Source organism: Equus caballus, chromosome 1 (genome assembly GCF_041296265.1).
Source record: "Equus caballus isolate H_3958 breed thoroughbred chromosome 1, TB-T2T, whole genome shotgun sequence".
Classification (NCBI taxonomy): Eukaryota; Metazoa; Chordata; class Mammalia; order Perissodactyla; family Equidae; genus Equus; species Equus caballus.
The window spans coordinates 10,166,146-10,237,858 of NC_091684.1; the positions used below are offsets into that span (position 1 = coordinate 10,166,146).

Here is a 71,713-nt window from a genome sequence, read left to right on the forward strand (position 1 = left end):
ACGCCCACACGCTTGGCCATGAATGGAGAATAGCACAGCAAGGGAACAAGGGAGGCAGGCAGGGCCCAGACAGCAGAGCCACCGAGGACCTCACTGCCAGTGGTTCACTCATTCATTCATTCACACATGCGATAAATATTAACTGAGTACTGGCGTGCCCCAGCTGATAACTCCTTAGCTTCCACTGTTTCAGCTGCTTTTAAAATCATCTTACACACACTGTTTAATTTAATCTTCACATCAAATCTGAGGTAGGTAGTTTACTAGCCCATTTTACAGACAAAGAAACTGAGGCATGGCAGGAAAGTGGCAGTCGGATTTGGAATTTAGGACTTCCTGATGCAAAGCTGCTCTTCTTTCCACGGAGCCCCATGACCTGGGGACATTGGTCTGGGAGGCCAAGCTTCCCTGGGGTCTTGCTCCTTAGCTGTGTGGCCTGGGACAACCCTCAGTTTCTGTGAGTCTCAGATCAGAGACTTTCTATGACTCCCAAGCCAAGGACAGCTTCCCCGAGGACCAAGAGGACCGACGTGCTCCCTCTCTCTCTCTCTCCCTGTCCCACCTGGGCCCGGGGGCACTCAGCACTACTCTTTCGGAAGGTTTCAGGGGTTGACTTCCTTACAAAGCTTCCTTACAAATGACGTGCTCCTCATCCTAAAAGCAAGCCTCAGGGCTTGCCAACACAAACCTCTGGTGACCTTCCTGCTTTTGTCCTCTGGTCCCCCCACTTTGCTGGGCTCCCTTCTGCCTCTTCAAATTTTGCAATTACCAATAATTCCCTTTGTTGTACCCAAATGCGAGCCACCATATTAAATTATTAAATATAAGTGTTTCTGAAATATTTTATCTTGACATGTATCTCCGGAGTCAAATGACCCCGGGCAGTGTTCATAATTAATTTCATCAAAAGGGGGAAAAAAGTGCTGGCAGGGGACTCTGTGAATGACCTGTCCTGCAGAAATACAGCTGACACTTGGCTCGCTTCTCCTTCCCTCCCCTTGCCAGGACTCCGGAGGGCGGGGGGCCTGCAGAGTTCCCCAGCCCACAGGATCCCAGAATTTCAGGCCTGCAGGGAGAGGACTGGGCAGGCACCATGAGAATATTTGGCCAATTGCTTCTCTTTCTGGCTGAAGAAACAGGCTCAAAAAGGAGAAGTGACCTGCCCAAGGTGGCAGGGCTGACGGACAGCAGAGCTGGACATGCAGGTGCCCCCCAGCCCTCGCTGCCCCTCTCTACGTGGCCCCAGCACGGCGCTGACTTCCCAGTCACAAGCTGCCTCCTCTGCGGTGCCCTTGGGGGCCAGATAGGTGCGTTTCAAGGAGTGGGGGAAGTAAAACTGCTGCTTAACATTAAAAATCCCCTGAAACAAAGGGCTTTTTTGTACCCTTCCCCCACCACGCTCCGAGAGAAAGAGAGATTAAGTTTTCGGAGTCACTTCCAATCAGAAAGCTACCATTTAATTACAATGCGCAGGAAATTACAGAGTGGATGGGCAGACGGGTGATAAGGGACTGCCCTGCAGGATGACAGCCCTGAAATCCAACCACTTCATCACAGAGCTTTATCACAAGAGGCTGTCTGGAAGGCTGACAATCTGATTGTACTGTCAACTCAATTCATAATTAATATATTTATCAAATTAATTACTGAAAATATCTCCCCGGCGCTCGCCATGAAACAGTGGCTAGCTTCACGGCGGGCTGGCTTCGTTTTCTGCTAATAACCGTGCTGTCAGTTTAATGAGGGCCGGGAGTGGCCCCTGTTTTGCCTGCCTGACAGACAAATTGCCCTCTTAGAGAGAATGATCCCTAGAATTTAAGAGAAGAAAAGAAATATGGCATTGTTTGGTGACAGCCGCAATCGCAGGCTTGTCTCGGAAACTTTGCCTCAATTCTCCCAGACAAGAAAGGGAGGGAGGGGTGCTTTGGCAGCTAAATAAATACTTTGTGAATTCCTGACTGATCCCTTCGTCAGAGGTTCCCTGCTGGAGCTGTTTCTCCGAGTCCCGAGTTAACCCCCAGCCTGGCCGGAATCTGCAGGTTGAAGTTTAGATTTAGGGGCATAAAAAGTAGGAGATTCCCTGTCGATGGTTTTCTCCAAGGAAGAAAAACCCACGTGCCAAGTGTTCCCAATGGGTGATAAGATCCTAGGGTGACCCCTTGACCATTTGATCTGTGTGCGAAACGACAGTTTTCTTCCCTTTTCGGAATGAAGGTTCAGGCCTTAAGAGGGGTTCTGAGTTCAGGTCTTCCCCACAGGAGCCCGAGCCCCGTGGCCCTGAGGCCCACCTGGTGAGCCCAAATGCTCCACCGCCATCCAGGCTGCTTGTGCGGTTTGTGCAGCTCTAGCACCTGGGCCTGCACCGGTCACTGGGCAGAACAGGCTGTGGAGACCTAGCTGCTCTTATAGGAGCCCACCTGCCCAGGTGAGATGGGACAGGTGGGCCGAGGGCTGGGGGAAGCCCACTTCCTGGCTGGAAGAGGTGGCGATCCCAGGGCAGCCGCAGTCGTCCCTGCAAAACTGAGGCCAGGGTCAGAGGCACTGTGGAGACCCACAGCCAGCAGCTTTCTGGCCCAGCTGGCAGGCTTCCTGGAAGAGGAGGCATCTCAGGAGCAAGTTAGCAGATGGGAGGTAGCACCTGGAGAAACACAGCCCCAAGGACATGTTTCCAGTCGTTCATCTCCTGTCTGCCGAGTGCTGGTGGGCACTGGGGATGCAGAGCCCATTCTGACCTGACACAGATCCAGCCCCTGGGTGGGGTGGCCTGGCCTGAGCTGGGAGGCGCTTTCAGAGAGATGCCGTGGGGGACCAGGAGAGAGAGTGCTGACCCTCAGGCCTTTCAGGCCCATTTTTACTGCAACCTTTCTGCGTAGACCTGGTGAGGGTCAAGGCCCCCTGTGAGCAACGTGGTCACAGCCCTGAGCTCTTCCTGCTCTGGGCTCCACTTGCCTCCAAACCCAGCCCACCCCACTGCTTCCCTCTTGGCTTCTTTGTCCACTCTGCTTCTCTGCTCTGCCCCCAGCTCTCCCCTCCCCTGCACATCTCCGTCTCCCTTCTCCTCTGGCCTTTCACCACGGAGGACACAGCAATTGTCCTGATGAGCAGAAAAAACCATCACTTGCTTTTGTCAGAGGCCAGGGTGAGAGATCTTAAAAGCCCTAGAAGTGCCTCACCCTGGTCTCTCCTCAGACCTTCCAGAGGCTTCCAGAAGGCCCCTGCACCCCTCCTCAGCAGCCAGCCTCTCATTGCCCTGCAGGATCTGCCCTTCGGCTCTGCTCAGCCACTGACCAGCCTTGTTCTCCACCTGCCCGCAGCTCACAGCTTTCCGCTTTCCGCTCACTGTAGCCTGGCTGTGTCCCCGGGCCGTGGCCCCTCTTGCCAGCTTCCACCGCGGGGTCGCCCTCAAGCAGACCCAACCCTTAGTGACAACAGCCTGGGGAGGAGCTGCTGTGAACCTGGAGGCCACTTTGGGGAGAGACGTTGCCTTGTCAGATAAATCTCCTTGTCTGGCTAAGCCTCCACAGGAAAAATAGCCTGAACCAAAAAACAAAAAGTTCAGCCAACCGACCAGGGCTGGAGCTGGAACCACCTCGGGCCGCACTCCGGGCCCTGCCGGGGGCCAGGGATGGCTGGGAAGCCCGGGCTGTGTTCCCGACAAGCCCGGGGCCTCTGCTGTGATGGGGACATCTGTCTGCGTAGTTCTCCTGTGAGCCTGCGGGGTCCCAGAGCAACACACAAATGACAAATAAGGGAATTCAACTCTAGTGGTAATACTTGAGCTAACTTAAGAGGTTAATAATCTTCAAAATCATCTCGTGTATGTGTGTCTCTCCTGTTTTAGGCGTTTGAAAGTTTCAAAGGAAGGAAATCACGCTAAATTTGAAATTATAAAATTGTTGAAGGAGTTAGCTGTCTCCATTCAATGTATAAATACACGAACGCTTTATTTTGCGGTGCTGTTTGTTAGACATAGAACGCACACAGATTGACAGGAAATTTATTTAAATAGCTTGCTGTGCCGGGTGAAGCCCCGGCCCAGGTGAGGGAGGCCGGCCCTGCTCGGTGACCGGGCACAAGTCAGTGGTCACGGGAGGCGCAGGTCTGCAGGGTTGGCAGGGGACACCCAGCAACGCGTGCTTAGGAGGCCTTGAGTGGAAAAGATGCAGATAATTTATACGATGTTTAACTATCTTTTAAACAGCCAGTTTTTCTTGTACAGTGACTGGGCTTCCATAAAACAGAGACGAGGCCTGCCCATTTGGCTCGGGTTTTAGAGGGGACGAGGCTGTAAAGTTAATGCAGTGAGAAATCTATGGCGCTCTGGCATTAAACCTAACACGGGACATAAAGAATTGGGGCTGCTCTACGCCATGGCAGCAGGTAAAGAGATTAAGCAATCTCTGCAGATGAAAACCACCCGAGTGAGTGGGAGAGGGCCACCTCCCACCTCGAAGCCGGGAGCCAGGAGAGAGACCGTGGGTCCTGTGCCCTAACCAGTGTGGGGGCACGTGGGAGGGCAGCCCCAACCAGCCCCGGTCATTAACCATTGCTGGGCCCCGAAAGTCAGAGGAGTCACGAGAGAGAGAAAAAGAGAAAGACAAGAAAGGAAAAAAGAGAGAAAGAGAAAAGAGAAAAAAAGAACTTTGAGGCTCTGGCAAAAGCTGCTGCAGGGGTTAAAAAAAAAAAGCAAATGAAACCTCTTAAATGGCATAGTGGTCCCTCCTGGTGCCCGATACTGGGAAGAAGAGAGGAGGGAAGAGAAGCCCCCCTGGAAGGAAGGCCACCTCTGGCAGGTGGCCCAAGAGGACCTTTTATCTCAGGTGGACTGGTTGGCCCCTGACAATTTTTATTTTCAGAGGAAATGATGAGGTCACCTAAGTCAGGAGACAGAGAAAGAGCCCTCAAACCTGGGTAGAAATGAAGAGCCCAGAGGGCTGCCCAAGGTCCCCAACATCCTCCACCTCATCCCCACAAATGTAGAGGTTTAACGGGAGCGATGAACAATCATTCGGGTCTCTGTCAAAGGGATGAAGACGTGAGGAGCAACCTTGAAGGCCAGGCAACAAGGAGAGACGCTCTTGTGAATAAGAGGGAGCGTCGCCTGCCATGTCTGCCCTAGGTGTGCAAGTAGTAGGCAGGCAGGGAGGATGGGATGGGGGGCAGTTCCAAAACAAATAGAATCTCTTTTGTAGTCAAGTTCAGGGATACAGCACTATTCATTCGTTCAATAAATAATTTGTCATCACCTGTTCTGTGCCAGGCACTGGGCTAGGCACGCAGTTGTAGGCAAAATAATTCTCCCCAGTTTCCTCAAGCACACGGTCTCAAATGCCAGACGCTGAAAACTCACTGGGGAGCTTGTTAAAGTGCACACTTCTGGGCTCCATCCCTGGAGAGTCTGACTTGTTAGGTCCTTGGTGGGGCCCAGACAGTCACACTTAAAAAAATACCCCAGTTGATTCTAATGCATGATGGCATGAAGACCACCAGGTTTTGAGAAACGCTGGCCTGGGGAAATACGAAGGGGTAATAACTCAAAGAAAGGAGGCCAGGAATTTCCCCTGATGCCAGCGTCCTCGAATTAAAAGAGCTACTGTATGCAAGGGACCCAACACAGGGGCTGTGTTTCCTTCATCATCATCACCATCTTCTTCATGATCATCAAATCGAATGAACTGAGGATGCGAGATTGTGCTGTCAAGAACCAATGCCAGGCGAATCACGTCTTGTGCTTTCCACTAAAACTCAGGAAGTCCAAGGCCCCTCTTAGGGCAGGGGCGGGGGTGCAGGCTCGGGGCCACATTCAGCACCTGGGACAGAGAGTTTACAGGCGGAGCAAAATGGCTGCCCAGGAAGAGACGAGAAGGAAATGAGGCAGCCTAGAAGAAGGCCTCCTGCGACCAGTGGGTCAGTCAGACACTAGCCTAGCAGCTGCCAGGTTCCAGGTGCTGAGGCGGGGCTGTGGCAGAACCGGGGAGCCTAAACTGGGGTCTCTGTGCTCACGGATCAATCCACTTCTTCAGCCACACACCTGCTGCATCGCCTCATGGCAGCACAAAGGACAGAGAACCATCTGACAGAACAACAAAAGGAGCTCACAGGCCAGTGTGTGGAATTGCCTTGGTGGCCCAGAAAGTGCTAGAATGGTCTGGAAAACGCTTAGAGCTATAGCTGACTAACCTGCTGCTGGGACGAAAAGAAAGCATTGACTCAGAAGTTGCAAGCAACAAGCCCTCCAGTCAAAGGCCAAATTAGAGTGAGAGAGGCACCGTCTAGGCAGCAATGCCCTCAAATGAGCTATGTGACCTTGGGCAAGTCACTTCCCCTCTCTGAGCTTCAGTTTCCTCATTTGTAAAATAAGGGGGCTCAGCAAGATGTCTTCAAGGGTCCTGGTATCTCTGAAGCCTATAAAATTGTTCTTACTTAGAAGAACAATAATTCCCCCCGAGCTTTGCTGGCCTTAAGGGCTTCTGGTCACGAAAGCCATAATAAAGAAAGTAGAGAGGAATTAAAACTCTTAGAGGTGTAAAAATACTAAAAATAAGATTAAAATTAAAGGCTGGCCACCATCGGGAAGCTTAAACATGAGCTGAGATAAACTCGGGTACTGACAGCCCTCAGCCCACCCCATACCCAGGACCCCACTCAAGCTGAGTCCATCTCACGGCGACAGGACTTGGTGTCACAATTTGACCCATTAGCTTTGGAGAAAAGAGCAGAGCGAGTGGCGAGGCTGTTCCTCTGTTGATGCCCGTTCAGTCAGCTTCTCAGATTTCCTTGTGGACAATGACTTCCTGAGGGTGAACTCAGCACGGGGAATCCCAAGGGCATTTGAGTGTGTGCGGACACCGGGCGTAATTTCCAGCTCGTCACCGTCACCGTGAATTAATTAATAGACGGGTCGTATCCCAGCACCTCTGTTGCTGCTTCCTACCCTGAGGAGCAGCAGCCAGGGAAGGAAGCCCAGACCCTGAGTTTCACGTCCTTTGGACCCGCTGAGGTGTATCTGCTGGCTTCCTGCATCAAAGGATGGAAAACTGCCTAACAAACTGGACGCACCCGAAACAAGGTTTGCAAGCAGTTGAGTAAGGACTCAAAGGGGGTGAAGAGAGAATTTGTAGGTGAAATGGGCCTGGGCTCAGGACTCTTTGAGCTGTTTTAACACACTGCTTATCCCTTCTAAATCCAAGTTTCCTCATCTGTATGATGGATACGGTGATACTGACCTCTCAGAGGTATTGACAATCCTTCTGCCTTGACCGTGTAAACAGCAAAAGGACAAGTGCAGTGCCTGGCACTTAGCAGGGCCCAGGAAGGGGAAGGGAGGGGATTCTATTGCCCGAAAATTGTCCCACACGCTCTTACAGAGCGTTTCCCTTTCCCATTTCACCTCCCTTCAACCTGGGCGGAACTTTGTGCCTTCTTCAATGAATAGAATGTGCCAGAAGTAATCCTGCCTGACTTCTGAGATTAGGTCATAAAAGACAACACAGTCTCTTTCTGGCTTTCCTGGGACATGCCCCTTGGCATCCCTGGGCTCATATTAAGAAATCCGGTGACCCAGAAGTCACCAGGCTGGAGAGATGGTGTGGAGAAAGCAAACAGAGATGGAGAGAGATGCCAGGGAGCCCCAGCTGCTCCATCCTCCTGCGACTGAGTCTTCCTGGCCCGGGCATCAGACAGTGAGGGAGGGAGGGTGCCTTCAGAAGGCTCCAGCCCCCAGGCTTCAAGCCACTCCAGCTTTTGCCAAGTACAGCAGAGGAGAGCTGACCCCGGCCCTTGAGAAAGATCAGTGCTGTTGTGGTTTCTAAGTTTGTGATGGTTTATGCTGCAGCCCTTGACGTCTGGAAGAGGGCGACACTGGGATTGTCATCGTTCAGCCTGGAAGATGCAGAGAAGGACTCAGGATTGGGACTGGACGAGGCGGAGAGGAAGCCCACCAAGCAGGTGTGTGGGGCAGACCCTAGATGACCGGAGGCTACCCCTGGCATATTTCTACCAGCTCTTGTGGGGATGGGGCCTTCTTAGAATTCCCTGGGGCAGTTACCTGGGCAAGAAGACAGAAAATACTGAGAAAGCCAGCTATAGGGCTGGAAAAAAGTTCTGAGACCTTTCCTACGACTGCCCCAAGAAAAGGAGAGAGGAAGCCAAGAGCAAGATGCTCATCACCCCCGCCCCGGAGCCCCAGCAGGCCATAGAGATGGCCAACCTTCAAGCCAAATCCGCCTGCGGGAACAGCGGATGGTGCCGTTCCAAACCCTCAGCCAGGGATGGGCAAACTACAGCCAGTGGCTAAATCCAGCTTTCTGCTGTGTTGGTAAAGAAAGTTTTATTGGACCACAGCCATGCTCTTTTGTTTACACAGGGTCTATGGCTGCTTTCACACTACAACCAGCGAGCTGTGTACTTATGAGAGAGACGTCTGGCCCACAAAACCTAAAAATATTTACTATTTGACCTTTACAGAAGAAGGTTGCTGACCCCTGCCCTAACCTATCAAAAGTGGAATCCTGGTCCAAGATGCCCTGCCCTGGGGGTCCGCCCCATTCATTCGCTCAGTCGTTAGACACTCGTGAGCACCTCATTCACAGCAGGCTCCAAGCTCCACCTTGGAACAGAAAAATGAATAGATACAGTCCTTGTCCTATAAGAGATCGCAGGGCTGTGCAAGGGACCACCGCACAATCACAGGATTATGGTACAGAATGGAGGCACAGCCTGTAGGAGTCTGGCAGCCTAGAGAGAGGCGACCCATCCTGCTTGGGAGTGGTGGCCAGGGAAGGCTGGTCATTCCAGAGGAATGACGGTGGCACTGGGTCCTGAAGGACAAGCAGGATGTGGTGAACACATAGGGGCAGGTGAGGATAGAGGGGGTTCTGGACAGAGGGAAGGATACACACAAAAGCAGAAGGGGAGGGGGAGGGCATCTAGAGAGGCAATTCAGGTCACTGTGCTGGGAGTAGCTGGAGAGAGGCGGGCAGTGGCAGGAGAAAGAGCTGGCAAGTTAGGACAGGCAGGTTATGGAGGGCAGGCAGGGCCCCAGGGCAAGGCAGAGATGGCAGGTGCCAAGAGCTATAGCTCGGCCACCACGAAGGACCCTGAAAAGTATAACTCACTCAGAAGGAGAGAGAGCATGCAGAGATGCCACGGGCTGTGCCTACCTTCACCAAGACATGGAGATTTCTATGTGGGTCTGTTTTTCTGTCTTCATCGTAGTGTACCCGCCCTGGGCCTCTGGGCCTTCCTGGGTTCAGAGGGCAGGAGCAGCCATAATGGGCTGTCCATAAACCGGCAGGGCCATCCCTGTGCACATCTTGCTGTTTCCAACCTAATGTGCTCAGTGTCCTTCCTATCTTAGCAAGTTTCTTCTCAAGCCAACTTCCAGGCAGGAAACAAAGACTAATCACCAGGTAGCACACATGAGTGGGCGGGGGGGGGGGGGTGGAGCACAGCCACAGGACGCATGACATCTTCAGGGAAGCTGCAGGTCACTGGCGCCCCCGAAACCACTCTCTAAAAATGCAGCTGGGCACGTGTCTGGGAACAAGCCGAGGAGAGGCGTTCTATCTTCGGCCAGAACGTGGTAGATGAAAACTTGAGGGCAGACAGAGGCCCCCAGACCCTTTGTTCTGTATTGTGCACTCTGTAAAGTTGTGTTGTCCTCCCACTTTCCCTTCATGAGAAGCAGATAACTTTATTGCTACTTCCATAATATTATTGCTAAATACAGAGGTGTTTTCTGAAAACAATCCGAATTGTAAATCCTGTTCCCCACCACAGCTCGGCTTATGCAACTGTTATTGTTATGATTGTTATCATTATTATTTTGTCTAAAGGACTAAGGGGTTTGAGACACTGCTATGAAGAAGGCAAACCCTGAAATGGAAACTTTCCAGCAGGGCCGGTGGGGGGCAGGGCTTCTATGGCACCCGCCTCGGGCTGGACTATCTCGTGCACACCCCCTGCCGAGAAACTTGGTTTTCCTGTGTCAAGAAGGCAGAGATGCCCGGGGATGGGACGGACACTCAGCTTGAGGGCAAGTCCCAGTTCTGCCCTGATGTCCTGGGTGACATTGGGCAACACGTCCTCCAACCTTGGTGGACCTCAGTTTCTTCATCTGCAAAAGGGGAAACTGGATGATCCACCAGTCTTGCGATAAACACTTTGAGCTCCTCTGCAAAATAAAACAAATTTAATTTAATTTAAAAGTCAAAGCCTGTTAAAAACCCACCATCCTAATCCTCAGAGTTGAGAGGTATAAAACCCAAGAAAGCCACAGTCCTCCTGCAGCTTCAGCCTCTTAAACAGTGTGCAATTGGGTCAAGGATCTATAGAGGGCAGCCTCCTGCTAACTAAGATCTAAGGCAAAAACGCTTCCGTTGATCTATACTTTCTCAGCAAATGCAATAGAGCCAGAAAGGAAACGGAAACCAGACAATTAGTTTTTTATCTTTGGAAGTCAAATAAATCTCACATAGACCGACATAGCCATTGGGAAAGTTTAATCTTGAAAATAAAAAGTATGTTTCTAAAGCAGTTATTTACAAATCTCGTTTTCACTAGGGGAAGATTATTCTGCAAACAGGGATGTAACTTGTGAAATATTATCACCTGAATGAGCAGTCTGGTGGCATAGACTCCATGAAAGTGGGCAAGTCTTCTTTGAGGTCCTCTTAAAGCAAATCTCAGGCCACCATCCCATCCCCCACCCCCAGTGGCTTCTTTGATGCCACTCAGGTGTGAAACTTCATGCCGAGGAAGTGGGGTTTTTCCTTTGCAATGTTGCACATCATTCTTTAAATGATCTAGCTTGAGCCTTTCATTCCCATTTTGTGAGCCTTGTGCAACTAGTTGAAATTTATGTTCAAAAGTCTATACCAATTAAGGAGTTTGACCTTACTGACAATAGAAGACATTCCAATTAAAACAAAGAGATACCATGTTTGTATCCTTGTTTGACAAAAATGTATGAATGACAAGTATTAAATTGAGCCATTATGAAATAGTCATTTTTGTAGGTCAAAAATTAGCAATTTTATATGATTCTACCTACATGCCAGGGTTGGTGCCAGGTGCTGGGTGCACAACCGAGATCCAGACTGGTAGGGTCCTGATTTTCTAGGGTCTGATCCCTTGGGATAACAACCAGGCGAGGGGGCAATTTTAATACAGGGTGGTAGGTGCTGTATTAAGGGCAGAACAGGCTGCTGTGAGCCATGAAATAGAGGAGCTGGCCTAGGGAGGTGGGGAATGGCTTCTCAGAGGAAGCGATGGCCAAGTGGAGACAAGAGCAAGGGGAAGTTTCCTTTGCAGTTAAAGCAGGAGCAGTGTTCTAGGCAGAGGGGCTGGCAGGCCTAGAGGGGCTAGCGGTCCTGGAAGAAGTCCAGGGTGCCTGACTCAGGAAGGCCAAGAGGAGAAGCACAGTGCAAGAGGAGAATGGGGAAGCACATGATGGACGGGGTGCGAAGGGCCCTCAGGGCTGCGATGGAGACAGGGTGCTCCCTCCTGAGTACAATGGGGAGCCACTCAGAGATCTGAGGCTGACGAATGGCAAGATCAGTTTGGCCGTTTAGAAAATAAATTCACTCTGCCTTTAGTGTAGAGAATGGATGAAGTGGAGTAAGAAGCTGGGCAAGGAGGCCAGCTGAGGTGAGAGGTGCTGATGGTCTGTTCGAAGGAGGCGGAAACTGAGACAGATAAACAGACAGAAGGGAGATTGTTTTTGAGTTGGAATCTCAGGACTTAGTAGCTGATGGATGCGCGAGACAAGAGAGAGGAGGTATCCGTCACGGGGTGGTGCCCACTCAGATGGGGAACAGAGCGGGAGAAAAGATTTAGGGAGGAGATGATGAGCTCACTGTTGGACATGTTGGGTTTAGGGCGTCTGAGTCTGGCAGCAGCTATATGCTCAGGTCTGATTCTCAGCAGGGAGGTCTTAGCAGGAGTCAGCACAAAGCTCAGGGCTGGAAGAGGCTGTTGAAGGGGAAGGCACACGGCTCGGTCCCCCCAACTCTAATGTAAACATGCATGGGAATCACGCGGGCTTCCATTAACGTGAGAGTTCATGGGCTCCAGCTCAGCCCCACTAATTAGGATCTCAGGGATGGTTGCTGAGAATCTGAATCTTTACCTGGCTCCCTAGGAGATGGATGGAGACAGTCTGGGACCAAACCTGTAGAAACTCTGCTGGTGCTATAGAGGCAGAAGAAAATAATGGCAACAACAGAGGAAACTATAATATTTTCAGTTTCTTAAAAAAAAAAAAAAAGAATCAACACTAGTGAGAAAGACACTATAAATGGCTGTTGGGACAGGTACTGAACTTGTAAATCTAAAGACTTAAAATGACAGTGAAAGAAAAACCTAGAAAAGGAAGAAAAGCCTAGAACTAGGTGGTGAAAGCGGTGAAGAATTCATTTCTTCCTGTCAAGGTGCCCTACCAACCAGTGTTCTTATATTTAATGAAACTCTTGTCATAAAGCGCATTTATGATGGAAATCCAAGGTGGGCAGGTTAAACATACACGATAGGCCCCAAAGAACGAAATTGACCACAACAAAGAAGAAATAGATGCAATACATTAGTCTTGATATTCAAAAGGAACTGTAAAGTAGCTTAGTAAGACATCAGGGTTCCTTATATAGTCAGATGTGTAAATATGCACTCATTGTCTGAGCCTCTACCGAAGGCACAAATCGGGGAGAATATTAATCTCCCCCCCGACGCCCCCACTCCCATTATGCTGTTTATATCTCCATTAGTGCACTCTGCTCAGCCCGCCTGGGACTTGAGTTATTTATGTCTGTGTCTGCTCTCCTGCCACACAGTGCATCCCTCTAGGCAGGGACCTTGTCTTCCTCACATCCGTGCCTAGCACCCTGGCTGGCACAGAGCTGGCATTCAATCATTATTTGTTGACTTGAGTGTTCATCAACAACAGAGCTTTTCGATCCTTTTTTGCAATTCCAGAGTTTCTGTTTATGGCAAAGCTGGACTTGGAATTCTCCCCGTGTCGACATCAAAATGATTTTAAAACACCAACCCTAAAACGGTTTTAGGAAAGAAGGCACAACAAAAGAGAAGGAAGGGGGACAGAATGACCTGACACTCAGAGCCGTGTTGCGTGACAAAAAACGGGTAGGAAGGAAGAGACTCCTGAGAAGGCCACTTATTTGGGATTCACGGGCTCACCCGCACTCTCACGGTGCTCTTCTGATAAGCTGCAAAATCTAAAACTCCTTATTAAATGTCAGATAAATCGGCTAGCCCGGGGCAAAGCCGATGAATGGGCGGTGTGGGCTCCAGTCCGGCTCTCTGTAATTGATGGGCTCTGAATAAGCAGAACCAATCCAGGCTGATTGTGGATGAAATGACTACAGCCAGCAAAGTTCACGTAAGAAATATGTGAACTTTAAAGTACTTGAACACAAATCAAGACAGTGAGTTTTTATAAAAATCTTTACTAGCTCAAACCACTGAAGCTCAGAATGACCTTTATCCTTGGGTTGAGTAGCTGGTGGTGTGGGGAATGCGCACACCGTATATCAGGCTTAGAGCCACAGGAGAAGTGCGGTGGGAGAGAGAATTTGCCAGATTCACCGCTCCCAGCCCGCTGTGCCCGTGTCCGTGTGGAAACGGGGGCAGTGACTCGGGGTGTTAACTTCTCTCCATTGTTCCATCTGAGCACATTTTTCCCCGTCTTTTGTGGGGTGTTGGATGGGACCTCATATTTTCACTTGCCCTTTGGATAATGGCATCAGGACTCTGGGCTGCAGTGCCAGCCTCTTGTCTCTGCTCAGACACAAACTGGGCCTTTTGGAGAGCCGGGGACCCCAGACCCGGGATCAGCTGAACTCAGCAACTGTGCTCCACATGGGCCTTGCAGATGCTGGACCAGCCACATTTGCACAGCACCTCTTTGTACCAAGCCCTTCGTGGGGGTTCCTCTCTCCCCCACAACTGAGCCCTCACCCACCCCACCCCTGAGAGAAGGCCCTTTCACATATGAGCAAATGGGAGGTTCTGAAGGTCTTCAGCTATGAAAGGGTAGAGCTGGCTTTTCGGCTGCATCTGTTGGACTGCTATCCCCTGCTCTTTGTACCACACCAAGATGTGTCCCTTCATGACGGACCAGGTCAGCACTGTTCTCCTCGTATTCCAGATGGGGGTCTTCCTCTTTACCCTCACGGATCTCCCAGTGATTTGGTGAGGGCATCAGAAAAAAACACCTCCTAGAGTAACAATTCCATGCTATGACTTGTCAGAAAATTCTTTTCTATAGCAACTATGTGTTCTAATTGATTTATTACTTCATTCCTTCAACTAAGATGTCTTGGGTCTTCTCTACGTACCAGGCAACATGTAGGCACCCAAATGTGGTAGAGTTGATCCTTCCCACAAAGGATGCATGATCTACGGGACAGGGGAGAGGTGACCACGGTTCATTTTATCCCACAGCAGTGGGTAGGAGGACACATACAAGAAATATAGCAAAGGGGAGAACCTGCTTCCACAGTCAGGAGGGCTTCCTGGAGGAGCTGGCCCTTGTAGGATGGTTTGTATTAGGATGTGTAGATGGAACAGAATAAGAACCCTTATTATGTGCTATACTCTGCCTTCTAAACCCGTGTGTTAACTCAACTGTCCCTCGAAACAGCCTTACTAGGGTTTATTGTTACCTTAATTTTACAGATAAGAAACTGAGGCACAGGGAGTTAAATTACTTAAAGATCACAATGGTAGGAGCAAGCCTCAAGCCCAGGCAGTCTGGCGCCCCGCACTCACGACCTTGCCCACAGTGTGATGCTGCCGCTGTCTGAGGGAAGCGAGAGCCTGGAAGAGGACCATTTGAGCAGAGGCGGAGTGGCCTGGAAAGGATGGGGCGTGTGTGGGAAAGATCCAGCGGTCCTGGTAGACTGGAGTATATACTACATGAAGGTCAAACAAAGGTCGACAAGATGCAATGCACATTGAATTGGAGACCACTCATTCATTCATTCCACCAGTACTCACTGAGCATCTACTTGGTACCAGGAGCTCCATTAGGCACCAGGAGACCTAGCCATGGACCAAGGTTTCAAAAGACATGGGTTTGGGCATGAGTACAAGTCAGGGAGGGTAACTTTCCAGAATTATCTAGACATTTCACACTTGCCCTTTGCTTATGGCTGCCTAAAGCCGCTAGAAATCAAGACCAAAACCGTGTATCTCCTAGCACGGATTCAGAAGCTACTCGAGGCGGAAGCAACCTAAGGAAGGTTGACAGATGAAGGGCAGGACGCCTAGTCAAGTTTGAATTTCAGATGAACAACAGATAAGTTTTTAGAATAAGTGTGTCCCAGATAAGAACGGGGCATACTCGTACAGAGAAGTATTCGTTGTTTATCTGAAACTCAGATTTAACTAGGCATCAGGTATTTTATTTGCTAAATCTGGAAACCCAAAACCTAGTGATGTTTTAACTCAGCTGCCCTGTTTTACAGATGGGCCAGGAGAGAGCAGAGTCACGGTCGTCCTCAGACCTGGAGAGTGACTCAGTCAGAGGCCTGAGTTCAGGTTTCCAGGACCCAATCCAGGGTTCTTCCTGCTGCACTGGGCTGCCTTCCATGTCCCCAGCTAGAAGGGCCAGGAGGCAGGGACAAGCTCTCGAATGAATGAATCAAGCCGTTCAGCCACCTCGCGCTCCAGGCGCCTTCCAATCCCACCGGATCCGAGACCCTGTTGTGTCGGCAGCAGGATGGCTGTGGAACAGTTCTTAATCAGGAGGGGAGAAGTACAAATTTTGATAGTGAAACTCCCCCCGAGTCAAGGTCGCTCTGACCCTAGAATCAAAGGCTAAAGGCACAACAGGAAGCGGTTTAGCCACCAGGATTGTCCCCGCCCCACCCCCAGGCCGAAATTGTAGACAGGTGTGCAGTGGCCAGTGTGGGGCACTGGTAAAATGCTTCAGGGAAAATCACAAAGCAATATCGGCCACAGCTTGGGGGAAGTCGAATTTTCCCTTCAGAGCAACATCTCAGGAGACTGTGGCCAGCTTCAAGGTGCCTTTATCTGAATACATTCCATTAGGAAAGGAGCAGGAAGACGCCCTGGCCTTTCAAGGTAACTCAATCAGACTCTGTGGCATTCACAGGGGTATCGGTTACCATAAGTCTCTCGGGGCAGCAAGGAGATTAAGACGCGGATTACCTGCCACTTACTATGTGTCATCAAGAAACGAGCAGCTTCGGCTACAAGCCCCGCTTAATCGGGTCTCGGCAGGCTTTTCTCAAAAGGATGGCTGACAGCATTTCTAAGCATGTTTTAAACTGTTCGTCATATCAGGGATAGGGACTCACCAGCAGAGAGTGACAGCAACGTCAACAGTGGCCATGGGAGGAATTTCTGATAAGTGGCCCTTTGTGAAACGAAGAGAAGCGGGACCAGGGGCATGCTGGGCGTTGTTATGGAAGCTCTGAACCCACTTAAATGCACCCTTAATGCCAACATCTTGGGCATGTTTCAGCCTTACATTTCACCCCTCAGTCAGTCGGTGTGCTTGGTCAAGACAATGTGGTTGTCAAGACAGACATAATCGTGTCTGACAACATCTCTGGCGACAGAAAAAGCCAGCATTACGCCATTCTTTGAATCTGGGCGGTCGGACCAAGAGCGGGTTTTCCTCGCCAATGATAGCCCCCTGTGAGAGCCAGGAAGCATGGCGGCCTGAAAAGGGGGTTGGGTCTCAAGTCACTTTGCAGTCTACACCAGCAGTCACCAAACTATGACATGTAGGCCACATCCAGGATCCTGGCTGTTTTTGTCTACAAAGTTGTATCGGAACATAGTCACACTCGGTCATTACACATCATCTATGGCTGTTTTTGCACTTCTGCAGCAGGATAGTTCCAGCAGAAACTCTGTGGCCCACAAAGCTTGAAGTATTCGCTATCTGCCCTTAACAGAAAAAAATGGCCGAGCCCTGGCCTCCAGCATTCCTTGGAAGAGCTCTCTCAGTCCGGCTTAACCTCAGATCTGCACTGCCGGCTGCGGGAATGGAGGTCACGTCTCGGCACGTTCTAAATTCCAAGATGTTGAAAGAGTAATTGTTGAAGAGAAAACCTTACTGAGGCCCAGTATCTATGAATTCCAGGTGGAGAATCTTAGCTATTCTCTCCACAGAGAATTTCAAATTAGCCAAAAGAGATAGAATACCCACTTATGATAATTTTCCTAAAGTGGATTGCTGATCAGGCTCAGAAATGTCAGGCTCAAAAATCCCACTGGCAAAGGGAGTAAGGAGGGGCCGACTTCTGACCTTGGCAGTGAAGCTGCCCACAGTTTGCACCCAGACCCCCTTCCATCCTTACCTGTCGTACTTTCACTGTATTGTGGTAAATTATGCATTCTGTGCCTGTGTTGCTCCTGTCACTGAGCGAGAACTGTAATTTCAAGATGGTCATCCCCACCTCTCTCTCCGTCTCTGGCCCTGCACCCAAAGGGAACAACTAGATGTTCCCTGAACACAACCTGTTCTCAAGCTATACCCTCCACAGAAATGTCCTTCCTTCCGTCTGTTGATGCCCTCCCGTCCTGCAAGGTCTTCTCCAGTTGCATCCTTGACATCTTTCCTGAGACCTCCAGGTGGGCAGCTCTTCTCCCCTGCTGAGCCTCAAAGTAATTCTTCCAAACTTCTCTTGTGAGACTGATCAGATTCTACCGGACATTGGTGTTTTCTGTGGCCAGAAAACCCATGGCACTCATAAATTAATGGTCTCCACTATTCTTGAGTGATACCAAGACGCGGGGGTTGGCATGGTGAGGATGAAGATAATGCATTGTGGAAACTCTACCCACTCAACTCCAGGACCCTTTTCAAATCAACCGCCTACAGAGGAAGTGGGTGGGTCCTCAGACAGTGGCACTGTCCCTGTGGCTAGGACCGTGCCTCGAAAAAGGGATGTGGACCTTCAGTGGGCAAAGCCAGGAAGAAAAGCCCAACAAAGAAGGGTGGTGGCTTCACGGGGCCTCCAGGCTGAGGTGCAGCTCTGCCTGATGAATGACAGCCACCTAGACTGGGGGAGAAGTCCACTTCCTCACTGTCTGTGTGGGCAGGGGGCGAGGACCACTCACCCCCAGCGCCACCTCATCCAGCCCTCCATCACATCAGAGGGAACAGGGTGTCAGGTCATTTTGTTAGTGAACAAACATTTACTGAGCGCCTGTTGCATGCCAGGCCCTGGGGGAAGTGGTGAGCAAGACTGGCAAGGTTGCTGCCTTCACAATGCTTACACTCCAGCCCCGACCCAGCCCAGGAAGATATGTGATCCTGGAGAGTCTGGAAGTGAACAGGAGCCACAGAGCCTTCCTCTCCGCCCTGAGAGGCTCTGGGCTGCCCTGCCCAGCGGCTGCCAAGGACTATGTGGGGGCCAGAGAGAGACAAAGATAACTCAGACCTCCTCTGAGCGGCCCCTGCCCCACCCACCTTGGCAGCCATCTTTCTTCCCAGGTTGGAGGAGTTTTCAGACGGTGCCGTTTTGAGTCTGAAAGTGGAGAGGTCACTGGGAAATAAATCCCCTCAGTGCTCGTGTGATACCACAGAGAACAGGTCAGTGCAGGAGCCGCAGGTCTCCCTACCTGATCCAGGTTTGGGGCTGGCCCCAGGTCTCAGAATGGCCCAATCATGGCCAGGGCTGCCTCGGAGTTTGAGGGAGGGCTGAGGGGGTGGCCCAGTGGCCTGCAGAGTTCAGACTAGCTCAGATGTCAGGGCTGGTGCCCATAAGGGCTCTGCACCATGGTCCAGGGGTGGAAACTGGGCTCAGATTCAAGAAGTGCTTTTCCCAGAACACTAGCGGGGGTGCTGGGGCTTGAACCCAGGCCCCTGGCTCCCAGGCCAGTGCTTTCTGCACAAGGTGACTGCCTAGGGCTCCTAGTTGGGTGGCAGGTGGATCGGCCGTGTGCTGAGCGACTCAGGGCAGCAGGTAGCTCACTCCACCCGCCCAGCATCCCCTTCTGGCGTCTGGTTGGGAAGGAAGTTCACAGTGAAGGAGAGCTTCAGTGGGTTTGCCAAAAACGCTCCAAGGTTATCAACACCACTAGTTGCCCGTAAGCCCTTCTAAGGCCAGAGCAGGCCCTGCTGACCTCAGCATCCGCAGAGCCCACACAGCGTCTGACACCCTGGGAGCACTCTAAGCTCTTGGTGAATGAGCCTCTGACCGGCTCCCACCCCTGTCCCCAAGGGGTCTCCTTTTGGCCTAGAACTGGGCCCTCTGCCTCTCCTCTCCTCTGGGCTCACGCAAACGGCAATGGGGCTGCTCTATACTGTACTAGAAGATGGTTTCCCCAGCCCTCCTCGAAAAAGCCTTTAAAAATATGATTCCTTATCTCTCTGGTGACCACAAACTAGGGTTAGGCCCAGGGCCTGACTTTATGGGTTCTCACCTGGTTGCAGATGCCAGGCAGGTAAGACCGGCTGCTGCCCCATGTTCTCCTCTCTACACCTGTCCAATCCCCCACCCATGGTGGACTTTCAGGCTTGGCCCATGCTTGGGCATCAACTGTGCGTGCTGTTGACCCTGTTGATGCGTGGATGGTGGGATCATCGGCAGCAGTAGAAGGGACCTGGCGGCATCAGGCCTTCCCCAAAGTTCCTCTACGGTAGGCAAACCCTCTCTCAGCTCTGTGACTCCTGCACGCCCTGAGCCCCCACTGCGCCTCTGATAGTCAATGCAACCTCCGGGGTTCTGGCCTCTGCTGCATTCACCTCTGTCTCCTTTTCCCGTGGAGAGGGAGACTTGTCCGACCGGAATGAAAACTGCATAGGCCAGTTCATCACTGTGCTCTAAATTCCCTGGCGGCCTTTCCAAATGCCAGTCCCTGCTCATGCTCATGCCCAAGGTGGGACACCTTCCAAGGGTCACTTGTGAGTGGCTGTGCAGGGCGGGGAGAGATCCCTCAGCTCCCCAGCCCAGCCTTATCCCACAGGAAAAGCCAGAGGAGGGCCAGCTCAGAACGTGCACTCCCCCTGCTAGGGGCCCCAAATCGCCACAGCGAACCCACCCTGGGAGAAGCAGAGGGCAGCAGGTGCCCTGCACCAGACCCCGAATCCACCAGACTCACCAGGTCTCTGCCCCCCGAGCCGGCGCCACCCCCCACAGCCCAGATCTGCAGTCTTTTTCTGCAGACCCACGGACCAGGCACACAGCTCTCTGTGTTGCTGGAAAGTGGAGAGCAACTTGTTTCTACCAAACACTGTTTCTCTTGCTCCTTTCTACCCCCTTGGCTCCTGTGCCAAAGTCTGCCTTTAATAGGAACCGCCATGGCCTCCCCAGCACCACGAGGATCTGCCCCTTTCTCCCTCGGCCGCTCTCCCTCCCTCTCCTCTTGTCTCTCTCTCAATTTCTCCTCTTTTCTGCCTCGCATAGGTAATTGTGAGACGGTGACGGAAAGCTCTAGAGTATTCAGTTCCAAACGCTACCCCGCAGTTCTCAGAAGGGCACAAAGAACCGAGGTGAATGTCACATTGAGTCCCTCCAGCTGCACCTGCTGGCCGCCCCGGCCCCTCCGGTTCACCGGGGGGTCACCGAGCGCTCGCAGATTCTCCGATGGCAAGGAGAGCTACTATGTTTTCAGTTCACAGTGAGATTAAATCTACAACGTTTGACCCGTCTAATTTATTTTGTGGCTGATGGAGCAAGGAAAGCCTGTACTAAGATCTGGATGCATTTCTTACCCCTTAAACAAAACACCGTGGAATTTGTAGGGAGGCGTCAGCAGCCTGATGTTCCGTCCCCGGCCTGGATAGGAAATCGGGTGTGTAAAGAGCATTGGGTTCTGTAGCTTGGGCAAAAGTCAAGCTGACCCATTGCTGTTTTTTCCACTGAACTACAGGCTCGTGCTAATCAGTGTTGGTAATGTGAGGCCCTGATGGAGGCTGCCGACCCTGACCAAGGTCACACCCTGGTCTGAAGTGCACCCAGACTTAGCTGTGCTCTTCAGTGCCCTCTGACTGCCCCATCCACCTTCGTCCCAGGCCGCCCCTTCTTCAGCCAGAGTCAGGCTGGTCCTCTCCTCCTCCTCCCAGCCTGAGACAGCACACTCACCTGTGGTTTCCAGGTTTGAGAAATTAAATTGCACTTCCGGTCCTACGAGCTGAACTCCCCCTAGCGGCGAGGCTCGGTCCTGGCTCTCGAGTGGCCACTCACTGCGGATTCCAGAACCGCTTTGTCGGCAGCAGAACACTTTAAGAAAAAAAAAGAGAGACTGTAGGTGGGACCCCAATAAACCAAACAGATGCAGCCCAAGCTGCCTGGCCTGGAGCACGGGGGGGGCCTGGACTCGGCCCTTGGGGATGCTGAGACACAGCATGGACCTCAGTCTGAGAGCCTCAGGCAGCAGAGAGACAGTGCTCACAGCCAGGGGAGCAGTGGGGACACAAAGGGCCAGGAAGCACTTGCTCTGCCTGGCAGGAGGGTTGGAAGGAAAGGTCCAGCCAAGCCACAGGCAGAGCTGTCCTGAGCCCTGGTCTTGTGGGCAGGAGGGGCATCCAGGGCTGGGGGCAGTGTGAAGAGGCATGTGGGAGGCCCAAGAGTTCCCGGAGTAGTGCAAGGCTTCTTCTGCATGTGGCGGTAAGGCTCGCCAGGGGACAGGACAGTCGCTCAGGGCAGGTTGGGAAGGCATGGAGGAGGAGCCAGGCCTAGACCCGGTTCTGGAGGCCACCTGTGGAGTTCCTTCAGCAAGTGCGAAGCAGTGCGGGCTGTGGGGTTAAAGATGGGCTGGCAGCAGTGGGAGAGGGTGTCGGGGAGTGAGCTCTCAGGCAGGGAGCCAGTGTGGACTCTGCTTGAGACAGGATGAGGGGGCTCAAAGCCAGAGGCAGTGGGATGGCGTGCAAGGGAGAGCAGCCCTGGTCTTGAGCGTGGTGAGGGACAAGGAGGAATCAGGGCGCTTCTCAGCTCTCTGCCAAGGCAGAGAATCTGTGCTGCTTATCAAGAGAAAACACAAGTAGGAGCAGATCCAAAGGATGCAAGACAGCAAGTTCAGCAACGGCAGACCAAGTGTGACCAAGGAGATGGGTAACAGCAGCTAACCTTTGTTGAGAATTGACTGAGAGACTTTGCAAAGCACTTTATATTGTCTTATTTGATCCACAAGACAATTGGGTAAGGCGGATGCTGTTTTCTCTTCTTTTTTTTTTTTTTTTTGTGAGGAAGATTGACCCTGAGTTATCATCTTTTGCCAATCTTCCTCTTTTTCTTTTTGCTTCAAGAAGATTAGCCCTGAGCTAACGTCTGTGCCACTCTGCCTCCATTTTGTATGTGGGTCACTGCCCCAGCATGGCTGATGAGTGGTGTAGATCCACGCCCAGGATCCGAACCCATGAACCCAGGCTGCCAAAGCAGAGCGTGTGAAACTTAACCACTATGCCACAGGGCTGGCCTCTCTATTCTCTTTCACAGATGAGATCACTAAGGCTCAGAGAGGTGAGGGGATTTGCCCTAGATCACACAGCTAAAAGCAATGGAGGCAGGATCGGCATTTACATTGTTCGATTTCAGGGTCTGGCTCCTTAGCTGTGACCCTACAATGCCAGTAGAAACTTCAGACGTGGACCTAGAGCTGGGAAATGAGATTTGGGGTCCTTTTGTCGGGTGCCATCAAGTCTGTAAGAGCAGGGTGTTTGCAGAGGTCACTTAGGGATCGGAGGCCTCTCAGGTACAGCCCTCCAGTGTGGCTAAATCAAATCCTCTGTCTGCCTCAGGGTTCCTGGCAAGGAGGCGCCCGTAACGCCGGAGGGGCTTGACCTGCGGCCCCGGGACTGTAGCTCTGCCAAGATGCATGTGCCCCCTGGGACCAGGATGTGAATTTCAGCTGAGGCTAGGCAGCGCTAGTTATTAATTATAACACATTAATTACGACATTCGGGGAATGCTCGAAATGGAGGCCCGCAACCCTCTCCCAAGGCCATATCTTGTCTCATATTTCTCACTTGAAGCCGTAACGAAGGCCTGGAATTAAAGGCAGGTCGGCCCTCGCTCTGGTTGGCATTGAGGTGGGTGGGGAGAACCATATCATCGCTCCTCTGACTTTCAAATGCTGACCTTTCCACAAGAGAAGCTACAAAGACATGTCGAGGGATGGAGCAAGGAGCCCAGGGAAATGCACGTTCCAACAGGAGGTTAGGACCCAAAGAAGAAGCAACACCTTGCAATAAATTTAGCCAAGAAACAGTGAATTCGACTGGGCTTGTGTTTTTTATAGAAAGACAAAGTTTGTGTTTCCAATAATTATCCCACATAAAGGAGTAAAGGCAGTGGGAAGGCAGTGCTACTGGCCGCTCTTAGTTGACCAGTCTTATTTTTACTGGTTTGACCATTGTGCACTCGGCTGGGTCATTACAGGGGCCGGCAGAGGGGGTGCTGGTGTTTTCAAAGAGGGATTTCTATAAGAATAAATTTAGCAGGAGGGTCTGCAAGGAGTCCCTTCTGGCGTGTGGGTGTGACATTAAAAACAACAGCTAACACCTCCTGGGCGCTAATTATGTGCCGCATAGAGTTCTAAGGCGTAGGAAGGGACTGGCTCATTTAAGCCTCACCTCAGCCCTGTGGAGACAACATAGTTACCATCACCATCTGCCAGAAGGATCAAGGCACAGGGGCATCCTGGCACCTGCCCAGTGTCCCCCAACTAGCAAGTGCTAGAGTCAGGAATTGCGCCCAGATGGTCGAACTCCAGAGTCTACCTCTGAACACTCTGTCACACTGATCAAACTCTAGGACATATAAGAACCACCTGGTATATAAACCCAAGAGAACTGAAAGCATATATCCTCACAAAAACGTGTACATGGATGTTCATGGCAGCATTATTCACAGTAGCCAAAAAGTGGAAACAACCCTGAATGTCCGTCAATTTATGAATGGATAAAAAATGTGGTAGGTCCATACAGTGGAATATTATTCACCCACGAAAAGGAATGCAATACTGACACCTGCTACAATGTGGATGAACCTTAAAACATTATGCTAAGGGAAAGGAGTCAGACACAAAAGACCACATAGTGAATGATTCTTTTAATATGGAATATCCAGAATAGGGAAATCCATAGAAACAGAAAGTACACCAGTCATTACCAAGAGCTGGGGAAAGGGTGAATTGAGAGGGACTGGTAATAGGTCTGGGTTTCTTTTCAGAGTGATAGAAATGTTCTGGAATTAGTGGTGATGATTGCCCAACATTGTGAACATACTAAAAAAAAATCACTGAATTGTATACATTAAAAGAGTGAATTTTATGTTATATGAATTATATCTTGATTTTAAAAATTGCCAAAAAAAACACAAACCAATCCACCTGAAATATCAATGCGGCCACTTTCAACTTTGCCCTTGGCTGGTCCCTGGGTTGCAGGATGGCCGCCCCAGTTTCAGGCACCACACACACAGACACAACAGCATCTAGTGGAGAAGAGAGGAATTTTTCAAAGAATAGAAGCCCCCCAGCATCTGTCCTCGCACGTCTCCCTGGTCAGGACTGGGCCCCCTGCCCTCCACTAGACCCACCTCTTGCAGGGGGATCAGGGGCTTCTGGACCCCTTTAGACTCATCTGGATTTGCCCCTGAGTTTTTGCCAGGGAGGGGTGGACACCTGAGCAAAGCAGGACTCAGTCAGAAGAAAGAAGGGCAATGGCCGTTTGGAGGCCCTCGTCTTTCTCTGGTACACCTGGAGCTTGTTAAAATACAGAGTCCCAGTGTCCATCCCCAGAGCTTCTGACTGGGCAGGTCTGTCACAGTTTTCAGAACCCTACACTTGACGTAAGCTCCTCAGGTGCCTCTGACGGGTGTCCTCAGACCACACTCAGAAACGTTGTTCAATGGGGTCTGAAAACCCTCAAGCTCTCCAGTTACCCCAGATCTTCAAATAATCCCCACTTCTCCTCCCACCACCCACTCACCCTCTGGAAACAGAGCTCCAAAAAGTGAAGGAAGGAAGAAAGCGATGGGGGAGAAAAGAAACGAGGAAGATGGGAGGGAGACCAACGCTTCCTCAGCCTCTATCCTGTGCTTTGACACACGTCCCACAGTGTCTCTGCAAAGCAGCTATTGCTCTCCCGTTTCACAGACGTGGAGACCGAGGCTAAGAATACCAGCAACTTGCCCAGGGCCACACGAAAGTGGAGGACCAGGAATTCAGACCCCGGTCCTGGGTCTGCATCTGGAGCTGCTGCCACCAGACCCTTCTTCTCACCACACACACTGCCCGATAGACCAGAGGATGGTCAGGCCCCAACACACAGAACTTCTGAATTAAGCGCGAGTCCAGCTCGGTTAGAGAGCGACTATCTCTTCGCAAAGAGGGACTTCTAGGACTCTTATCGAGAACAGAAAGTCTTTCATTTTTTCACTTCAGAAAAAAAAAGAAAAAGAAAATTGTTCTTTCTCCCAGTATTAAAATTGTGCACCTATACCTTTTGGCCTTTTTTGCTTTAATAGTGCATTTTCTCTGCCCTTGGCTTTGATGTCACTAAAAAGATGAACCTCATGCAGCCACTCACCATGCATTTATGCTAAAAGGACAAGCATTAGAATGCACTGCTTCCATTTCTCTAAAGCCACGTGCTTCTGCAATTCCTGCTCTCTAGACCCATGAATGGGCAGAACTGTGGGGAAGCTTCTGTTCACAGTCATGAAAATGGGTCAGAAAATACTTCACAATAGCTGTCACAGAGCGGCTCCCTGGGAAAGGTTGTCACCTAGAACCAGCTCGTTCCCCTTTTCAATCAGAAGCACTCGTTTTTTCCTCTAGCCGTCCAAGTCTCTTTTCTATGGATCAGAAACCTCTTAAAAAGATGGTTTTAGGAGGAATAGAAATCTGAATTTTAATGTAAATGTCAACTCTGCAGCATCATCTCCCTTGAGAGTTTTCCAGGACCATTCCCACAATCCCCCGCCTCCCGCACAACTTCGTGGGTTTTGGTTCTCAGAGATCTAGACTTCTCTCTGGCCACAAGGAAGACACTATTGAAGGCTCTGGGGTAGGTGAATTCAGGCACGTTGGCGCTCTCCAAAGAAAACCATAGTCTTGGGCTGGGACTCTGAAACACGGAATGGGGCGAGAAGGTCAAGTTCTGAGCATCAAGGTCGAGGTCTCATTTGTGCAAATCTACCTGAGTTGCTGGTGAGCACACTTGTGAACATCCCCAGTGTGGGTGTGGGGCGGCTCATGAATCTGCAGGTTGGATGGGGAGAAAACAGCTCCGTGGGAGGCTGGAATTCACAGGAACCCTGGCAAATTAAGGGGAGATTCCACGAAAGAAGAAGACAGGGGATTTGAGTGGAGAGGTAAGTGCTTGTGAGCAGAGGGTTTCAGACTAGGGCAGGTTGGTGCCCACGCAGATCAAGCTGGAAGACTGAGAGTGTACAGACAAATACCCTGTGAGCTAAGTCTGATCCATTAGCCTTAAAAAGTAAAATGTTGAGCCAGCCCCGGTGGCCTAGTGATTAATTTCAGCATGCTCTGCATCAGCGGCCTGGGTTCAGTTCCCAGGCACAGACGTACAGCACTCGTCTGTCAGCAGTTATGATATGGCGGCAGCTTGCATACGGAAAGAAGAATATTGGCAAAAGGTGTTAGCTCAAGGCAAATCTTCCTCAGGGGGAAAAAAAGCAGTATTTCTGGGAGTGTCACTTGAGCATCAGGGAAGCACAGGTGCAAAGTCCCCTCATATAAAGTAGATGACGGATCTTCAGTGTCATATTCTAGCTCTGAAGGCAGGACCGCTTTAAGCTGATAGAGCAGGTGAATACAACTTGGTAGCATGTGGGACATGTAAGGACTCCCTGTGAGACGGGCAACGTTCCATGAAACAATGACATAAGGAATTAGTGTTAAGAAGGGATCAGGGGCCGGCCCCGTGGCCAAGTGGTTAAGTTCGCATGCTCCATACGGCAGCCCAGGGTTTCGCTGGTTTGGATCCTGGGCGTGGACATGGCACCGCTCATCAGGCCGTGCTGAGGCGGCGTCCCACATAGCACAGCCAGAGGCACTCACAACTAGAATATACAACTATGTACTGAGGGGTTTTGAGGAGAAGAAGAAGAAGAAAAAAAAAACAAAGATTGGCAATAGATGTCAGCTCAGGGCCAATCTTGGAAAAAAAAAAGGCATCAAAGTTGGGTCACACTAGACGTATGCCAGTGTGGCCACCCTTCTGTCTGTGTAGTAGGCATCGCTCTAAGCACTTAAGCTGCATCATCTCGTTTGTCCTGGCTCACCAAACCCGCAAGGGAGGTTCTATTTTTATCATTCCCATTTTACAGATGAGGACACTAAAGCTCAGAGAGGAGAAGTAACTAGCCACAGGTCACATGGCTCAAAAATGGTGGAGCCAAGATCCAAGCCAGGAGCCCCACTGCAGTGCTGTCCTCCTCTTACAAGGAGCTGAATCGATGCTTGTTGGACTGAATGCGAGTCAACGATCCCTTTCCTGTATTGATCTAAAGGCTCCTCATCGGGGGTGTGACCTCTGGGGTGACCCCTCCCTGAGGCCGGTCAATGGGGCAGGCCCTAATGCAAGAGGAAACATCCAGCCGCTCTATCTGCCACCTTAGGTCCTCGCTTGGAGGCGTTGCAGGCAAGCCTTCCAATTTATGTGTTTGCATCTCAAGTTGGGAAGTGTCCTATGAAAATACCGACTAAAACAATGCAACTCTGAAAAGTCTGGGGCTGAGTCTTTACCGTGGACACATGCAAACCTTGCCCAAATCGTACTACTAGCTTTGCATCCTGCCATTAAACTGTCATGATAGGAAATAAATAAAGTCCCAGTGCGCTGTTTGGCAATTAGCAATTATAGCTCACCCTCTTTGGTAGCCTTCACACTGCTCTGTAATTGTGAGATTAAAAAGCTATAATTTACATCGTTGGCTATATGTGTGTGGATATCTTTCTATGACAAAGCAATTACCCAAGTCATTATCCTCATAAAGTAATCTGCAATTGTAGGTAAATAATGATTATGTAGCTGACAAATGTTACATTATTGACTCATAAAACAAACAGTAGGATTTATCTTTTCATATGACCCCATATGATATATATTCCAGGCGTCCGAGGTGGGGTCACTTTAAGCTAATAGAACGTGAGACAGATTTGCATGCCACTTCAGAGTCTGGAAAGTACTTTAAGGTGCATTTTCCTGACTGGCCCACACAATTATGACATAAAGAAGGCAGAACTGGTCATGTCATTTCCATGTGTTACAGAGAAGATGGGGACTCAGAGAAGATAAGGGAACCAAGCGCATGTGGAATTCCTTTCTCAGGGAGGCTCATGGAGATGAAGAATTCTCTCCTGGAACAGCCTGCCCTTCCCTCCCAAAGGCTCAGAGGCTGGGCTGAAGGACTTCTCAGTCTCTGCAGGGCACTCCTGTCCATGTTGATGAAATAGAATAATTCACGCCACAATGACATCACCCCCCAAAAAATCAAAAGGCTCTATATACTTCAACTATATTTTATTGCTTTGTTCAGTAAAGTTGGCCAAAGGTCGTAATTCTTTCATTGTGTCTACACAAAGCCAAATGGCCATTTGAAAAATGTGAAGCTAAAAATGTTCAAATGCAATGATTCTGTATCTACCACTCAAATTTTATTACTTTCCTCAGTGTGACCAACATTATAATAAATGCTGACTGATTGCTTGGTAAAGAAAGAGTCAAGAGCCAAGGCACGAACAGAGAGGGCAGGAGATCTCCAGAGCATGTGGCCGACAAGACCAGATTTCAGATCTGAGCTGCTCAAAACTGTGTTTTCAGAGACCCTGGAGTGGAAACAGGATGGACCATTGAGACTGAATTTACTTTTATTTCTTCCTTCATTCAACAAACACATTGAAGGCCTACTGTGTGCCAAGCAATGGCCCTGGGGCTCCCACATAAACAAGACAGGTGTAGCCTTGTCCTTGTGGAGCCTGGCACTCAGCCCAGATGGAGGAAGGAAAGGCATGAAGAGGACGGGTGATTATTCCACGTCAACAGAAGGTTTGAATGCTATTCAAATGCCAAAGTTTTATTAAATCTTATCTATTTTTGAATAAGTCTATTTAAGTATTTTAAAAATATTCCAAGTTTTATACTTACTTCCTTAAAAACAAAAAAATAGTCTAACAAAAAATCACTCAAGTCAATCTGTAGGTGTTTGTCACCCTATTGAAGCCACATGCCAAGTGGTCCAGTCTCTGAGTGACATGGCGCTCAAGTGAACATGGTCTGGAAACCTAAAAGGCATTTCAACAGCACAACATCCCCACCTACATTTCTATAGACATTCATGCATTCACACATACATACACTCATGAAGGGGATGCATGACCCAGGACAACATTTCTCAAATTCCCCCTTTTCGTTCATATCATTTTCCCTCACACACTACAGCTTCTCATCTACTCCTCTCTTCCAAATATCTAGAAAACTCTGCTCACCTCCACTAGAGTCTTCCCATCAATACTGCCCCAGCCCCCAGTCTATAGTCTTTTTTCCCACTACCCCTGCCCCTTCTCCTGTCTGTCACAAAAGCCTAAGAAACCTCTCTGATAATAGAAGGACTTTCCAAGAAGAATGGAGAGGGAGGGAAAGGGGAGTAGGTAACACCAGAATGTCCCCATATTAATGAATTGTGCCCCTTCACATGGATGTTTACAGCCAAGTTCTCTACCTATGATCGTTTCAATAAATCACGGAAGTGGGTTACCAAAGAAGATTTTAGAATTTCCATCCCTGGAGATAATGAAGAAGAAAAATAGGAGATTCACACTGGGGCTGACGGGAGCCATCAAAATATTTGTTTAACATCTGCTTTAGCCGGGATTGTTAGACTCCGCCACAATTGGTGGCATTGTTCCTGGAGCTAATCTCATAGATTCACCCCTGTCTGTATTTTTAATTGAATTGCCCTACAGGTAAATACACGGAGCCCCTTCCAGTGCAGACACCCTCTGCGTGGGTATCATCCTTGCCCCGGACTCTTTGTGTGTCAAACGAAAGCCACTCCAGAGCCCTGAGTCCAAAGTAGTTAATTAACCGAAATCAAAGGAGCCTTTGTTGCCACCCCAAATCTTCCTCTCTTCTCCAGATGGGGACAGATTCACTGACAATTTAGTTCCATTTCTGAGAACGGGTTCTCAGGTTTCCCTTGTCGGTGACTAGAAAGGGCCAGGTGCCATCAAGGACTCCTGTTCCTGAGGCTCTGCCAAGGGCCGAATCAAAGGAAGCAGAAGGGCCTCAAATCAGTGGGCCAGGACCCATCAGGGATGTCGAGGCTTTTGGTCCGGGACCAGGATGGGGGGTGGGGTAATCAGCAGAGGGAAGTGCTGGAGGGTGGGGGTAGTTGACTGATGACATCACAGGGCCCTGCTCAAACCCTCGAGGAGGAGGTTCTGAGTACGGGCAGCTCCTCTCAGAGAAAAGCCCACTTGAGACCCCATCCAGCAGGGTCTAACGGCCCCGCGTTCCAGCCAAGGGAGTCACTGCTTACCTGGATGAAAGATCAGCGCCAGGATTAGCTTTAAGAGAATAAAAAAAAGGAACCCACCTTATAAGATCAGCACAGTCCAGAATAAGCAAAGGGCATTCCTTCCTTCTGTGTTTACCAAAATCCATTTTATAAACAGGAAAGATTAGCGGTGGGGTGCAGGAAGCAGGATACGGCCAGTGGTCAACATATCCAACAGTCAGAAAGGAAACGGACAAGGGACCCAGCACTGTAAAACCCGGGACACCAGGAGGGGAAACACATCTCATACAACGTCGGATGTAATTACCAAGAGTCCCTGCAAGGTGGATATTTACCAAGGGAAGAATCGACACTCAGAGGAGAAATAGTCATTGGTTAGCCAGCTCCACACAGCTGGACTTAATCCCAGGACGGTCGGACTCCAGAACCCGCCTCATTCCTGAGAAATCGCGTGGCTTCCTGCGCTAACTAGAAAGCACCCTTTGGAGCTTGAAGGAGACAGTTTTAAAAATGAAAGGAGGTTCTGCTTCATACAGTGTGTAATGAGGTGCTAGGGTTTATTTTAATGCTAAGAACCAAGCATAAGCTGAAAATAGATGTAGATTTAAGAAGATTTTCAAGCAGTGGTTTTCAAATGATGCTTCTGCAGCCCAGGGCAGGTGGAGGTTGGGGGAGGGGAAGGACACAGCAGCACCTGGGGACCTGGGAGGGAGGAGCAGCAGCCAGGCCTCCTTCACTCCTGCTGCTAGCCCAGAGCAATGTATACGCTTCTCACCCAAAATTGCCGTGAAATTCCACTGCTGAAAAAATAAGGATAAAATGAACAGCTTTGGTCAATCATTTTTACCAGGAGGATCCAGGAACGTTGGGACACTGGGGGGGCATACAGAAAGAAAACTTGCCTTCCCGGCTCTGACTGAGCCTCTCTTCTCAGAGCCTCCAGCAGAGCACACAGCAGGGGGCGCTTCTAGACCCGCAGACATGCAGGGGCCGTGTTGGCTACTCTGGGGGAGCCAAGGTCTCGCCAGCTCTGTGAGAAAGAGGAGTTTGGGGTGATCGCTGTTGGAGATCTCCCCGCTGTGTAGATGCCATGGTACCGCAGAAGGAATGCTGTCTCTGGGTTCAAGTCTTGCACCCCTTTCTCACTTGGGTGGTCACGGGATCTCTCAGACTCCCATTTCCTCATTAGTGAGATTGAGAAAACGACATCCGCTTTGCAGGATTCAGTGAGAACAAGTGAGGTGCTGCTGTGGGACGCGAGGTCCTGCCAGGAACCCAGTATATGTGATGTGATTGTTATTGGGAGAGATGACAGGGCTTGCAAATCTCCACCCAACCCCACAGAGCATCTTGAAGCTGCCTGCTTGGCCTCCCCTCCCTGGAAGTGGGGTCGGGGGGGTCCCTGCAGGTTTATTAGCACATGTGAAATAGGGCTTTCTCTTATTTGTCCCAAATAAAATAACTGATGTGATGAAAAGCCAAGGAGTTCAGGAAACAGTATTTTCTGAAATACAGTTCTCAGTGAACTGGGAACAATATCCACCAAAAACAAAAACAAACAAAAAAAGAAATAAAAATGAATAGAATCTACTGAAACCAAAGGGGACAGAAAAGTCTCAACCTCAATATCGTGTCAAATTGAGTAATAAAGTGAATTCCCCAAGTGCACGAAAGGGCGCTTGCTGACCACCCGGAGCTCCCAGCCCCGACAGCCACCTCCCCCACCTCCCGGAGTGGCTGCCACCCGTGTTCCAAGGTCATCGAGATGGTGCCCTTCTAGGTTGCCAGTACCTGGTACCAAGCCCAGATCTGAGCTGGTTAGTTCCTGCTCCTCCCCGCAATGTGGGTCACACCGAGCAACTTCCAGTTCCTCCACTCTGTGTTGTATTCTCTCCCTTCTCTATTCCCTCTGCAGGGAACACCATTCCTTCTTTCCATACCACCCTCCATCTTTACCTTTCACCTGGCAGACGCCTGCCTCTAACACTTCAATCCTTCCAGCATCAATTTGAAGGCCGTTCCCCAAGAGGCCTGAGTCCCAGCAGGCAGGCTGCCCAAGGATGTCTTCCAATGGCCTCTGTCCTGTTATCACACTGCCCTGCCCGCATGTATGTCTGCAGCCCCTCCAGGCTGCCTACCACCTAAAGGCAGGGACCAGCCCACCTGTCCCCACTACAACCTAACCCCTAGGTCGGTGCCTGGTACTTAGTAGGTCCTCAATGTTCCAAGAGGGTTGTTTGCAAAGCCAGGTTTGAGCAGTCCAGCCTTCCGGCAGGAGAATTAATGCAGTCACCAACACTCGCTTTCAGCTGCTCCTCACTCAGGGGAATGGGCAGGACACAGCCCATATTGCCTCCTAGCTGTCTGAGTGGAATTTCTTTCCAAATCCGTGAGTGGAGACAATTATATTATGAACTTTCTAGAAAGCCCTGGCCTTGCCCTACATTGTTGTCTGAGCCTCCAGTCCACACTGACCCCCCAAAGCACACCACAGAGCAACCCAGTCTCTTCCTCTAGAACATTCCCTTCTCCTTCCTGGGCACCCCCAATGCCTCTAGGGTATAACCAAATTGGGGATGTGTATCTCCAAGACATTTATCACAGAATTACAGCTCCAGGATCCCGTTTCCGTGGCTGTGACATGATGACTGTGTATTTCACGCCTTTCAGTTTCCCAGCTGGGATTCGGAGATTTAAAGACATGGGGGATGTATTTTTAAATTTACGAGCGGGCCATTGATTTAATTAATTGTGCCCAAAGAGTGTAGTCAGTTGCAATAGGAATTCTTAAAGGCGAAGGGGACCAGAGGAAGGAGGTCTCTGACGGTTGGGCCACAAAAGCTTGTGTTTCTCGGATAAAGCCAGTGATGTTAAGGGTCTAGGTTAAAATAAATTATTTTAGAAGGCATGTCCGTAGCAGGCAATGCACCCAGGAGCATTTTGAGAAGCACCCGGTTGCATACACCAAAATACATGCAGTTGCGTACACCAAAGGAGCTATTCTTTGAGGGTCTCCACGTAATGTGATCCTTCAAAAAGGACAGAAACCAATTCACCAGCCAGGAATAGCCTCCACTTTCACACTGGTCCATTCCGTCATCTGACTGGGGCTGCTTGGGCCAGAGCCCGTTCCCCTGGAGGACTCTCTGAATCAGATTTTCCCCAATTGGTTACACGGAGGAACATGTTTTCCTATAGGTTGTCCCAGTCTCAGAGTCGTGTGTCAAAGACATCTATAACCTACAGCCTGCCTGGTCTAACCTGCTAATTTTACAGATGGGAAAACTGAGTCCCAGAGGCCTTGCCTGTGAGCAACAAAGCCAGGATCAGAGTCCAGTCTCCTGGTCCCACTCAGGGCTCTGTCCGGCCATCTGGGGCTGCCTCTTGGCTGAGAGGGCCCCAGCTGGAATTCATTTCCCAATGTCCAATTATTTTTTATGTTAGACTTCCACTCTTGCATAGAAAAAAGTTTTAATGAACTTATGTACTTTCCTCCAGAAATACATCCTATTTTTCTCCTTATGTGCTTACAATGACATCAAAATTTCATGTAGATGTCATAAACCCAGAAGCTGTGTCTGAGCAGAGATGTGGCCCTATAGAGACAAAGCTTGAGGCTGGTGTGACATAAATCCCACTGCCTAAGGGTCTAATGGGGACATCTCTTCTAGGACATGCTTTCCATTTCTCAATATCGGAGGAATGCTAGCTGTCATCTAGAAATGATCTCAGAATATCTCGAGTGGAGAGTCCCCGTGAGGGCAGACAGGAGGGGCAGAGACCCGAGGGTCGGAACGGGAAGACGGCATTGCCTGCCCCAGAAACCCCTGGCTCCCCCTCCCCGCATCCTCCTGGGTTGGTCCTATCCTTGCAACACCAGGTTTCTCTCTCTTCCTAAGGAGCACTGTTGGCAGCAAGCTGGTGTCGGCTGACCTGCCTGACGCCCTCCTGGGTGGGGAAGCTTTTGCAAGGTGGGACCTTATCCATCCTGTTGTATCTTCATCTCCTGGAGGGTACCTGACACATAAAAATGCTCAGTAACTGCCCGTGGCTGAAATGAGACGTCTGGCCCTATTCACTCATTTTATAGAAGAGGAAACTGAGGTCCAAAGAGGTCAAGTGGGAAATTGGAGTGAAACCAGAGCTGGGCTCAGGGCCCTGCCTGGACTTCTCTGGATTTCATATCTTTGCAAATAATAAGGAAGCAATAAGGGTTAAGCTGAACCACTTAGTTCTGCTTTCCCAGGATCATGCAAACTTCCTCTCCCGCCACCTCCTGCTCTCTGCCCCACCTTCAAGGCCTTGGAAATGCTGCAGGTTTTTATGCAAATAACCCTTCTAGGGGCCTAAAAGAAGCAAATGTTTATTTTTCATTCAAAGGCCCCAGGTGGGTTTTATGTGCTGGGCCTGGTTAGGCCCCTGCTATCAGATGGGCATGCAAATGACTCCGCTAGAAAGGACCTGGAAGAGAATAGCTCTGTTTCCAAACACACAGACATTTGCCTGGACATTTCCCTAGCTCATTTTCCTGTTCCATTCTAAACAATGTGCGGCTACGATGACTGTCCTGCCTAGTAAAATTCTAACAGCAGGTCGATAGCGCCCTATTGACTGGGAACAGCTTAACCACCTTCCAGCCAGGCAGCGAAAGGGGCCTAGCCTCAGCACCCAGACATTCTCAGTCTAGCAGGAGCCCCATCTTATCCATTTGCCACCAGCAGGGACCCGCGGGCACCAGGAGGAAGCACTTTGGGGAAGGCTCTTGAAAAGCGTCATTGCAAAGCAAGAGGTTGACAAGTCCTGAGTCATCAGCTGAGACTATTGAGAGGAGAGGTTTTTTAAATGCAAGCTTTGTCCCCAGTTCCAGCCTGCCTCTTTCACTGGGAGGCCCTGAGGGCCATCTCGGAGGACCATGAGATCAGCCCCGGGAAGGGACCGTTCCACAGCAGGTGAAGCACAGGTCTCCTCCCTCCCGGGAAGAACAGGCTCAGAGGCCACATTTCAGCATCATCCATGGGCTGGACCCATTTGGATCTCAGAGTGAGCTGGCCACAGAAAGCCACCTCTCCGGGCAGAAATGTGACAGTACACATACCATACGACCCAGCAATTCCACTCCTGTGTCCGAACAAAAACTTGTGCATGAATGTTCATAGCAGCTTTATTCATAACAGCCCCAAACTGGAAATTACCCAGATGTCCACCGAGGAATGGATAAACAAATTGTGGCATATCTCAATAATGGAATACTACTCGGCAATAAAGGAATAAACTACTGATAGCCACAACATGGGTGAATTTCAATGCATTGCACTAAATGGAAGAAGCCAGGATGTAGGGTGGAGGGTTGCTGTAAAAGCAGGGTGACATCATGAGAAGATGGAAATATTCTACATCTTGATTGTGGAGGTGTTGGACAACTGTATTCACGTGTCGGAGTTCATCAGATTGTACACTTAAAATTGGTGAATTTTATTGCATGTAACTTGCACCTCGATAAGGGTGATTCTTTTGGAAAAGAAACATCATGATGAATTATGTTGAATTAGAGGTTATTCTTCTTTGAGGATTCTCATTTTTCTGCCTGTAAAATGGTATTCAAAACACAGACCAGCCAACAAACCCATTCCTCTAAGAGTAATAGGAGAGGATTGCCAGAGAACACCAATCCACCAACTTTTTAGCCCAAGATCAGCTACTTAGACATGTTGAGAGGTAGTGGGCTCAGAAGTTAACAGTGGAGATTTCAAATCCTGTATTTAATGCCCAGCTTAGTCTGTCAGCTGGGTAAAGCTGGAAAAGAGAATAAAACTCTGAAATTCCTTATCTCTGAAATGGCCATAAAAATAGCCCTTCCAAGGTGGAACAAACCCAGGTGTCCATCAGTGGATAAGTGGATAAACAAATGTGGCACATTCCAACTGTGGGATATTCAGCCACAAAAAAGGAATGAGGTACTGATGCATGCTGCAATATGGACGAACTCTGAAAAGGTCCTAGAGCGAAAGAAGCCAGACACAAAAGGACACGTATTATGATTCCGTTCATGTGAAATATTCAGAATAAGTAAATCCACGGAGACAGAAAGTACATTAGTGGTTACCAGGTGGAGGGGGGCGAAACTGCTTAACCGAGTACAGGGTTTTATTTCGGGATGCTGAAAATGTTTGGGAACTAGGTAGAGGTGCTGGTTGCACTGCATTGTGATGTGCTAAATGCCACTGAATGTCACTTTAAAATGGTTAATTTTATATCATATGAATTTCGCCTCATTAAAAAGAAGAGCATTTCCCTCCTTGTTATCAGGAGAAATCAAGAAGGTCGCTAAGGCAGAAGGCACAGTACCGGGACAGAGAAAACCTCAGTGACGATGCTCAGCTCACCGGGGAGCCCTTCTTCTGGCGGCTCCGAACTTGGGGAGCTCCTCTGACCCATGGGAGCCACCTCTGCCGGAAGGAGAGGCGGTCACAGCGGGTCACCTTGCGGGTACAAACCCCAGCCTGCAAACCCCTGTTGCTGCCTGCCCCTGGGACATTACCCTCCCTTGAATCCGGGCTGGACTGCAAGAGGAGCCACTTAGGAAAATAGCCTCGCTTGTGTCGTAGGTCCAGCCCTGGCCCCAAGGGCCGACATTCGATCTTTGTCCTGTGACCCCGGCTCTGACCCATGCCTAATCCCACGGCCGTGCCGACAGCACCGCAGGCCTGTCTGGGACAGCGGCTTTCCCATGGAGGCCCAGTCAGGCCTTGACTCCCAACAGCTTGAGCGTTTTGAGGGGCCTGTTGGACCACAGGTACAGAACACAGCACAGGCTGGGAGATTTGAACAAGCTCATAACGATGAGACAAATTAGCATCCAATCAGAATCCTGTTAGTGTGGGAACACACTGAGGAATAGCAATCCACATTCATTAAGACCGTGTTTTCTGATAGGAATCAACGGGTGGCCTTCATCCTGAGAGATGCTGAGAGTGGTCCTCAGCCCTGTGTGAAAGGAAGGCTCAGGCCGGTGTGGGCTCTGGAAGCAGAGAAGGAGGTTTCGACCCGAGTTCTCCTGGAGGCCTGCTTTAGACACCCACACCCATGAAATGAGCGTCCGCACCTCCAAACCTATGGATTATTTTGAGAAAGGTTCTACCTGGCGAAAAAGAAGGGGCTCTTTGGATTAGAAGCTCTGTAAACTTCATGGGCCACTTCACCCTTCTGAAGCCCGGGATTCTCACCATTAAAGTGAAAAGGTTGTTCCGATTGACCTGTCTCTGGGCTTCCTCTAGATCTTTCTCTGAATCTCGTTCATCACCCTGAGAAAGCATCAAGCTTTCATAGACTCACCAGGCACGAAGGAGAGGGCCAGGCTGGAGAGAGAGATTTGAGAATCATTTGCTTAAAACATCTATAGGGCTCATCCAGGAAAGTGCAGACCAGTGGTTCTCAGAGGCACCTGGAAGGCTGACTAGACACAGAGTGTGGGTCCACCCCCAGAGTTTCTCATTCGGAGGGGTCTGGTTTCCAACAGGTTCCCAGGTGAAGATGATGCTGCTGTTCCCGGAACTACACTTTGAGAACAACTGGTGAGGAGTGAGGGAGAAGAAGGGGAGAGGAGGTCCCCGCAAGGACAGGCGCTGCATCAAGGACAGGAGCATCCCTGCAGGGTCAGGTAGGGGGAGCGGCCTTCGAGGGACAGACAGGTTGGCCCAGGAGGAGGCGGTACCAGGGAGATGCACCAGTGTTCAGCCTTGAATGGACGGAGTTCCAAAAGGGAGGATGTGCTCCCTTCACAGACAGGCCAAGCAGGAGGGAGAACAAAACCAGGGGAGAGACAGTCAGCAAGTCTCGGGGATCGAAGGCAGCATGCAGGGGCAAGGAAGGGGAGGATTTGGTCCATGGAAGTAATATGCCCACTCTTTAAAGGAGAGACACCTGTTCTATTTGGCTCCAGGTCATGTTTCTGACACACGTGGTCTATGTATGACAGTTAGCTCTCCGGCATTGGCTTGCAGAAGAATCAGTGCCACACTGGAGTTCACAAGGGCAGTTTCGCACTGAATTCAGGAAGGGACGGGACTGCTCAGGGACAGACAGAGAGCCGGGGGCAGGGTCTGCATTCAAACCCAGGCCTGTCACAGGTGATTCTATCCCCACTCCATCCGCGTCTCAGTTGGGTCAGAGGAGAGTTGTGAAGTTCCCATGTCCAGGGCCCTGTCCTTGGGAAAACAACTTAACTGCCAGCCTCTTCTGCCTCCTCTGTGAAATGGGCCTCTTACCACCGTGCCCAAGGGCTGAGTCGGCTCATCCAGGGAACCTGCTCTGTACATAGGGAAGTCTTGCACTTTATTGTCAGCATTTACTAATAGGCGCTAGTTAATATCTATTGGTTCCAAGCAACTACGATTAAGGTAGACAGTAGAAGCTGAAACAGTAACATCTGGGATTTTATAGGTCGGTTCTTGCAGGCTCAGACTGGGGGCGTAGATCAGTGTTTGGGCGGCAGCAATGGCTGGATGAAATTTTCCTTCAAAGCTGAGCCAGGCAGAGCCCCAGGGGAGGACACTGCAGGACTGTGTGTGAAGGAGACAGTCGGCTCAGGGAGGGGCCAGGGAGCTGGGCTAACTCCGCATCCTGAAGATCAGTAAAGAACACTTGTCAGCCCAGGAGCGGAGGAAATTTTCCCTGCAGACTGTGAGGCACCAGGGAGCCTAAGAGGTCACTGGCCTAGGACCCCAAGAGCCAGATGTTATCAGGGTCTCCACTGTGAAACCGGAGCCTGGACCCTCACACCACACATGACATTCTGGGGCAGGCGCCAGTTCCCGGCCTGGGGTGCTGGGGATGCTGACCGAAGCCCGGCGATAGTTTCTCCTTCCTTCCCCACCCATCCTTTCTTCCACTCTCTGCACCTCAGGGTGCAGGGGTAGTCTCCCTCTGCACCTGAACCAGACTGAAATTGCCAAGCAGCAGCCTCATGACCCTTGGGGACTGCAGGAATGTAGGAGAGAGACAAAAAGACCAGGCAGACGGGCCAAATCCCAACAGTGCTGCTCCTACGTGACCCAGCACCTTGGCTGGACTCAGAAATTCCTCCTAGGTCCACCACTCTGCTCTCCTCCAGGCAGACACCCTAGAAGTGAGAATGAAACCCATTTACCCCACACCCAGCCTGGACACTGAGTCTACGTGAACCACACCTGTCTACATGAACATGACTGTGTGTCCCAATGCTTCTGTAGCTTTCCTTTATTTTTCTGGAAACCTCTTGCTAAGGCAAATGGCTTGATTATTCAGTGGAGCAACTTCCTAATTCTTCAATGGGAAGCATCAACAGATAGTTTGTGCCCTAAGATTCTTTGAATTCCTCACCTCAAAAACCCTTGCATCACTGTTTCTGCCAATCCTGGATTGTTGTGTCACTATCCTTATCTAATCCTATTCCCACGGTGAAAGTCACCCCCTTAAACCAAACTCCCAATTCTCAACCAATTCTGACCTCGCCTTCCCTGCACTGAGACACTAACTACCAAAGCTCTGTAGGATGGTGTTCTCCATTACCACAGTAAGCAATAAACTCAGCTTTACCTTATCAACAGGTTGTGTTAGTGGTATTTCACTAACATTCAACAGTGTTGAACGCATTCAACACTAGCATTCAATAAGTGTTTTTGAAAGGATGAATAGATGGATGGATGGACGACTGAATGTGGGGAGATGAATGAATGAGTTGATGGATGGATGAATATATTGGTGGATGGATGGATGGGTGAATATGAATGGATGGATGATTGAATACAGATGGATGGATGGACGGATGAGTGGATGGATGAATATGGGGGTGGATGGATGGATGGGTGGGTGAATGAGTTGCTGGATTCCTACCAATGCTGATGAAGCCTTCAGGCCTAGACTTAGCCTAACTCCAGAGAAGGTCCCATCCTGGTCTCATGAGGACTGGCAGCCTGTCTGATCAGAGAAGCATCTTCCCCTCTGCAAGGAAAACCCTTGAAATTATAAAAGTTAATTCTCAAATAGCAAATCAGGATGATTTTGGTTGAAATTTGCAACTCAAAGGCAAGATTTGAAAACAGCCTTGGTGAATGGGGCTGCCCACCCCGACTTGATGTGATGTGTGTAGATCAGTATCAAATTAAATTTCCCTATTGTGCCTTTTCTGCGGTGGACACAATACAGGGTGTCACTACCCCCACCCTCCTCTTGGCATCATCCTTTTCAGCTTAAATTATACAGAAGCAAATAATTATCAGAGCCTTCTGTTTACTCTCCTTAGAAGATTTAATTTATCCCAATAAACATGGGAGGCAGACCTTTTGGATTCGAAATGACATATAATTTACTTCTAACAAATGCTCAGGGTCCCGGAGAAAGGCCATTCATCAAGCCGATCTGAGTCCCAGGCAGCTTACCAAAAGGACCTTTTGTCTAATTGTTTTCCATCACAAACAACATGTGGGGAGGAGATTTAGGCAATATTTCCAAACACTGTAAGCTACATAATTATTGTCCTCAGCAAACCTGGTGATAGTGTTAGAGTCACAATAGCAATTTATCTGCCTAATCCCCCATTCACTAGGGCCCATCACAAGTGTCATGTGGTTGAGGAGGCATTTAACAACGTTCCATTCAAACCCTAGATTTAAATAACATTAGCCGGTGACCCAGGCCCAACAAAGCCCAGGAAATCCAAAGGGGGCTGGGGAACCGTCCTCGATGCCTGGCATTTGGCTGAGGGTGCCGGGATGGCAGAGAGAGGACTCTGGGCTGCCACTCTCTGCAATCTGGACCAGGCATAAAAGACATCACTGCTGGGAGTACAGTCAGTGGCTGGGCTCCGCCGACCTGCCTGTCTGGTACCATACTGGAGCTTCATCTGTAGCTCTTTTATACAGCAGCAATAGCGTAGCTTCAGCTGCAGCCTGTGGACCTAGCTCTGTCTGAGCTCCAGATCTCAGTACGTGATTGCCTGCTGGACATCCCTTCGGATGTTCCACCAACACCTCAGACACAGCCGTTCAAAACTCAATTCCTCATCTCTGCACCTACCTCCCTTGCCCCCAATTTGCTCCTCTGTGAATGGCATCACCATCTACCTGACCATCTAAGCCCAAAACTGGGGAGGCAGAACATTCCTCCTTCCTCCAGTTATTGCATATTTCCTTAGGCAGCAAGGCCCTGTTATTTCCAAGACCTGGACATTTTGCGAGTCCATCCCCTCTCAAATCCAGCGCAGTGGCCACTTTCATGACTACAGCACTGTAATCCTCCAGCTGGTTTTCCTGCCTCTAGTTCTTTTCTCTTCCAACCCCTTCTTCTCAAGATAGCAGGTATAAAGTGCAATTCTCAAATAGCAAATCGAGACTGTTTTGGTTGAAAAACGCAATTCAAAGACAGTGTTTGAAAAACAGCCTTGGCGAGTGGGGCTGCCCACTCCAGCTATAAAACTGCATGGCGTCACTCCATTGTTTGATAACGTGCACAGACGTTCTGTTATCTTCAGGGTCAAGTCCAAGCCGGCCCTTGCTTTCCTTGGCATCTCTCTCACAAGTCTTCAGGCACACCAGTAGTTTCCCATAAGCGTCATGCCCATAGCCAAAATCAAAAAGATTCAAATCCAGAGCACGCGGTGTTTCTGTGAACGCCACCTTGGAGCAATTGGCAGGGGGTGGGGGTGGAGGGGTGCCTGGAGATGGGTTCTGGGGTGTGGATTCCACCCTAGTCCTTCCAATTCTATCAGCTCCTTGAATTTCTAGATGGAAGAAGCTGGGGCTCTTCTACGAACAAGACGAAAGGACTGATTCTGCCCCTGCACCAAATTCAACAACCCCTTTGAGAGAGAAGCACATAAAGGACTAAAGAGTGGAAGAAACTCACATGAACTGGCTTCTAATCGCAGCTTGGTACCTCAGGCTGGTAAGTCACTGGGTTTTTCCACGCCTTTGCTTTACAGTGGGGATGGGAATAGGACCTGTTGCCTAAGATCGTTGTGAGGGTTAGATCAGAACACTCACTCCTGCCCATTAGGCCCCCTTCTTTGCCTAGCTAACTCCTACTTTCCTGACAGAATCTTATCTTTCATGTCCCATCTCCTAGGACACCTCCCTGTGGCCCAGCCCCAGAATGGGTATGGGTAGTCCCCGTGATGGCATCCTTGACATTTTTTATTTGGGTCACAGTTGCTTACTTGGTTTTTGGACCATTTGGACCATGAGCTCCATGAGGCAGGGTCCAGGGCTTGCTTGTCAGTGTGTCCCCGCGCCTGGCCCACGTCCATCCTGGCCAACTGAGTGAATGCTGGCTCGCTCTACTAAAGCACCTCACACGACAGCTCGGGTCTCAGCAGTGAACCTCCCCACACTGCCCTTTTCCTCTTCCCCTTGTCTGCTTGGCACACGCCTGGGCCAATTTGTATTTTGTGCCTTGAGATCCTCTGTACACGTTTTTCTTCAAAAGATGAAGGAAAATCCCCACCTTTAAAAGTTGTGACAGTTACGCAAACACTCAGTAACAGAAATGCGCGTGGGCTCTGGCAGATCCTGCTGCCTCCTACATCACTGACTCAAGGATGCAAAATGGCACGGCCAGCTCCACCAGCTCTTCATGGGGACGCCTTCCTGGGCCCTGAGTTTGCCATCCATGTGGTGAATGCCTCTGGCCTCCCAGGCGGGTCTGGCTGCTCCTTGGCTGCGCAGGTGTAGGAAGCAAGCCTGTCAATGCCGTGTTTTAAAAATGAGATGGGGGCTTGAGCAACCATCATGCCTCCCAAGCAGCTGTTATGCTCAGCTGTGCTTGTCTTTCTTTGTGTGGGTCACTGATCCGCTGGCATGATGGCAGCTTGTAGGGGGGGTGCATGAACCCCTGTGTCCCCCTGCCTGTGTCCATGGGTAAGGCCAGGATGAGCCCCTTCTGATGGGGTGGTTAATGAGGCCAGGCAGTGGCTGCAGATGGGCCAGCCGTTCCAAGATTTAGAGGCTAAGCAAGGAGGCACATGGTGTTTCATTCAGTCCATGGACATCAAGTGAACACCGCTGTGTGCCCAAGGTGGGCACTGAGAACAAAGAAAACAGGCCCCAATGGAGAATTGGGGGGTCACGTAAGGCAGAGAAGTTTCCTGGGACTGGCGACAGGACAGATTCACCTACTGGCAGTGTAATTTGGAGAAGCAACTTAACCTCTCTGAACCTCATTCATTCAACAACTATTGTCTTAGTCAGTTTGGGCTGCTGTAATGAGATACCACAGACTAGGGACGCTTAAAGAACAAACACTTATTTCTCACAGTTCTGGAAGCTGGGAAGTCCCAGTGAAGGTGTTAGCTGGTTTCCTATCTGCTGAGAGACCTCTTCCTGACTCGCTGGTGGCCACCTTCTCTGTGTCCTCACGTGGCAGGGACAGACAGAGTTCTGGTCTTTTCCTCTTCTGTGAGATACTGTTCCCATCATGGGATTGACCCTCAGTATCTCATCTAAAACTAGTCACCCCCCCCCCCCGGAGGTCCCACCTCCCAAGACCATCACAATTGGGAATTAGGCTTCAACTTAAGAAAGTGGGGGACACAAACATTCGATCACAGCAGCCATTTGTCAGGTCCCCACGATGTGCCAGCCACTGTACCAGGCGCTTTGGACACAAATTCTTCTGCAAAATAGGGATTTCACCACTTCCCTCATCAGACCCTTGTAAGTCGATAAAACACGTAAGGAATAGCTATAGCACTCGACCCTCCATTAATGTGTGGTGTCCTCTCTCACTGGGGAAGGGCAGAAAAAAATCGATTCAAAGCCCAGCATTCAAGAGAAAAACGCATAGTAGGTAATAATAGCACGTTCCCAACCATTAAGCTCTCTCTGTGAAAGGAGAGGACCAGGTGGGACTCAGGATGCCAAAGTTCTGGCAGAAGAGCAGCCGCCAGAACGCTGGGTCCAACCTCTCCTGCTATCTTGCTGTGTGACTTTGGTTAAAGGTTTTGTCCTCTCTGTTTCTTGCTTTCCTCATCTACCAGAAGGAAATAATACTTGCCATACTTAGTGATCATAGTAGTAACATAAAGCTTAAGTTATATATAAAGCTTAAGTTAGTGTATTAGAAAGTGTTTTGAAAAATATCCGAATGAGACCAAATGCAAAGTAAAACCGCTCCATTTACAGCATTCCCACGTTTGACATTACCACGTGTATCTCAGCTCGGTTCTCCTGAGGCAGACCCGGAGACGAGGGCTGGACCGCAGGACTATTTGCGGGGGGCGGGTCTCAGGAAGCAGAGTTAGATGGTGGGGCAAGTGAGAGTGAAAAGGGAGGACAGCCATGGGGTGCGTTACCTAGCAGGTTACCGCCGTGGGCAACTGGGGCTCAGTCCTGCTGGGACCTCTGAGGACCATGACAACACAGCCCCAAATCGCCCCACCAGAGGAAGGCCAGTAGGGTGATTTTGCACCAAACCCCAGACCTCTTCGGTTGGAGATGTTGCCTGAGGAGGTTAGATCACGGGCATTGTGGGCTGCCCGATGTGGGCAGAGCACGCTCCTGTGCCCCAGAAAGCTCTTGGGGCATGAAGCAGAGAGCCTGGGGCAGATGCTGGAGAGGGGAGGCTCTCAGTGAGCTGGGAAGTCCACAGATCTGCAGAGAACTCAGAGTGGGACAAGAGCATGGGGCCAGCCATCAGGGGTGTCTGCCACGGCAAGTACTCCCACACACATGACAATCTTCTCCTCAGCACATTCTCGTTGTCGTAGTGATGAGAGCATTTGCCCAGCAATTTTAAGGCTCAGGAAAATTTAGAAAGCAGCATCAAAGGTTAAAATAGGTGCCACAGAATTCATGTGCTAAAGTTCATTCAACAGAAGTTTGTAGTTGCACACCACGTGCAGGGGGTGAAGCACCAGAGATATAGGGGCGAACCAGGCAAATTTGCCTCGCCTTTGAGGAGCTAACATTTTAGGGGGAAAGACCAGCCCCCAAATTTGATATGTGCTGAGAATGAATCCAACAAGGGGCAGAAATAGAAGAAGGGGAGAATGGGAAGGCCCGTGTCAGTAGGGGAGTCAGGAAAGGTCTCTTTGGGGAGGTGACTTTTAAGCTTAGAAATACAAGATGTGGAGAAACTAGCTATACGCATAGTGGGACAAAGGGTATTCCGGGCCCGGGAGGTGGCCTGTGCAAAGGCCCTAATTTACACTCAGTTCTAACACCAGGCTTATCTTGGCTCCTGCTCCAGAGCACATGAAAAGTAATCTTAAAAGGACCAGGAGAGGAACTCAGGGGTGAGTCCCAGAGTTAAGTTTTCTGGAAGAAACTAAAGTCCCGGAGACAGCTTAGGAAGTCACATAAACCTGAAAGGCAGACCCCAGAACAACAGTGTCACTGTAAGAGGCCCCTGGGTGCCAGACCAAACAGCCCCTGCACCTCGCCAGTGCTCCAGGAGGCTCCACCTGACGACCAGAAGCAGCATTTCCTTGACCTCAGACTGTTCCAAAGGACGGGCACCAAGCACACCCGCTTATCCTTCCCAGAAAACTCGCTTCAGTGCTGGAGGGAGGTGAGGCGGCCGTGGATGCTCTCAGAACGGTTCACACACGTGCAGCGCTTCCCACGCGCCTGGCAGGCTCCAAGCACTCCACGTGCAAGAACTCGAGCCCCGTGAAGTGGGTACTGTGTCAGCTCATGTCACAGAGAAGCAAGCTTGGGCACGGAGCGGCGAGGTGACGTACCCAAGGTCACCCAGGTGGTACATGAGGAGCCAGGACAAGAACCCGGGCAGCCTGGCTTGAAGGGGCATGCCCTTCAGCACAACACTGTGCTGAGCTGCTGGCCACACATTCATGCTGATCAAGCCCACAGATGTCGGCGCCACCGAGATCCCGCTGCCTAAGCACCCAGTGCTAGGCCCTGAGGGTTCCTGCTGTGGCATAAAGGGGCGTCTGTTGTCTGGTATGGAAGCAAAGATACCAGAGAACAGCTACGCATCAGCACAGTCCAAGACAAAATGCTTCCCCCTGGTGCTCCTCACAGGTAAAGTGCAATGGCTCATTCATTCATTCAGCATTTACTAAGCACCTACTGTTTACAAAGCACGGCCCTGCAGCCTGGACCATGAGATAGCGGGAAGATCACAAGTTCTGGAGTCTGAGTCCCGCTCTGAACCTTGCAGGCACCATGGCCTTGGGCTGCCCACCTAACTTCCCTAAGCCTCTGTTTCTAACTCTACAATGGATTGCGATGAGGACTTCAAACAAAAAGAGAAAAGAGAACCAAGTGTGAAAGCAGCTGTAAGGCATCGAGGCCTGAACGGTTGAGTCCCTTTAATTTCTGCAAAGGCAAAGCACAGGTGAATGGAATCCCCGAGGAGCTGGCAGGCTGGACCAGGGGAGAATTCTCCCAATCCACTTTGGCTTTTCAGCCCTTTGGGAAAACAAAGCGGACAAAAGTTTGTCGATTTACGAATGTGACGTAATTTGGCCCTAGGCTCTCAGATGCACAGAAGGAGATGAAATGCTCATTTCAGCTGGTCCACATTTCCTTCTATGACTTGCATCTCTGATACATCCTACTTTCTCCCAGGGAAATCAGCTTGATTACCCCCGATGTTGGGGACCTCACTGCCTGCAAGGGGATCCCTTCCATCTTAGCTGTCCTCTTGCAAACTCTCTTTATTGTGCTGTGTCTTAAGTGAGTCCATTTTCCCACACCCACAGTAACCCGTTAAACGAATGAACTTCTTTGGTACCTTCTGCTAAACAATTAAAGGTCAGAGGAGGGTCCAGTGGCCAAGGAGAAGTTAGAATCTCGGCCCTCCACAACTTTCAGATTTAGACCAGGCTGTTTTAAATAAGGATGCAACATCTTACGAAACACAGGCTCCCCTCCTTACTTGAAAATGATGACAGTGGCTTTCTTCATGTCAGCTTACAAGATGGAGCAGGTCCCTCCTTTCTGTTTTTCTGCATACTGTGCTCCTTTGGGGGAAAGGCCACTTCAATAAATAAATAACAGCAAATCACAAATAAAATAACACCCGAGTGCTTCCTGTCCCGGAGTTACACATGATTTCCCAGGACTGAATTCGCGACCTCCGGCTTCCGGGTGGGGGTGGGGAGAAGCGGAGGGAGAGCAAGCACAGGGGGCCTCGCACCGTCTGAATCCCAGATACGCGCCTCGAAGGGAAGGGTTTAGCTCCTATTCTCCCAGAGAAGAGAATCAACAGAGAAGTAATGATAGTGTGCAGTGAAGGGAACGAAATGAATAAATAAGCCCTCTATGAGCTGGATTCAAACATTTATTTTACATGAAAGAGGGCTAATGACATTCAATAGGATAGAGGAAATCAAAAAGTCGTAGCCAGCAGCCGCTCTTTTAAACCAGATTTTGAGCACAACCCCCCAAGGGCTGTTTCCACCAATTTTCCAATAAATCACGCACTGACTTTTAGAAGAGACAGATATTTAATTCGTGCATTAGAACCACAGGACCATGACGGAAGGCTGCGGCCCTGGCGGCCCACGCTCTTCTTACACAGTCCCTTAAACCACCCGACTATAAAACCACGCATTAATTGGGTAATTAAGCACTGGGCAGGCTGCTGGATGAGGGGCTGATGGCTGACCTTTGGGCCCAGGATCAAAGTTCACGGGTTAAAGGACCTGCCCCACTGGGAGCCCACAGCTTCCTCTTCTGCTTCAGGTATGTAGATTATAATTAAATATTTAAATGGATCGATCTGCCCAGGGGTTTTAAATACCCGGGTGAGAAGCCAGAGTACCTGAGAGTGTTAATTACCTCCTCCAGAGTGTTGTGAGCCTCTGATGGGAGGGCAGGTGGCAGAGGAAACACAGTGCCACCAGGGCTGGTCCTCCGGCAGCACTCATGGGCACACGAAGGGCCAAGACCCTGACCCGGAGCGCAGCCTTCCAACCCCCACCCCACATTCACACTCCTCATTTATCTGCTCGTGCCACTATGGTTTGCAGCCCTCGTTTGTTCTGGACAATCCAGTGGGGATCAGAACCTCCCGGGGTTCACAGTTTGTCCAGCAAGAGGGGGAGATGAAGTCCTCACAGCCCCTTCCAGCTGCCCAGCAGCAGACAGCAAGGAACAGAAAGCCCTGGTTCCCCATATTGCCCAGATCCTAAATATGCGCACCTAGGGCCGCGTCCAGGGTCTCCTCTCCCGGGGGAAGGACTCACTAGGGAACTAAGGACTGTGTCTGAGAAGGGGTCATGCACGGTCCTCACAGCAGGGGAACTGCTCTAGCGGGGGAACCGGGGAATTCCTGACGGAGTGAGGAGCTGAGACCTGAAGGATGGGACTAGGCAGGGCCTTCTTAACATGCAGGGACAGCCTGAGGGGCTCTGGAGAGAAAGGACACCTGACACTGGAGTGAAGGGGTGGGGGTGGGAAGAAGGCGGGGCAGCCAGCAGCGACACCAGCAGACCCCAGTCCGAGATTTACCTGTCACCATGAGGAGGGCACCGAGGGGTTTTACACATGTGTGTGCACTGGGTGGCTGAGTAACTCAGTCAGATTGGCAAGGTCTCACCAGGACCCAAATCCAAACCCAAGGCAGAGGGCTCTGCCCAGCCAGGAGGAAGGATGCGACAGTCCGAGGACCCTACGGCCCTGCCCTGGAAGCAGCACACCTTTCTCCCTCCGTGCTCCTTAATGGCTGGTGGTGTGGCAGGTGGGGGGTGGGAACCGCCCAGGCCTGGGGAGGTTTGGAGTTTCTCTCGTGGAGCCCCTGGGAGAGGGCACCATTGCCCTTGCTCCCCTCATGGCAGCACAAGAGCAAGGCCTCCACCAGGAAGTCTGTTGGGAGGGTTGGGGGCTTCTCTTGGCTGCCAGAAAGGCCCCTCTTCTGCCCTTTTTGGAGCCGAATGATGCTGGCTGGTGCCAAAGCCTGGGTAGGACAGCCCAGACCCGGGTATTCCTATAGCACACATGTCCCCGTGGGCTTCCATGCCTGTCTCCTCCCAGACAAGGAACCCCTTCAGGGACTCTCTCACCTTGTACCCTCAGCCCTAAACACAACACCTAGTGGGTGATATGAGTGGCATTTTCCTAAGTGGCAGCACTGTCCTCGGCCTGCCACCCCCAGTCACTGTTGCTTCAGGTGGGAGGCAAGAGCTTTCTCCCCCTCGGCCACAGGATTAGATCCCCCATCTTAGAAAAATGGCTTCCTGGGCACATCTGAGCTGGGCCACAGGGATCCAGCCCAATATGGCAGCCACGGAGGCTGGGGGGCTACTGAAGACCAGGCCTTCCACTGTGACCATGGCCACCATGTGACAAAGTGGTATCGTCCATACATGGGAAGCTGTGTGGCGGCTCTGCAGGCAGCTGGAAATTCTACCCCAAGTTGGCACCATAATAAAAGAGACAATGGAGAGGTTTTTATTCCCCTCAACCCCGCAGGGTAGAGCACTTGCCCTGAGACACAAATGAGACACAGGCGTGAGGCTTAGCAAATCCACAAATTACAACACCTCTGAGATGCCCATTGTGTCCAAGCTGACTGGAGCAGGTTTGCATGTCCCTGCATCCCGAAAACAATAGCTCAAGTAGTCATCAGATGGCCAGAAACCAAAGCCACTGTCATTAAAATCCAAGAGGTGCTATTAATTAAAGTACCCCTCACCCATGCTGTAGAGGGAGCTGCTATTTCCATTTGAAGCCTGCTAGTTGGATAACTGCTTCCATTAAAACAAAAAACTCACTCGGAGATACAATTTAACATGCAAGTGCTTTGGGGTTTGAGACCGGCTGCTCATGCTGTTGAAACACACACACCAGATTTTCAGGGGCTGCAGCTACCAGCGTCGATCTGCCCACAGGCCTGCAAGGAAACAAACACGTCCTCTCGATTAAACTCTGCTTGCCAGGACGGCATCGCCAAAGTCAGCAAAGGCACGCTGGAGGCTGGAAAACTCACACAGGCGTCAGAAGTCAGCGTTCAGAAATCACATTCATTCATTCATTCATTTTGTTCATCCATGGTCCATGGGGTTTGGGTACCTACCATGGGTCTGGACACTGTAACAGCCACTGAAATAGCACAGTGAATCAACGAGACCCGTGCCTGCCCATGTGGGGCTTACAGGGAATCCAGGAATCAAGACAGAAATGAAAGCAGTGACAGCACAAATGAAAGAACACTGGGAGTGCCCACAGTGCAGGACCTGCCCACCGACTGGTGCCTGCATGAGAGGGGCACAGAAGGCTCTGTGCAGAGCCCCTGGGGACCAGCAGGCACCAAATGCAGTCTCTGAGCTGCCCACGTGCTGACAACCTTTGGATGGAGTGAGATAGTCCAAAAGTCCTCTCAATCCGGTCAATTCAACTCAAGAGCTATAACCTAATACAGAGAGAAATGTTAGTATGTGCTGTCAAACCAGGGACAGTTGAAGGATCAGAAAGCGCGTCTTGAGCCCCTCTCTATGCTGGCGATGAACGTGCCCATCTGCAGGCTCTTCCCTGACAGTCTGCTGCGCGGCGCTCTGACCAATTCTGAAAGCCGTCAGTCCTCAAAAACAAGAGGGGGTGGAGATCAGGGTCTTCTAACCGGCCTTGGGGCCGAGCCCATCCGCAGCAGCAGGGAAGGCACACGCCGCAGCGTTGACCCGTTCCATCGTGTGGGCTGGGGCCAGACACACTGAACCTGACTCCCAAGGCCTGAGTTTGTAGGATGAGGGGTAATAGGAAGGAAAGGAGAGAGTAAAGAAAGGAAGAGAGGTAGAAGGAAGGAAAGGGAGAGAGGAAGGAAGCAAGCAAAAAAGGTCCAGATCCATTTTGTTCAGAAACTAATTCACTGCTTTTCACACAGTAGGTACTCAACAAATATTTTTTAGACGAGAAATAGATGAAGTCAATAGATAGGACCAAGGTTAACCTAACCCTGCTATAAAATTCCTTTTCAGTACAGTATAAACTGCAAAATCACTGATTCACTGGCATTATTCCATGAGAACAAATGATTGCTGATGAAAGCCATGCAGGTGATAAAGGAACTTGAGAAGCCAAAGCTGCCAGCTTTGGGTTCGGAAGCAGCTGCGTCCTTAATTATGTTGCTTGATTTATACTCTATTAAATCTGTATATAAGTAACCCATTTCTCTGAAAGCATTTAAACCTCTTCTATTCCACCAAACACAGTGCTTTTATTTGAAATAAATGTATCCAGCTCTTTGGGGAACATATGGTATATTTCTCTCTTATTAATAATTCAGTTCAAATGAGCAAAAATTAGTTGGTGCAGTTACGGCTGATTTTGTCCTGAAAAGATCCGCATTAATTTTAGACGTTTTGTAAATTGGGCTATTAAATAAAAGCATTATATGTGAATTACCCTTTAAATTTTAAGCAACTTGGTAGTTTAATGGTATTTTCTAGTCAGATTCATTTTCAATCTTTAAAAAATTATAGTCATTATGGTAAGACAAATTTTTGAAACCTGCTCCTTCTATCCAATTACATATTGTACTAATAAGTAAACTGGAAAACTTTTATGTTCTCATTTCAGTGCTCAGTACTGCTTTGCTCCATCTTTGGACGGCATCTGTCTTCTGAGACGTTCCCCAGAGGGAGGATGCTGGTCTTACTGAGAAGCTCTGATCAGGGCCGGACTCGGAGGGAGCTGGGAGTTCATCTAGGGGGAGTTGTCGTGGCGCCCTGGAGCTGGGCTTCAGGATTGTTAGCTCTCTGCTGATGGGGTCTCCTCTCTGGATAGGGATAGCCCCTCACTCATGGTGCAAAGCTCTGGGTCTGCAGAAAGTGCCCGCAAGGCACCGGCCGGGCAGTTATGCTGGAAAGACCTAAGGAGTTCATAACTAGCGAGGGGGATGTTAGGCACAGGAGATGAGCACACAGTTTACCAGCTCTGTAGCCCAGCCTGGCAGAGATCCCCAAAGCCAGGCCCACTCGGTGGTCCCCTGCAGCTGTCTGGGAGAGGTAGGGCAGGAGTGTGCAGGCCCGGCTCCCAGGGGGCTTCCCCTGGTTCAGCCCCATTCAGAGAGCCTGAGAGAAGTGGCTCTGGGGGGTAGGCTGCTATCTCAGCTCTAAGACTGGCTGGCCTTGTGATTTGGGACGAGTCTGGCCCTGGAACGTAGTTTCCACAACTGCAGAGTGGGAATTCTCATAGGGCTATTGAGAGGAACAAATGAGACGGTGCTCAGGAAGTGCCCGGCACATGCCTGGCATGTGGGAGGTGATGGGAGCTGCTGATCCCTTCCTTCCCCAGGTCCCAACCCGGCATTTAGTAGTATCTGGCTGACTGTTCAAGCACGGTGCCCATTTGGGACAGCCATACTTCATGTCCAGCTTGCTTTGTCCCCTGGAGAATGTCCTGTGCTCGCACTAAGTCTCCCACCCACCCCCCTCAGGACTGTAACCCCGAGATTGGATTCTTTTTCATCCTGTCTCCCAATCCCTTCCTGTATTAGGTTCCGTGTTTTTCCAGGTGGCCGGATGTGATGCTGAAAAAGGCAGTGATGTCCACATTCCTTGACAGCCAGAGCGAATGGGGAACCCGGGAAGGATCATGCACAAGCATCCAGCCGAGCCTTCCTGCCTTACCCAGCTGCCTAGCATGGAACTTTCTGGAAGGGTTGAGGAGCAGAATAGGCAGAGGGATTGAGGGGGGCAAAAATCTGTCCTTTCCACATGCAGACAACTGTCAGATCTCCATCCTGTGGGGTGGATCTCCTCTTGCTGAGTGATGCAAGTCACTACGTGAGAGCGGGACGATGAAAGATCTCAGAGCAGAAGCTGGAGCCTGGAGTCAAGGAGGCCCCCCTCCCAGATGGGGAAATCATAGAGCCAAGGAGGGCAGCATGGTGGGGCTCCCACTGCACAGATGGGGAAAATGAGGCCCTGGGAGAAGGGACCTTTCCAAGGTCCCACAAGGGTGTCTTGGAAGCACTCCATATGAGTATTTACACAACAAATCACTGAACTCCCTTAGGTTCTGGTGGTCTCTGGTGGTCCCTAGTTGGGTGCCAGCCCCTAGGAGCAGGCACAGAGAAGTGGTTAGGAACACAGGTTCTTGTGTTAGAGCCCTGGGTTCAAATTTGGGCCCTGATAATTACTGGTGTGTGGCCTTGGGCAGATTACCCAGTCTCCCTGTGCCTCAGGCCCCATCTGTAAAATGGGAAGAATACTACTGACTTACTAGATGTGATAAGTTAATATATACAAAGTGCTCAGAGACTTTCCAGCCAAGGGTTTTGTAGGAAAAAAAAAAAATTAGTGTGAGCCACATGTTGGGGTTTCCACGGCAGGGCCACATCCTCTCTCCTAAACTGCGACATCTGAGGATGGGCTCACTCCCAGCCTTGCCTCACATCACCAACCAGACACCAGGCCACTCTCCGGCTGCCCACGATTCGCCTCCTTTGAGAACGTGGCCTGATTGTCCAGTATCACGTCCAGTAAAGCGGAGCTGCCTTGGTATCCAAGACGGCCGAGCCGTCGGAAAGTCCTGGCTGGAAACGCCGTCCTGATGGGCTGAAGGGCTAAGTCTGTGTCCAAGCAGAAAATGATGACAAGTACAGATCGCTTAGCTTTATCCACCACCTTAACGCTTTCAAAGCACTTTCCCACGCACGTTGTCATTTAATCTCCCCATCAGCTGGGGTTATTCCTCCCCGTGATCAGTTCCAGTTAACCGTTGAGGTTACTCTGCTCTCCTGAGGTCTCCTGGTGAGTAAATGGAGGAATCGGGGCTCCCATGAGGCTCCAGAGCCGACTCTTGATGATCACACAGTACTGAGCAAATGACCAAACGTCTCCTTGACTGTGTCCTCAAAACAGAGAAGAGGGCTGTGATGGTTAATTTTATGTGTCAACTCAGCTGCGCCAAGGTGCCCAGGTATGTGGTCAAACATGATTCTGGATGTTTCTGTGAGGGTGATTTTGAATGAGATTAGCTTTAAATTGGTGGACTTTGAGAAAAGCAGTTACCCTCCACAATGTGGGTGGGTCTCATCCAATCAGATGAAGGCCTGAATAGAACAAAAGACTAACCTCCCCCAGGTCAGACAGCCTTCAGACTTGAACTGCAACAGCCTGGCTCCTCCTGGCTTTCCAGCCCGCTAGCCCACCTTGCAGATTTTGGACTTGCCAAGTCTCCGTAATTGCATAAGCCAATTCATTAAAATAAATCTCTTTATATGTACACACATCCTATTGGTTCTATTTCTCTGGAGAACCCTGACTAATACAAGGGCTTAAAAGAGAATAAAAACACCCCCAGCCACCCCCATCTATGCTTAAAACTTCAGCACTTTAGACACTTAGACTGTGGAGTCCGGTGTACGTCATTCTTTCGTTCAGGCAACAGGCGTTAGGCACTGCCCATGACCCAGGCTCCATGGGGGACATACGGATGCAGGCCCTGGTGCTGCCCTCACGGAGTTTCCAGGCTGGGAGCCAAGTCAATGGCAGTGTGAGGGAGCCTGGGTTAAATGCAGCCTTCAACACTGATTGGCCATGTGGCCTTGGACTTGACCCTTCAGGGCTTCAGTTCCTTTCTGTGCCAAATAGAGACAATAGTATCTGTGGTATAGCACTGGTTATGAGGATCAAAGGGGAAAACGCAGGCCAAGCATTTCATACGGCACCTGGCCCATAGTTGGCTCTTAATAATTAGTAGTTGTTACTGGTACTATCATCAAGAGAAAATGAGCTAAATAAATGGACTTCAGCACTGCTCCTGAAGTTTCTGAGCCAAAATTCTTCAAGAGGACGGCTGTATCAGGAGAGATGAAAACGCTTAGGTATTTAGCCTAAAAGAGGGTCGTGTAAGAGGACCCTTGTGTACGGAGACGACTGCTCGAGGGCAGGTGAAGCAGTGTCTCTTTGTACTCTGCTGATGAAGGGACAAGAGGGCACTTGATGAAATTAAAAGGAAAAAAATCCAAAAGCACAAAAGGAAATACTTACGTACATGCCATGTTGTTAACCTGTAGAACTCTGGACCACAGGTTTTATTTAAATGAGTGGCTCAAAGGAATTAGATGCATCAAGAATGACAGCCCAGTTCAGTTCTGTCACTCCTGTTGGCATCAAGTGACCCACGTGGTTTACAGGAGCAGATCTGCGTGTAGTTACAGTCAGCCACAAACTCAAACAGCATCACCAGCTACCACTCTCTATCAGAGGAAGACACTTAGGAGATGACATGCCAATTGCCTGGCATCAGAATGAAAAAGTCTCTCCATGCTCAGGGTTGAAGGCAGAAATTGCCTGGATCCAGAATGGCCACCCCACAGTACAGCATGAATGAGGTATCATGGATATTTCTGTGATGTAACTGTTGGTAATAATAACAACGCGATATGAATAGTACGGCAATGACATTTAGCGTCACCATCCTGTCCTCCAAACACTGGGTGAAGGGAGACAGATAGGTAAACAAACTAAAGTGGTCCAAAGTCCTGGGCACTGTGACAAAGCCATACAGCAACAGAGGAGACCATTCTCCTGTGGGTGGCAGGGGAGTGGGCAAAAAAGTCTTCAAGGATCAGCTGATGCTTGAGCTGAAATTCCCAAGATGAACTGGATTTCTGCTCTGGAGATGGTGAGGAGCCTGGCACGGGACTCCAGACAGAGAAAGTAATGGAACAAAGCATGGAGGTGGGAGTGGCTTTGCTCGACCAGGGAACCCCAAGGGATTGAGGATTGTTGGAAGCAGGGAAGCAAAGGGCACAAGAGGTGTGATGAACACTGAGGCCAGAGGTAGGTAGGGGCAAGACCGAGGTCACCAACAATGTGTCATATACCTTGATGAGTTTCAATCACATGGACACTCTTGATGCCCTCATTAAAAAGCAGAAAAGGAGTCTATATTCTGAGTTCATTCCATGGTCTTTGAGATCGCTTCAGCTGCATGGGTGCAGGTCACACCAGCAAGACCATCAGCAGAAAATTCTCCCAACACAAAGGAGAATGACGTGTCAAATAGCTGTGTGTGGAGAGTTTTGAGAAGGACTCAACTAAAGAGATGGGAAAGGGGAAAGGCAGGTGCTCCAGCCAGCTGTCTCTGTCCATTACACATAAGGTGGTTAAGGGCTAAATACTGGCTAGGTCCATAAGCAGAAAACGATTGCCAAAGACACACATGACGTCTCAGTGAGTCTTTATATCTACGTAAAACGTCCTCCTTGAAATTGGAAGTTTATTTGCTGACCCTGGTTCTGGATATAACATGCAATCTTAGCGAAATGTCTACGTATTTGTAAAACCAAAATGCTTCCTATTTACTAGTCCTCAGATTCAAGGCAGAAGTCTAACTCAAAGTGCCACGGTGATTAAAGGCAAAATGGAAGCACTGTCCATTCCTCTGTGGATCAGGCAGCTACAGCCTATGCTTGATCGCTGGCAGTGACACATGAGGCACACAAAGAATTAACTGGGGATTGGAGAAAATCAGTAAATCCACTCTATGCTGGTGCGCATGCTGCACCTTTGTTTAGGGTGAGTAATGTCAGCTGCTAAAACAAACCAACCCCAAGATCTCAATGGTTTAACCCAATAGGAGTTCCTTTCCAGTTCAGGTGAAATTTCCTTCTACTTCTACTATTCGGAGGCAGGAGGAAGAATCCTCTGAGTCTTCTCCATTTATCCAACAGATGGAGAGAGAGCAAAGATCACGCATGGGAGGTTTTCACGGGTCGGACCTAGAAGAGATGTGTGAACACATTCTTTCAGCCAGAACTCAGTCATGTGTCTCCATCTAACAGCAATGAAGCCTGGCAAATGTGGTCCAGCAATGTGCCCAAGAATAAGACGAGAGCACAGATGATGGTGAGTGTGAACGGTCTTTGCTACATAGCTTAACACACCAGAAATCGAACTTTAAAAACAGATTATAAAATAGCAAAAAATATTTTTACCTTTGTACCTGTTCCAAGTCAAAAATATTTCTTTCCCAGGCTGGTTGAGATTCGTTTCGCTCACTTTCAAAAGCTGTACAACCACGACCCATGTACCTCTGGAGACAATATAGGATATAAACCAACAAATTCTACTCTAAAAGCTTGCACAGAGAAGATGCTCATTTGTGACAAGAGCTAGTGCTGGCAAGTGGGGCCAGCCTGTTTCCAGAACAAGTCCCCATGTCTCATTCATGGCCTTCAGCAACCCTAAAAATGCAGGAATATACCCAACTTGCCCCAAATCTTTACTTGGTTGTCTAAACTGGATAGAATCCGCCAGCTCTCAGAAACTAATGGCTTTACTTCAATCAAATTAGCTGTTGGCCAAAGAAATCAATTCTTTTGCCATCTGCTTAGAAAGAACCAGAGCCACTGCCTGGCCGGGTCCGGAGTGTTAATATACACACTGGACCAAAGCCGCAGCTCAACTCAACACGGCCGCTCACCGGGCAAACAGATGGTGCGGACAACCGGCTCTCTGACCCGGCCATTTCTCACGCAGCAGGAGTGACCCCATAATTTCTCCATCCCGGCTTCTTAGGGTCTGCTTAGATGAAGACACATTACCATGTGGTAGCCATGTGACAGCCGAGAGAGAGAGGGCAAAGCCTGCGTGATTATCGCTAATCATCGTCTGCCTGTCCCTAGGTAGTTGATACTTATCAATGAATCGCGCCAAATGTGGTGTAAAATCCCAGATAATTAACTGTGAACCGGAGCTAACTTATGCCAGGCCCATTTCATTCATATTTTAGAGGGAAAGCATGGATAAACGTTCAAACCACGGTGTTTATGCCACCACCAAATTTAGTAAGGAAGTGTCCGTATTGTCTCTTGCAGGCTGTAAATTGCTGTAAATTCAGAAGAGATGCACAATTTACGTCCTGCAAAAGGCTAGGCCCAACCCGCCAGGACAGAGGAGAATTTATTTTTTCCCCTTTTCTCCTTAGCCGAAGTTATTATCACAACTGCCGGGGAATTTGTGAGATTGGGAGATAAGGATCTTAATGACTCTTCGGAGACCCGTCAATCACCGCAAACTGCTACCAGAATCGAAATTACATCTGCATTTGAATTAGCAACATTACTCGCCAATTTAGATCAGAGTGAACATTTTTCCATTGAAGATGGAATTAAATTAGAAAATGAGTGAGTCTTTAATTTCCAGATTATAAATCACTGAAAATAATTCAACTCCTGTACCTTAAGGCCAATTACATTATCCTAAGCGACATTTTATCTCCCAACCTTCGGAGTGATTTGGTGACGGGAGCCTTCACACAAATCAGTCTTGCTCTAGCAGCAGGAAATATATCTGCCCACCAAGTCACACACATAAAACACCAGGAGCCGTTTTAATGCCGAAGCTTATTTTACATGAAATTTGATTGTCTGTTTGATCGTGTATTTTTGTGTTCTAATGAACTGATGCGTTAGCCAGATACGAGGTCTGAATTATGTCGGGTTCAGCAATGAAATTTTAAAATGATTGACTTGTTCCAGGTTGGGGCGTCTTAGTCCCGTCCATCGTCTCCCTCCCCTTTGGCCGTAGGAAAGACTAAGATATCGCGACTGTGTTCAAGACTGGACAGGCTCCCTCCCGTCTCTATCCTCATGGCACATGGCTGTCCCATTTCCACTACCTTTCACTTGGGTTACTGTCTGATGTCCGCGTGTCTGTCTCTCTCCCTACACTCTGAGATCCTCAAAGGCAGGTCACATTGCAATAGTGCCAGTACCCATCCAGCAAAGTGACCGGCTCAGAGAAGGTGTTCATTAAGCATTTGGTGCACAAAGGATTGAATGACTGGATGATTTCAGGTCCTTTCCACCTGGCACCATCACATTCAGATGGCGGCCATAGGGATTCAACAAACAGATAACCAGGTCACCCACCCATCCCACCACCACCTTCCCCAGCACCACCACCCGGGTCAACCAGAAAGCCAGGGAGGGGCCTCTTTCACCAGCAGGGTCTCGTTTTCTTGGGCTAACTGGACTAAAAGATCAAGGAGTCTCCCCAACAAATGACAAGGCTTGCTCATCACCTGACAAGAGCGGACTTGACTCAGAAAACTTCTGAGTCCCTGATGCGGAGACCGAGGGAGAAGGAAAAGGAAAAGCAAGAAGCAGTGAGGAGGCTTCAGGCCTTCTGACAAGGGCTCACTTGCAGGCAGGAAAGGAGGAGGAAGAAAACACTATTCTTTTCTTAAGATTCAGAGTGGTGACCAGGGTGATGCCTACTGACTCAACCTGGCAAGATGGACAAGGCCTTGGCCAGCTCTGGCTCACGGTGTGAGCTTGGCACATCACTGCAACTCATGGGCCTCACTTCCCCAGGTCTAAAGGGAGAGGCTGAGACACTCCATCTGATGGATACAGAGCTCCCACCAATCAAGCCTTGGGATTATTCAAGTGACCCCAAGTGCCCCCATCTCCAAGGACAGGGGGCTGCAGGTTCTGATTCAGCCCTGCCCGACTATCGGTGTGGCCTGTGCAAGTGCCCCCTCTGGACCTCAGCTTGCCCATCCACAAAATGGGGCCCCAAACGTGGACGTGGATATCTGGGAAAGGGTTTGAGGAAAGTTAATGAACAAGAACCTGGAAGACCCTGAGTGAGCTCAGCCTGGTCCCACCCCAGGCAGGAAAGAGAACAAAGTGCTGTCTCTCCGGCTCAGAGCAGCTTGGACTCGAGTGCAGCAGCGACAATGAACAAGCTGCTCCCCTGATTAGACAGGGAAGGCCCCGCTATGCGTCCCCGCCGCACCTGGCCTGGCCGGTGTACGGACAGGAAGCACAGGGGCCTCCCAGCCATTGGGCCTGACTTGTGCTCCCAGAACCTGCTCCCGCCACCCACCCACTGCCCCCAGCTCTGCTGGCCTCACCCAGTGATGGCCCCCATTCGTTTTCTCCATCCTGGCAGAACAGACACCAGGCTCCCAGGTGCCGGCATGAGGGTGGCTAGAGTCAGGCTGAGCCATGGAGTGGGGCATTTTGCAAGTTGGTCTCCAAGCTCTATGCCCCCAGTGTGGAGAAGGGAGGAAACACTCTCTTCCATTCACTCACATCCAACAAGGAGTAGGTACTCACCCGTAAGGGGCACACCTCCAGATGAGTGTTGTCAGAGCCAGAAGGAAATAAGCCGTCGTCCAGGGCAACAGTTCCACTGGGTCTCAGAGTTCTTCCAGACACCCAGGTGAGTAAGGAGAGCCGAGGTCTGGGCCCCCGCCTTCCCAAGCCCCAAACACACACACACCACTCAACCCCAGCAGCTCTGTTTGTCTAGTCTCTATTCTGAGGGTCTTTGTGAACTCTTACTCAAAGGAATGGTTCTGCTGCTTAAATAAAACACTTGGTTTAAGTTTTCAGTTGACCAACTGAGTCCAACTCACTGGGTCAAGATATGGCAGGGAGGTGGGACCAGCCTGAGGAAACCCTGCAAGCTCGGGACGGAGCTTGGACCGGAAGCCAGGACCCAGATGCCCTCCTCACACCTACTCAGAAGTTACACAAGAACCACCCCCACAGATTGTCGCCTTGTATGACCCAGTACACTGTCTTCACGAAGCTCACAACAGCCCTACAAGGTAGGAGCTGTCCCATGATACCCATCTTACAGATGGAGAGGCTGAGGCTCAGAAACGTAAGTAATTTCCCAAGGTCTCCCAGCTGGTGAGTGCCAGAGCCAGGGTTTGAACCCAGGCCACTGAGCTCCCCAGCCCACATCTGCACCTGTGGAGTCAGTTTACAGGGCCTGGCGTCACAGACTCGGCAAGTCCCTCCCACCTCACTCGGGTTTTCTCCATTTCCATGAAGTGCAAGAGGCTGAGGCCCTAGGCCCTTCTGGCTTTGGAGCCTGGGGTGTATTTGGCAAGGGTTTAGCGTTGCCAGACTTAATAAACAAAAATATTGAGGACAGACTTATACAAAACAAGTGTCTGTTGTTTAACTGAAATTTCAAACGTGACTGTGTACCTCATGTTGTACCTGGCAACCTCACCAGGGTGGCCCATGTTCGGGGGGCCGTGAGGGCAGGGAGGCTCGCCCGTCCCTCCCTCCTGGGGTCCACAACTGTTCTCACTCCAAGGCCCTTGTCCCGTGTCCTCGGCTCCTTCTCAGCACACCTGCCCACCACTGCCTGGGGGAGGCACTGACTCTGGGGCTCTCTTGCCACCAGCACCCCTCCAGGTGTATTTGCCATCGCAGAGGGACTAATGGGCAAGTGAGGATGCAGAAGTCATTGATGCTCCTGCCAGGGTCGTCGGCTACAGTTCTTCTTGGGGTCTTGCCCTGGCTGCCTTCTGCTGCTACAGGAGATGCCTGGGCTGTCACTGCTATCTTCACACTGGAGGGACAGCAGAGAATGCAGCCAAGCATCTCTGAGCAATTGCTAACCTGTCCCTTTTTGGCCACCACAGCACCCCAAATAGCACCTGGGACATTGGTGACCCCTAACTAAGGGAGGGATGGCAATACTCAGCACCTTCTCCTCCCCAAATCCAAGGCAGACATTGCTAATCAACCACGGCACTCCCTTCCCCCTGAACCAAGGTGGATCCTCAGCATCCTCCTCCACACTGCAATCCAGGCCACCGCCATCAAGGAATCAGTGTCAGCAAAGAATTAAAGTCGTCCCTGAGATCAATTCAGCCACAGCCAAGGGACTGGGTTGGGTTGGGGAGAGGAGGAGAGAGAAGATGGGGAACATCAGATTGGAAAGAAGGAAAAGCATGGACTCTAGAGGCAGAAATCTGTTTCACAGCCTGGTGCTGCCTCTTTGCAGCCCCGAGACCTTGAGCAAGTGGTGTTCCTTCTAAGGCCCAGCCCTCTTCTTGGTGAAACGGGCTGGGTGTTCTCTCCCAGCAGCGCCGTGGAGGCTGTGAATCCTGTGAGGCGTCCGGCCTGCACAGTGTGTTTCCTAGCAGCGCTCAGCATGCTTCCTGTCCCCTTCCCCGTGAAACCCTCTGAACAAGTCCCCAGGTCCAGGCAGCTAGAAACGCAGGCACAGGGAGGCCCAAAGTTCTCAGTCCCAGATGGCGTGTCTGAGGGACTTTTCCTGGAATGAGTTCAGGATCCCAGACCTGCTCTCAAAGGCTCAACATGAAGGGACTTTCATGAAGGCTCCATGTGCGAGATTCCAAACAAAGTAGTGGAGCAGAAGGAACTGAGCTATGCAACAGAGCAACAGCACGGCAAGGGTTTCTGCAGGGCCTCTGTTCATTGCCCACGGCTCTTCACCCATCCACCACTTGGTCCCAAGATGCATGACCATGGCAATTAGGTCTTTTGGTAACTGAATTATAATTAATCGACTTGTTGAATGACATACTGGCAAGGGACATTTGCTCAGGACTTTACAATTGGCAACCTGTTTGTTGACATACACACACACACACACACACGCATGTATATTTTTAGTTTTCACAGCAACCGTGAGTAAAGTTTGCATAGGACTTCTTAGGCCCACTTTAAAGATAAGAAAACTGAGTCTCAGACACTGCTCAAGGCCATGCCAAAAGGCAGGAGATGGCCAAGCCCACCTTCTTTTGGAAGACCAGCTTCCGCTCTGCGTCCTGTGTGAACCAGCAGTGAGGTCCTAGCCCCGAGAGGGGTCATGGGCTGTGATCTTAGGAGTGGAGTCCTTGAGTCTGAGAGGTGGGAAGGACCTCTCCTCCCTCAGGACACACAGCTCGGCAGTGCGCGTGCCCCCTGCTGGAGCCCCTCCCTGCAGTGGCACCTCCTCTAGGGCCACAGGGAGAAAGAGAAGGCACGACAGCGAGCGCCCACACTGGGCTAAGCTGGGCGGGGGGCAGCATCTGCCCTTTCTCCCAACCTCATGTCTACCCTACCCCGCCTCCACGCATTCACACATAAGCACGCACATGCGCAGACACTCGAACAGACATTTACACATGCACAAGCACAACACATGCACTTATACATGTACATATACGTGCACACACAGCTGTGGCCTTTGCTCTCATCTGGGGTCAGTCAGCCCATCGCTCACCCTGACCCTGGGGACCACATCCATTCTTCCTGCCGTCCCTTACTGTAACCTGATGAAAAATTCATACTTTCTATTTCCCCACTCCTCAGCCTTATTCTTCAGGGGAAGTGCTGAGAAGCCATGGAGCCTTGTTTAAAGCGTGTCTGTCCTGTGAGGTGATTTTGAAGCATTCAAAGGGGAAATTTCTGGAGTGTGTGGCAGAAGCAACATCCAGAGCAGAGGCCTTTGCCTTTTTATGTGAGAATCTGGTGAAAACTATGAATTCTCTCCCCAGAAAAAAAGCACACACACACTCACACACACATATACACACCTTCACAGGGGCATCTATATGGGAAGATTTTGACACGTTCTCTGCTCCATAAAAAGATAACTCTTCCCAGGGAGACAAGACTCACATGGGTCACATATAAATTCGACAGGGTGTGAAGATGATCTAAATGGCCCCTCTGACATCTTGTCCAGGGAGAGGAGAGCTGAGTCGTGGGGTACAGGAAGATGTGGGGTGGGGTCAGGTCTGTGCTTGAAGCTTGAGTAAAAGTGGGGAGGGTTTTTTTGAGCCTCGGTTTTGTCATCGGTAAAACGAGCACAAGAACAGTCTTTCCCGAAAAAGCTTGTTGGTGAGATTAGATGGGGATATATGGGAAGTGACCAACCTGGCCTGGCACACAGGACCCCGATGCTCACCCCGGCCTCACAGAGACAATGCCTGGCTGGACATGCCCGCCTGTTTCCGCAACGCTCTGTCCCTCTGCCTCTCCCTGTCTCTTCTCTCTCCCTCCCACTCTCTTTCTCTGTCTCTTTCCTGCTCTCTCTCTCTCTCTCCCTCTGGCTCTCTCTTTCCCTCTCTTAGTCTCTCTCTGTCTCTCTGAGCCCCCCCCCCCCCCCCGCCGCCTCCTTTGTCTCTCTCTCTCCTGACTTCAGTCCCTCTTCAGGACTCCAAGTAATACGGCAGCAAAATTACTGACCTCCAGCCAAGCAGGACTTTGCAGGACCCCCTCCCCCAGGCCCAGGCCCCTCAGTGGCCCAACAGCCCTCTCCCTACCTGGGGCTGCCCCAGGGCAGGAGGCCTCCTGCACCCTCGGCCCTCAGGGCGTCAGCTCTGCACCTAACCCTGCCCCGCACCTGCCCCACTCCGGGCCTCCACGCTGCCCACACTGCCGCTCTCCCTGATGATGCTGCCAGCCGCTCTGGTTTCCCAGACTCGCGGGCCCTTCGGAGGAACAGAACCATGTGTGCCTGGCCTCCCCAAGGGAATCCTAGTGGGGATCTCCTGTCTCAATGCCAGGGTCCAGCTGGGCTCAGGGCTGCAGGGGGCAGTGTACCTCCAGGAGAGAACCTATTCCAAGAAGAGGTGTGGCAGGAGGTGTGTGAAAATGGGGAATGCTGTCTCCACTTAAATAAGACCACGACGAGCGAAGACGCTGTGCTTTGGATGCTGGTGGCAAAGCTGAGCCCAACAGGGAGGAGAAAGAGCTTCATGCTCGCAGGCGCTGACAGAGCCACCTTGGCTGGCCACCGAGCGGGAGCCCAGCCCTGCCCTCAGCCCTTTGCCTGCACACGGGATTGAGCCTCACACAGCCCTCTGGGATCAGGATCACGCCCATTTTACTGATGAGTACACCGAGGCTCAGAAAGATGAAGTGGTTTGCCAAGGTCACTTAGCAAGCAGGTGGCAGGGCCAGCACTCAAACCCAGGCCAGGCTGCCTGGCACACCCATCCTCACAGGGGTCACAGCGCTGCAAGAGCCCCTGGCACGGCCCTGAGCGCGGGCAGCACTGCGAAACTTGCACAGCCGTCTTTCCAGCAGGTGCAGGAATGGTGGCCACGCCTGTCTGGCTGTTGGCATTCCCCAAGTCCTCTAGCTTTCTGTTGTGGCTGCACGGTCTTTCAGGCTGAGCCAAAGGCCTCAGGAAGGAAAACCAAACTCGAACACCTGTTGGTGAGTTGGCACTGTCTCAGGTCCCTGACCCCTGGGGCTGTGGTAAGTTTCTTGGGGGGTCTATGTAACGGTGTCTGCGGACCTACGGCTCCTCTCAAAGTGGCCCCAGGCCCCTTGCTCATTGATCAGTTGCGCTGTGAGATGCACATGGCTGGACTTCCAATACTTGGTAAATGGGGAAGGCCAGGGATACCTGAGATTGGTCAAACCCCAGGCTGTGGGTAACTCTGGGGTTCGCTGCTCTCATGACCACCACAGCTGGCTTCACCAGGGGCCTGGGATCCAGGGACATGGTGGGTAGTGGGCCGTATGTGTCAGCTGGTGCCCCGGGTTCAAGGCAAACAACACTGCCCTCTTAGTTATCCTCCCGAGGCAGTTCTCATTGCTCTGTAGGCCAGAAATGGGGTGCTGGCCCCTCAGGCCCACCTCATGGAGCAAACGGCAGGGGGCGCCATGCTGGCACACAGAAGGGAGCATGGCAGGCTCTAAGTGCTTGGGGAAGTCAGTGGTGCCTGTTCAGCCCACATCCACTGAGAGGGTGCAGGAGGTCGGCAAATTGACTCAACAAAGAAAGGCGCAGGTCCACGGTGAGGCTGCCCCACATGCTGGCTCTCCTCCCCTGAAAGGCTGTGGGGGCTGGTGAGGGACACCTCTGTCAGTGTGGTGACTGCCAGCCCTCAAATGAAAGACCCGTGTAAACCCCACAGGAGTTAAGATGCTTTTGCTCCCAAAGCAGCCACTCTACCCACAACAGTGTTTTGCTTATCAACACTTTCGTAAGGGGGCCCAGATTTCGAGTTACACGTGATATCCACCGACATATAACCTCCACGAGGACAGAGAACTTCCTGAGCTGTCACCTTTGTATCTCTGGAGCCTAGAACGGTGCCTGGCATATTGCGGCTTCTCAGTCAATACTTGTGGAGTGAATGGTGAAGGGGGGAACAAACGCTGGGGAGACTAACTGGAGGGTCACTAAGATTCATTTTTCAAAATTAATTGCAGGAATTCCTCACCTCTCTTCGCCACCTGGGATAGTTGAAACAGTAGAGACCCTGAACCAAAAAGTCTAAAAAGAATAGATCCCAAACTCCGATTAGGTGCATGCAGCATCAATCCTAAAGAAAATACGGGTTTCTGAAACTTAAAGGTTGAAAACACCCACTAAAGAACCTTATGGGCAACAGAAAACACCATTTGAGGATTACGGTGTCTGGCTCATTGAAGGCCCTCAATAAATAGTGGTTGGTTGACCAATGGAAGAGATGGAGGGCCAGTTTGAAGTTCAGTGTGACTTATTCTTTGGCCAAATTTCCCCAGCAGCTCTTGGAATTCAGAATAGCATTCATACATGGTCAGCATGACCCCATTTTGCCTTTTTTTCCCCCTCTGTCGACACTTTGCTACAAAAAGCATGTGGAAAAAAATCACCTGAGGCTAGTCCTGCCTCGTACAGCAGACAGGTGTTGGTGCACCTGTGCCAGGCTGCCCTGCCATCTGGGCTCATCTCTGAGGCCCTGGCACCAGGTGGCCTCACTGGCTCTGGGCTCCAGGTCCTCTGAGGGACACACACCTCCTCGTCTGGAAGCTTCCCCACCAGGGCCCAGACCTAGTCCCAGACAATGGCAGGGCCTGTCACACAGGGAAACATCACTGTTCCCAGGGACATAGTCCCCTCCCCCAGCCCCATTCTAGATCCTGGACATTAAATATTTATGAGTTCTTTTAAAAAAAGCCACAAACCTCAAATAATGCAAGTTGTCTACTAGGCAGGGAGATTTCAAGATGATAAACATTATTTAGAAACACCATGATATGCTTCATATTGTTATGTGATTGGGGACCATATTAAAACCCGCCAAGGCTATTATACCTAATTTTTGTTTCAATTCAGGCAATATCGCCACTGCTTAATGTGATTTCTATTTACTTTTTTCTATTGTCAGTATTTTATTGGGGTTGTGTCTGCTTTATCAAGCAGATCTCCCCTGAAAGGGAGGTCAGGCTGTGCTCAGACCGTGGAATTTTCTGTCATCTTTCTCTTAAAGGGGTTTCCATTATAGTCTGCTTGGTCTGAATTCACTCAAAAAACCTCAACGCTAATATAAACTCTTTTTCTTTACTCTTGTCCAATTATAACATTTCTACCAGGACAAAGACTGACGGCTTGATATTTAAAAGCTATATAAATGCTCATCATCTCGTTTTATGTTTCAGTTTTTCTATGGTACCATTGGATTTGCGTGAATGCTACATAAAATGTGTGCATTGAAGGGTTTCAAATCAAGTTATCTCTTCCATCTATAAAAATTGAATTTTAAAGGTTATTTTAATTGTAAGTTTAAACCCAGGCTCTTTTAATGACAGGACCAGCCTCTTGCACCGAAGCATTCATTTGCCTCCTCCCCAGGGTTGTGGCCAAGCTGGGGAATACTGTTATTTCCTGAACAAAATGTAATTTTGCAAAACAGGATATTATTTTTTAAAGTATTATGCACTTTGCATAACTCTCTCTTCCTGGACTTGTCCGGGGGGGCGGGGGCGAGGGTGATTCATGACTGGCTGCTGAGCGAGGCCCGCCTCTGCACGGCCTGCAGGAATCTTCCCTCATCGCAAGTATGAAGGAAGAGATCACATCAATTTCCCGGCTCCTTTAAGCCACATCTAGCCAATCTGACAGTCTGCAAATCAGGCAAGGAGGTCACATCGCCGAATAATTTGGAGAAAAAATAATTAATAAAGTAAGTAAAATCCAAATTTCAACCCCCGTTTCTTCAGATTACGATCTAAACTCCTTTAGTTTAAGAAAAAAAAAAAAATACCTTTCTTATGTGGGCTCCTAGATTCCAAGTTTCTAAACGTGTTATTGAAGCCATGATTGAAATCTGACAAAAACAGACTGCGTTTTATAATAATGTCCCGCAGCCAAAGTATGGCACCAATAACTAAACAATACTTTATCACCTTTGCCACTTTCAACAGCTCCCATTAATATTGAGATCACAGTGTTCGGCCCTCTATTCCCCAGCTGACTGCCTTAGTGACAGCCCTGGCTAAGGCGGTGACATTGAAAAATATTTGCCGTGACATGGCCACAAATCACAGCAAGACAAGTTTAAAACTCAATATTCACTAAACTTGCATCTGCTAGTTTCTTGTTCCAATTTCTAAAACACAATTATTATATACTCCTTTCTCTGAAACAGCGGAACATAGATGAGTGTACACTAAGCAAAGAAAGAGGGAGTGATAAAAAAAAATTAGATTCTTTAGGGATCACCAGTAGAATCATTTCATGAGCCAGAAACTGTCACTGGAGAGGGAGCTGAGAATACGGACACTGTATATGAGGAAAGGGGCCTGTTTCCAGACTGTTCGGGATACGCACAGCAGCCTGAGCTCAGATTGCAATTACTTGTGGTCCTGGGTTCTCTCGACAGCCTAATTTTACACGTATCGATTTTTATTTTCAGCTTTCTCAAGATGCTGAAGCAGATGTTGGTGCACTTGGCAATTGCCCCTAATTCACTTTACAGAAGCCGTGGCCAACATGGTGGAGTGTGTCCCCCACCCACTCTACTGCTGACTGTGGTGGGATTGTGCCAGCCACCTGCACCCTGACCCCCCATTAAGAATCAGGAGCCCCTGAGGCCTTGAAAGTGATGCCATTAACACTGGTGCCTATAAGGAAAAACTTCCAAGAGGTCTGGCATCTACATGGCTTAGACCAAAGCAATTCCTCTTTAGGAGTGTAACTGGCTGGGACTCTGAGCATTTTCAGAGCACAGAGCATGACGTTTCCTCCGTAGTCCTCATGCACACCTGCACTATGAACACAGAGCACCAGAATCCGTCAGATTAAACAGCAGACCCACCGTGGTGGCCTTCTTACCCTGGCTGATGCGGAGATGGTCCTTAGAGCCTGAAAAACTTGGGAAATTTTAACTGTTTATTCTTGCTGTGTTGACACTTGGCTGGAGATTCTTCCCGATGCATCATTTTTATGAAGAAAGGCGGCTTGCTGACCCATCGGCTGTGGGCATCAGCCTTGTGTTTCAAATAAAATGAATTCAAATAAAATGAAGACTGGGAATCGTCCATTGGGGTTGGTTGGCAGTCATTGGAGATATGAATGAAAGCCATTTCAGTATATCTAATCATAGTAAATGTGACATGACTTTTGCACATTAAATTCACGTTGGCACAAATAAATCTGCTGTATCGGTGCCCATGACCCAAAGATGACCCTTCTTGTTCACTTCTGTTTATCTGCAGGATCAACAAGAACAAGAGCAATCCCAGGGTGATCTGCCCCACTTTTCTGAGCAGGACTGTCTGTTGTCACTACCCTATCCCAGTCTCCCCACAATAGGTTGGGTCTGTGTCTTTCAGCTCACAGATCTCTGCACTGGAGGGACCACAGCCAGGGGCCTCATCAGCAGGAGTTGACTTAGATGACGAGATTCTGGACCTCGAGCCTGAGTCAGGGGCTGTGGTGGGATGAGACTTCTGGAAGGAAGTGAGTAGATTTGTCCCACGTGGGAGGGATATGCATTTTTGTGTCCAGAGGGCAGGCTGCAGTAGATTACATTTCCCAAGATGGCTGCCACATAGCTCCTCACCTCCATGAGGATCCGTGCTCATGTGGGATGTGACCTGACCACTATCCACCCCCAGCCCCATGCCACCCTGGCAAGAGATGGAGACTGTTTCTGCTCCCTAGATCTAGACTGGCCTTGTGAACAAAAATGGTGGATGAGGCCGTGTGATTCCCAAGGCTAGGTCATAAGAGGTCTTCGTGGTTTCTCCTTTGTTTCTTGGTCTGTTTCTTCTCTGAACCCAGCCACCGTGCTGTGAGGAAGCCCAAAGAGCCACCTGCAGGGAATCGAGGCACCTGGCCAACAGCTCTGAACCCCTAGCCGTGTAAGCAAGGCCATTTTGGACATTCGAGACATCCCGGTGCCCCAGCAACACGGGTGAGACAGTGATCACTCGGTCCACCCGCAGAACCACGAGAAAGGATCAGTTTAAACCATTACATTTCCAGTGGTTTATTACACAGCAGCAGATAACTGCAACAAAGTTTGATATAAATAATGGGTAATCCAGTGTTCATTTGTTCAACTTTCCCATCTATTTAAAGATTTTCAAAGTAAAAAGTTGAAAGAAAAAAATTTAAATTCTCATCTACAGAAGGAATCATAAGCAACACAACACACTGTGGGATGAGATAAAAAGATGCATCCAGGAATTCCAGAATTTCATGAAGCAATAGGATGAGTAGAAGCCAATCCAAGAAATTGAGGGGAAAAACCCTAGAAACTGGAAAAAGAGAGGGGAGGGGGCTGTCTGGGACTTTTCCTACAAGATACCAAATATCTAGAAGGAAACATCTAGATACATATTCTAGCAAACATCTAGAAGCTAAAGAAGTGATTCTATATTTTACAGGTGCTCTCTGGCCACTTAACATCAGATGCTATTTCAAACGTCCGGAAGTTAATCCTCTTGCTCTCGCCTCCTCCAGCAGAGGCATCCAGCCATACAGGCAGGAGGAGAGAGAGATTCTGGTTTCTCCCAACAGCCAAACACCTATGTTGTGGCTAAAACAACATTTAGATGTGTGCTAGGTCCAACAATAACAGATTGATTGAGTAAACGATAACACTTAAAAAAAGTACGGAATACACAGCAGCTATTAAGAATAGTGGAGAAGGACCCCGGGTTTCCTGTCGAGGCAAGATGTTCCTGAAGTTCCAATTTGTTCAGTGCAAAACTGGGGCTAAAAATCAATATGTAGAGAGTGATCTCATTGCAGATGAAAAGTATACCAGTATACAACGTGCTTAGGAAAAGTCCGGAATGCAATACTCCAGAATGTTCACCGTAGCGTTCTAGCCGGTAGGGTAGCAGTAATTTTTATTGTCATCTTTACACATTCAGTATTTTTGTAATTTTTAAAATAGTGAACATGAGTTATTTAAGTTAGTAAATAAATAAATAAACAAATAAGAGGGTAAATGTTTTGCAAAATATTCGTATCAATATGAGTTTGTCTTTTAACTTCTCCTGAGGACCTGGCCTTCTCTCTAGGTGGCCTGCAATAGCAACTTGCTTGAGGGGAGATGAAAATTTGTTACAGTAAGAAGGAGATTATATTTCAGTGCTGACACTCAAAATAGAACTTTGCAACAGAACAATCTGTGCGGAGACTAGGTTTTGTTAGAAAAAATTGTCTTGGTTCCTCTGGCCCCCGTTTAGCCAACAGGAATGGATTGAGCCCTAGAGTTTTGGGTTAGGAAAGATGGGCAGAACAAAGAAGGAGGGAGGCCTGCCCTCTGCCCCCAGGG

The 71,713-nt window shown here is 50.0% G+C and overlaps 1 long non-coding RNA gene across 1 annotated transcript; it reads right to left on the bottom strand.

Moving 5' to 3' along the window:
- Positions 1-9,668: 9,668 nt before the first annotated feature.
- LOC111770577 (uncharacterized) lies at positions 9,669-60,549 on the bottom strand. Its single transcript, XR_002803847.2, has 4 exons — positions 60,501-60,549; positions 47,358-47,442; positions 21,081-21,218; positions 9,669-10,174 (listed from the first exon to the last, which is right to left on the bottom strand). It is a non-coding gene; the product is annotated as an uncharacterized lncRNA (long non-coding RNA).
- Positions 60,550-71,713: the final 11,164 nt, after the last annotated feature.